This window comes from Cajanus cajan, chromosome 2, assembly GCF_000230855.2.
Source record: "Cajanus cajan strain Asha chromosome 2, NIPB_CcT2T_4, whole genome shotgun sequence".
NCBI lineage: Eukaryota > Viridiplantae > Streptophyta > Magnoliopsida > Fabales > Fabaceae > Cajanus > Cajanus cajan.
Genome location: NC_138518.1, coordinates 51,402,571 through 51,474,659, shown reverse-complemented (window position 1 = coordinate 51,474,659; position 72,089 = coordinate 51,402,571). Strand labels below are relative to the sequence as shown.

The following is a 72,089-nucleotide window of genomic DNA, read 5'->3' as shown; positions in this document are numbered from 1 at the left end:
ATGCATGATTGCAATCGATCAAATTTGTACCAGAGAGAATCGGAGGAAAGAGCCAGCAATAGCATGCATGATTATCATTTATTAGTAAGAGATTTATCAATCTAGTACACTGTGAATGTGTACTATTGATCGAAGAAAAAGTCGAACATTATTAGGTTAATGCACTTTTTTTAATGTCACATAACATTTAAGAATTTCTTCTATTTATTTAATAAAAAATTAATTTGAATTCTTAATTCACTTTATAAAGAACTTTACTTGCTTTTTCTCCAATAACTCGATTCTTATATAAGAACCTGTTCATATAAAAAATCATGTCACAGTAGTCCAATAAAAAAAAAATTAATTATATAAGAACTCTAGAGTTATATAAGAATTTGTCTGAGAAAATAATTAAAAACTAGTAGCATAATGGAACTGAGAGAGAATGGAATAGGATGGTGGTGAGGGTCAGGGTCAGGGTCAGGGTGAGAGTCCGAGGCAGGGCCCTTGACGGCGACCATAGGGTATAGTATCAATGTCTAGGTGCCCGCACTGCCCGCGTTGCCCAACATATGTATTAGAGAGTGTTTGTTGTCGTCTTTACTCAAAGCTGGCGTCGTTTTCCGCTTTGCCCGGCCAATGCCAACTTTTGATTTTTGAGGGAATAAAGTTTGCACACCAAACACAGCACTAATGTGATGCAAATATCATAACATAACATAACATAACATAAATCGATCCTTGCTTCATTTCGTAGCTAGCTACTATGTTTATCTAATGTAAGGACTAAAAGGCATGTCGGTCTTGGATCTCTTCTGATTTTTCTGAGCTCTGAATTCTCATAAAATCTGAACCACTCAGACCCTGTCTCGCTCTCCGGACGGCACGCGCGCTCAGGCTGTTCAATTAATTTCATTTTATGATGCCTTCATTCTGCGTACACATATCACATCACATTTCAGTATTTCGATCCCAATAATTGACATTCCCAGTTTTGTTTTCGTGCTGCCTCACCTTTCCCTTTCCCATTATTCAATTTATTATTCTTTTCTTAGACCCTCCCAACGTGACATTATGTATGTATTGGCCCTACTCTTATGGTCTCCAGTCAAGTCCATCTCAACGTACACCTGCACACACCCTCTTAATTTCACATTCTTGTAATTTCACTACCTCATCATCTATTAACTATGTATCTTCTAGGGATTTTCATGCATGCTTCGAACAAACATCATCCATGCCAATTTTGCTAGTCAGATTCACATACTTTGGATTGTTACAACAACTTGTTTTGTTTTTTATATTTGGAGAATGTTTTGATTTGGTCACACAGTGCGAATGAGACCGGCTATATATATTGGGTTGTTCAACATTTTCATATGTGATGTGAACATATAAATTTTTCAGTCTTAGTCCTCATCTTTATACTGGCTAGCTAGCTTTTCCAAAAGTTGGAATCAAAGGTGAAAGAACAACACTATAATTCCCTTCAGTTAATCAAATAGTCTAAGTTAATTAAACTATAAAGCCTTGGATTCTTTCAGTCTCAATGAGTCAAGGCCCACGCCAGACGATTAATTTTACATGGATAGCTAGCTATTCAAGTAATTAATTATATATTTCTTTTGGATAATTGAATATATATCAAAGAAATATCACTAATACGACTAAATAGATAATGAGAGATCACCAAATACTGATTGGTTACTTGCTATCTTATAACTTAAGTGACTAAGATTAATTTGTCATTCATCATCGACAGTGTCTCTCAATCAATCAAAATTTTGATTGACAAATGGTTCAGCGAATCGGAAACATATAGACCCGCTCCTTTTCGTAGAATCTCCTCGTTCCGTCTCTTGTGATCGCATATTTTTGTTTCTCTAACTAATTATCCTTGACTTTTAATAACGTGTTTTGAGAATTTTTTAGGTAAGCAAATGAATTGGTTAATTAAAATTAAAGTTGTTTGAAACTAGACCGTTTACACGAGTCAGCTTGTTCACATAATCATGTACCTAATTGTGATTATACTGATTACTGTAACATTTGGCATAATTCGCTCAATAATATATGCTTACAAGTGATGTCCCGATGATGTTTAATTTGTCTTCATGCAATTAGATAAAACAATATAAAGTATTATGAACACTTGATTTCGTGAGTGCTCCTTTTAGTCATTGTGATTAGAGTATTTTTGTTACCTAGTGAAGAATTTCCGCTAATCGCATACCTTTCGATCAATTCAAGTAATCATATCAGACCGTGACCCAGAATTCCAAGGAAATATTCTTCAATACAACCTCTATTAGAGAATTACGGTGCACATATAGGCGCACCGAATTTCTTTAATAGGCTTCGATCATGATAAGTTTTAATCAATAGTATTTGCATTTAAAATTTCAAATTACAGTATTCTTGATTGATTAAGTGTCTCATTAATTAAAGACTTGAAACAAAATAAGTGTCTCCATCTAATTGTGTTTGATTGTGGTAGAAGCAACATAATTCTAGTAAAAATTCACGTCCCTATTTTTGGCTAAGATCAAATTTTACGTACCTATAACATTATAGGATGGAATCCCGACTTTACCTAAGAGAAAAAGAAAACATATTATTATGACAAACCAAATGAAAGTAATGGAAAAAATATTGGAATTATTATTAAAGATGTTGGTTCAAGAAGTATATGTTTAATTGTCCTAAAGTAATGTCTCATATTTCAATAGATAGGCTGCTTTGCTGTAAATATTTTATATTCACATGATTGTTTTATTAACATGTTATTAATTTGAGTTTCTTAACATGTTATTAATTTGAGTAAAACTGAATTCGAATATCTTAAATAAAGTCTTAAATTCAAATCTTAACATTTAAAAGATGTAATTGAAAAGAAAGACTTTAAAAAGTTGTTACTCGTTTTCCTATAATTAAAAAAGATGTTTCTATTGTTTTTGCATTCAAATTTCATGTCCAATATTTAGTTTTAACTATTTTCTCGTTTATCACTTATCATACAATTCATTTTTTTTTTCTAGATTAAAGAGTATATATCCTTCAAGAGAGACAACTTTATATGAGTCCCAAACAAAGCAACATGCATGGTAGAATTAGTTCTCATAATTTGCAGCAAGAATTTCACCAAAGTTTTCATGTTATATAATACTAGATGTGCTATTAAAGTAATTGAGAAAAAATGTTATGTAACAGTGCGTGCATCACTATTAAACCTAAATTAATATTTATTTTAAAATATTAGAAATAATAGTTTTCAATATATAAAAACGTAATACCTACAAACAGTTCACATTAGCTGAATGAAACACTGTTGTTGGTCTCGTTAGGCAGAGTGGACATGAGAAGTAGAATGGTATTAACAAACTTAAACAGAATCATTTGCCAAAGAACATAAATATTCTAATATTAACATTGCATGCAATATCTAGTAATTACATTTACTCTTCACATTCTCTTAGGAAAATAAAAAATGGTCAGTTCTCCTATTTCAGTCTATACCAATATGAAAACTGAAAACAGATAAGATTATTAAATAGTGAAGCTTTCTTAAGCTTCCCATGAGAGCAAGTTCTTCCAAAATAAGCCATAATAGAAAATGGTCATGTGAAAGAATTAATGAACCGATTCATTGGTCGTTACATTTCCTTGTTTGTCCGTTGTTCACCACCATATAACAGTGAACCATATACACCTGTATATAGGGTCAGTGTAGTTTCAATATTTCCCTGAGTGATTGTGTACCACAGCGAGGACAATGGGCATGTGTTTGTTTTGGCGAGGGGGAGCGAGTGTGGGGAAGAGCTAAATTGAAGCCATGAGTTTCGGGCGCGCAGTGTGGCTCTTTCTTTTAGTTAGTAGTTGTAGGGACAATCAGCTTTACACGTAGTTCCACGTGATTAGCCCTCACCTTGAACTTGTAATGATGGTTTTTGAACGGAGAAGAATCTTCAGCTAAAGAAAACAATGAATCCCTTCTTGCACAAGCGCCAACAACTACTCATCTTTAACAACATATCTTGATTACTACTGAATTTTCCTATCATTATATATATCAATCCTCTACTTCTCCCACTTCTGCTATTTTATTAATTATTATTGTTATACGAGCCTACTAGCTCATTAATTTAACAAAAATTATTTCATCATAAATTTACATATATCCTTCTTCACACATCATTTTATTTCCATAAAAACGGGGCAAATAAAAAAGAAACAAAAATGAGTTTGATTTGATTTCTCTTTCAATAAAATAGGAGCTAATGTTAAATATCAGTTTAGATCTATAAAGTTTCATGGTAGTTAAATTTATACTTGGAAGCAAAATGCAATAGCAATAAAACACCCAATGCATAAAAGAGAAGCACTCGACCACATAGATAAACGTTTATAGGAAAAACCAAGTTGAATTCAAATCCACTGTGTGCAGGTTTCTGTTGATATTCAAACAAAGAGAAAAGGGAATTCAAACTGTTTGGATGCATAGAAATTAACGAAGCGTCTTTACTGGCACTGTTTACTCATAAGTGGGACAAACAAAATGATTTCATCCCTTACATAATTCATAATTGGTTCAGCAAAGACCGCACGTATGATAGAAGATGTAATGATCAGTGTATTAATAAACCTCTTCTAACTGAAATTGGAGTCATATAAGATCGAAAGTAATAATGAGCTTAAGGGAAAAAAAATGATATCTATGTTGCACTCATTATACCCGGTCACTTGTAGTCAAAATTTTCCAACATCAAAGGGTTGTTAGGATGACCTAAATGGAAAGAAAGTGGAAACTCAACGTTATCTTACTGTTTCTCTTGCAGAAGTTTATTTTATGACGTCTTAGATATTTATAAGATGTGTTTTGAACTTCAACTAATTCACACCAATAAGTTAATTAATAAACTTTTTTAATTAAGAAAATAAAACCCCTTTAATCATGTGCCTATTTTTCTTCATGTATAAAACTAAAGCCTATAATTTTATTTAAGGAAACCTAAACTTGTTGTCAGTGTAAAGAGTTGGCATAGAGTATATTAATATATTAATATAAATATAAATTATTAGCAGCCCCCAATTCTATATATTCTTTGGCAACAACTAGTACCTGACTGCCAACGAAGCTGTCCTACAACCAGCATAAAACAACGAAGCTGGCCAATTGAATTCCCAAAGGCGAGTGTCATCATACACTTCTACTCCAATCTATATACTCTTTCTTTCTCTCTCACTCACTCATACACAGAGCCAACCCACTTTCTTTCGCTTTTCCTTCTCCACTAACTCAAAAAGCCTCTCCACCCTTTTGCTTTTCGCGTTTTTGGATTGTTGTAGATCCACAAAGATAAAGAAGATGATCCAAGAACTGTTGGGTGGTGCTGGCCTCATAGCAGGAGAAAGAAAACCCTCCATTAATGGAGGAGGAGGAGGAGTTCACCTCTCAACTACACCACCCCCCTCTTCCACAGCCAATAATGTTACCCTCACATCCACCACAACAACCACCACCACTACTACTACCACCTCATCGGAAAACCAAAACCTGAGGTGCCCGCGATGCGATTCATCCAACACCAAGTTCTGCTACTACAACAACTACAACCTCACTCAGCCGCGGCACTTCTGCAAGACGTGCCGCCGCTACTGGACCAAAGGCGGCGCTCTCCGAAACGTCCCCATCGGCGGCGGCTGCCGGAAAAACAAGAACATCGGAGTGTCGAACTCGGTGGCGAAGACAGCCTCAACCAAGATGAAAACCGTTGCATCTGAGCTTGGAAAATCACCAGGCTTCGGTGGATTCGAAGTGGAACATGAAATTCCACCACCAAGCCAAATCCTTTGGGGTTCCCCGCAAAACACTCACCTTCTGGCTTTGCTGAGAGCTACACACAATCCAAACCCTAACCCTAACCCTAGTCCCATGTCCGTTAAGGAAGAAGGGAACCTAATGGGGCACATGGTGAGCACTGAGCCCTTGGTTTCAAATGCGTTGCTGAATCACCGAACCTTAGGGTATGACGCGGTTGCGCAAGTTCCTTCGCTCGGTCTCTTTGGGAGAAACAATCAAGATCATGGGGGCTTCCTACATGGGGAACATCACAACAGTGGAATTCAAGAGCTTTACCAGAAGTTAAGGTCATCATCGGTTAATAATTATTGCAGTGACAATTCGTCGCAAGTGTTTATGGGGAACATGGCTTCTAACTATTCCTCTTCTTTGTCCAACAACATTTTGGAGACAACTTCGGTTGCTGGGGGTGAATTCGGATACTGGAATAATGGTCCAACCTTTTCTTGGTCTGATCTTCCAACCACGAATGGCGCTGGTGCATATCCGTAACAGAAATAACTGTTTTTCTCTCTATTTTCTTCCCGTCTAAATTTTCTTTTCCTTTTAGATAGTGGCATAGTGCTCCTAATTAATTACTTTGTATCTTAAGTGTTTGGTTATTTTGTGGTTGCTTTGTTTGGGTGGTTGGTATATGAATATGGATCTAGCACTTTTTCTTCTTCCCTCTCTAGCCTTCTATTTTCTTCTTCTCTTTTCTTGTAAGTTTGGTTGATGGTGTGCTTGGTTAAGTTATCAATGGTTATTTCGGGGACCTGAGTTCAAAACTGAATGGAGGACGCAGTGTATTATTTAATGCTTCATATTAGTTGCCATTGCCAGGTCTCTTCATTTTGTTAATGTAGTTCTTCTTCTTCCTATTCAACTTTTTTCCCGTCTCTATACTTTACCTTATAGGCCTAAAATAAACATAAATCGTTATAAACGAGAATATATATCTACTATTGTAAGCACGAGATTACAACAATGTAGTGTAGTTGTTATTGACATTAAATCGGGAACTCCACAGGTTCTCGACAAATATAATTTTACTTACCAGTGAATAAAATAAAATAAAAGAGTAAAGTTGGTGTGGTGAAGAATATATCATCTTGGTATACTAAAAAACTTTAGGGTTTTGTTTTTGTGTGTGTTAAGAGGAGGAGGTGGTGGAGGCGTGGTGGTCCTAGTGCGTAGCATATGCAAATGCAAGAACTTTGTTTTGTTACGAGAAATCGACGAATCTAATGCAAAACCAGCCTTTTGAAAGGGTTTCCTCAAATAGCATTAGAGATTCTTGAAATTGGGAATGAGAGGAATCCTTCTGTGTCCTTACACAGAGCAGTGAGCACCTATGCTATGCCTGACTCCTGTTTCTCCGGTATTGTCCAAAAATTATTTCCTTCCAGTACTGACAATATCTATCAAACGCACACGCACAATGTTGTGTCTGGATTCTGGAACTAGCTGTCGATTCATCTTGATTCTTGGTATTCTAGTCAGTAATTTAAACCTACCTAACGATTCTAACCTATTATGAGTGTCTCACACGTTAAGTCACTAGAACGAGCCACTGAGTCACATGCAAACAAGTTTTTGTAAATGATTACCCTTGCGCCGACTCGGAAACTTTGGTGTTTTTATCGGAAGCTACGTCGCACATTTTTCCGACTCTTGAACGTTCAGAATATATGAGATTATGGGCTTTGCCTAATTGAAGTTATTTTGTTAAATATTATCTTTATGCTAAGAAAAGCACGCATTAATTAAACTAAGATATAAAGAGAGGTAACGTATTAAATGACTAATGAGAAGGATTCATTTTACGAAAAAAAAGAATTATAAGTATAGATCACTAGATTATTTTTTTTATATATAAAAAAAGTGTACATATTGTTTTTTAAGTGCATCATGTGATTATTAAATAACTTTTAATTTTGATTATCCATGTATTGAACAATACTCGTATAAAATAAATAGTTGCATGAACACTTTCTATGACACATCACCAACCATATCCATCATGTGAAATTATCTTCGATGAAACTCAAATACTTTGGCATTAATTAGGTTGTGAACCTCACATTTCAAGCCCAATAATTCTCAACTGTGTACGTCATTGTCCTTGCATGATAGTCAACACCTTAGTTTTTATTTCAAATTTATATATATAAATAGTATTTATATTAAATTTGTTATTTTATGGTTCTTAATTGAATAATGATTATTTTAGAATTAGTAGGCTGAAAATAATTTAGAAAATATGATACTCATTTTTTATTTTAAAAAAAAAAAAAACAAGTGTTGAACTTGAGTCCAACTCATAATCACTAGGATTTAACACTTGGTCTTTCCTAGGCTTATATTTTTACTTTATCTCTTGGAAATCTCCATGGTGATAGAACCGCGAATGGAAGAGCGAGACGTTTGAAGAGTGAATCTTTGTCGCACGTTTGAAGAGTAAAGCATTTTATTTATCTGTCATGGTTTATTGAATTGTTTGCTCAATCGGTCGATTTGATTATTCTTTGAATTTGTGGTATTTAAGGTTCTTGAATAGTTATGTTTTGTGATTGAAATGCCGTTTTGATGAGAAAATTACAATTGTTGTATGACTTGATGTCTATGACTATTAAACTAAAAATGTGTTGAACCTAAATTACTTGTATGCATAATGAGTGAGCTTGAGGAGTTTTGTAAAAATCTTAATTTGTGCATAATTGCGAGTAGATGTTATGCACGGGGTGTAACATCCCTGCTTTTTGAAAAGAAGATAAAACAAAAATTAATTAATTAAAATACTTTTGAAAATGAGTTATTATATTAATTGAAATTACTAGTTTACCTAAATCCTCTTTTCTATTTTTTGTTCTTGAAACGCTTTATGTCGTAGAATCTCATGTGGTTAGAGCTACAAGAGAGCAGGAAGAACGTCTTGTTGCACCATTATCTTTGCAAAAACTTTTTTTAGATAAGGAAAAGTGAGTTGTTGTTGAGATTTCTGTTGACATTAACTTTTGTTCTTATTATAAATCGTTTTAACTTTGACAATGGACTCAAACACGACAAATATACCGGTCGTTCAAGTAGTAAATTTAAATCGTATCCACAGAAACTAGTAGGTAAAACAAACATTTAATGACTATTTGTGACTAAAGAATAATTCTAATTTTTCATAGGTTGTCGTGCAATTCAAATAAAAGTTATGACTATTGAAATTTTAAACCTATGATATAATTAATGTGTGTGTGGAAAGGATAGAAATAGTATTGTGATTTTGTAAGATTGTGGGGTCAGATATCAGCAAACTTCACACTAATGAATCTTTGTTCTCTTGTTACATTCATTGCCTAGTCAACCCATAAGTTTACTCAAACCTAATCCCTTAGAGCAAAAGCCTAGGTGCAAGTAATGAATATCAATTCCTTGAGTATCTAATACATACACCTACATTACGGGTTAAGGTTTAAGACTACTAATGGGCCAAGCTCCATTCCTAAATACATTTCTCACTAGGTATTTGTTTCAGAGCTAGTTCAAAAGGCTATTTTTCAATATCCAATGGACTCTATATCAAGCAAAGGAGAATCAATCCAAAGCAAGCATTAAGAATAGAAATATACACAACAATGAATGAAACAACACATATATATATATCATTAATAACATGAAGATTACATAAGATTTTCGTTGGTTACATCTAACCCCACAAAATAATGGGTAGAACCGCTTAAGACAATGAGGGTAAAACAAAAATAGAGATGGAAGAGAGATGGAAGAACCGAAGGAAATACCCACACACGAATGGTCCCAAGCACCGGGAATCCCTTCCACAGCTCCTAGAAGTCGCCCAATGTGTGAATGAGGAAAAAATCCTCGAAGACTTGATCAAATAGGAGCTGGGTGAGTCAAGTTAGGGTTACCACGCCTGGCGCATTATGCTTTGCGCTCGGCCCAGGGCCTTCTAGAGAGTTTAGTTACTCTCTGTCTCAAGACACGCCCAGCGCAATTACTCTCAAGCCGGGTGCGATGTCTTCCAAAGAGTTTAAGTTGCTCTTTGTCTCGAGCACGCCCGGCGTATCTTCTTCTTGCGCCTGGCGCAGGTACTCTTCTCCTGCTCCTTAGCTCCTTTAATTTCCAATCCAATGAGTCTTCAACTTTCAACTCTTCACTCAATACCTGCACAAAAATGAGGTGTATCAGGGTATTGTTAGATGAGTTTGGGTTAGCTATATATGCACAAAAATTGAATCAAAAAGAGAACAATTATATTGCAAGAGTGCATGAGACGAGTGGAATTGTTCAATAAGTCCTATCTAAAAAGAAGTATAATTGAGACTTAACAGTTGTCTCACTCATGGTGTGTGAAATAATTATGGATAGTGAGATTTTTTCTCAATCCTATACGTTCTATTGGGTATGATCTTGGAGGCATTTTGAATACCTCAAAGGAATGTTGTTTAATTGATTGTTATTGACTTGTAATGATGTAGTTATTTAATGAATGAATTGCTTAAATTGTTGTATTGCCTGTTTTGATAAAGTTAGGGTTCATGATATTATTGATTTTAATTGAAATGATTATGATGTGAGAGATGAAACAAATATAGGATTTTTACCTAAATTGAAATAATGAGATTTGTGTCCAACTTGGGAGTAAGAAAGAATTGAAAACAATGTTTGGTAGAACATGAATTTTTTTTTGAACAGCAAAGCAATATTTATATATTTATATAATGTAATGGTATAAGGGTTACCAACACCCAATGTACAAGATTGTGACTATTAAAGTTGGTCTTAATATAGTAGATTTACTACATTAATCACCAACTACAATTTTCACGCAAATATTTACCACTATCTATCTTGTCCCGCATCGTTTACCATGTCTTTCACTAGCCCCATGCACATTTTCCAGTTGTTTAACCACTTAAGTGCCACGCCATATGTATTGTAGCAATAAATTAAGGTCGACATGGTTGCCCTATGAGATGTGTCATCGTAGGCTTCGTAGGTGTAGATTATAATACATATCAACCAACAGCTTGCTGCGTGTTTATCAATATAGCTCGTGCACACTTAGACCTTTCCACATATTCAATAGGAACCGAGATGTTGCTTCACCTATATAGTCCATTAACTTCCATCGAACTCATAATTATCATCACCTCCTCATCGTTCACCATTAGTATCAACATATCATCATCCTTATAGAGGACGTGTCAACCGAGTGTTCACCCGTCCATGATACCTTAAGACCAAAATACTCCACCCAGCAATAACCCAGAAATCCCCCGACCCTTTAATCTGCCACCCCTTTTAATAACAACATCTGACACCTCTATAAACTGCCACATGACTATCCCTATTGTTAGAGGATCATCATCCAAGTATACAGAGGCCCAGATTTGATTGCCACTGAGTAAAGGAATAAGAGAATGAGTTATTAAAAGTTGCCAACCACGACCATGAGAATAACAATACCTGTTGTGTCAGCTTTTGTTCATCAAAGACCCCTTGTTCGAAAATGCAACCATTCCTCATTTTCCATATACACCAACTCGTAGCAGCCCAAAGTGTTGGGAAAGAAAGCAGAAACATGTTAATAAAACCAGCCATTTAGGCGGATCCAGCCATATAGGCGGCAACAAATAAATAAAACTAGCTAGATGATGATAGACAAAGAAAGAAAAGAAAGTAGACAACACAAGAATTTTACGTGGTTCACCCTTACACTAGGGCTACATCCACGGGACCAACTCCGAAAATATTTTATTACCACCTTCCACAAATTGTGGGAATACAGAACTCTTCACTCAACAAACACTCACTCTACAAGAGGAAACTTGTGTTTTTGAGTAATTTCTGAGTTGATTTACAAGTGAAATGGGGAGGCCTATTTATAGTTGAAGCTCCAAGGACAATCTCGTAAATATCCTAAAGCTTAGGGGCAAAATCGTAATTTTCCCTTTTGATTTTTTTCTTCTCCACCGAAAGATCTTTTGTCTTGTTTTGGTGGCTGGATTCTTCTACAAATCTCCCCCTCCAGCCATATTTTCCAAACATTCTAAACAGTCATTCCGACAAGCTCGATACATTGTCTGAGCTTTTCTCTGGTCACATTCTTTGTTAGCATATCAGCAGCATTTCTATCTGTATGAATCTTCTTTAACTGGAATAACTGTTTTTCAATGGCCAATCTAATCCAGTGATATCTTACATCAATATGTTTGGTCCGAGAATGATACATAGTGTTCTTGCTCAAGTCTAAAGCACTTTGACTATCGCAATAAACTATGTATTCCTCTTGCTTCAACCCTAATTCTTGAAGAAATTTCTTCATCCACAACATCTCCTTTCCAGCTTCAGTAGCCGCAACATATTCTGCTTCAGTTGTGGATAAGGAAATGCATTTTTGCAACTTAGATTGCCATGATATAGCTCCCCCTGAAAAAGTAAATATATATCCTGAAGTGGATTTTCTATCATCAAGGTCTCCAGCCATATCTGCATCTGTATAGCCTTCAAGAATTGGTTTGGCTCCTCCAAATCTTAAACACAGTTTGGATGTTCCTCTCAAGTATCTCAAGATCCATTTTACTGCTTCCCAATGTGTCTTCCCGGGATTTGATAAATACCTACTCACGACGCCAACAGCATGAGCGATATCTGGTCTTGTACACACCATAGCATACATTAAGCTTCCGACTGCTGAAGAGTATGGAATTGTTGACATTTTCTCCCTTATTATTGGACATGATCTCTTGCTGAGTTTGAAATGCCCAGCAAGTGGTGTAATAACAGGCTTAACATTTTTCATATTGAACCTCTCTAGAACCCGTTCAATATATCTTTCTTGTGATAACCACAATTTTCCTGCTTTCCTATCTCTGATGATGTCCATTCCTAAGATATGCTTTGCTGCGCCCATGTCCTTCATGTCAAATGCCTTTGACAATTCTACTTTCAGATTTTTGATCATTTGAACATCTTGGCCTACAATTAGCATATCATCCACATATAGGAGAAGGATAAGGAATTTACCATTTGGATATCTGTTGATATACACACAAGGATCTGCATCTGTTCTTTTGAAACCTTGACTCTTTATGAATGAGTCAAACTTCTTATACCATTGTCGTGGAGCTTGTTTTAATCCATACAAGCTCTTTTTCAACTTGCAAACCATATCCTCTTTTCCTTTGACCTCAAAGCCTTCAGGTTGCTCCATATAGATCTCTTCATCTAAATCACCATGCAAAAATGCTGTCTTTACATCAAGCTGCTCCAACTCCAGATCCATGCTTGCTACTAGTCCTAGTATGACTCTGATAGAACACATTTTAACAACTGGAGAAAAAATTTCTTCAAAGTCAATACCTTGCTTTTGGCTGAAACCCTTTACCACGAGTCTCGCTTTATGTCTGACTAGCTTATCACCATCTTTCTTTAGTTTGAATACCCATTTATTTTTGAGTACTCTTCTTCCTTTTGGCAGCTGTACTAATTCATATGTATTGTTCCTTTTTAAAGAATCCATCTCCTCTTGCATTGCCTTCACCCAGCAGCCTTTGTCTTTATGAGACTGCACTTCTTGGAAGCTTTCAGGCTCTCCCTCATCAGCAATGAGGATGTATTCAGAACTGGGGTACTTTGTAGATGGTTGGCGTTCTCTGGTAGATCTTCTTATTTGTGGTTCTACTTGCCCAGAGGTATAGGATGGCTCCCCCTGCTCATTAGCCTCTGTATCAGGTACAACAACTTCTTCATCTACGCTTTCTTCATCCCCAAAAACTGGCTCTTCTGTCTCATGTTCTGGTTCTTGGGTTTGTCTTCCATCAGTGGCATATTCTGATGGAACATGAGATGTTGGATTAACACCATCTTTCATAGGTTTTGCAGCTTCCCCACCTTTTAGATCTTCTATCGTCTCGTGCTCATGGAATATTACGTCTCTGCTTCTGACAATTCTCTTCCTTTCTGGATCCCATAGCTTGTAACCAAATTCCTCATTTCCGTATCCAACAAAAACACAAGGAATGGCTTTATCATCCAGCTTTGATCTTTGTTCCTTTGGCACGTGCATAAATGCTTTGCAGCCAAAGACTTTCAGATGAGAGTAACTTACTTCTTTTCCTGCCCAAACTCTCTCTGGAATATCAAAACCCAATGGTACTGATGGTAATCTGTTGATGAGATAGACAGCAGTCTGTACAGCTTCTCCCCAAAATGGCTTTGGTAGTTTAGCCATTCTGAGCATACATCGTACCTTCTCCACAATTGTACGATTCATCCGTTCTGCAATGCCATTGTGTTGAGGTGTGCCAGGAACAGTTTTCTCGTGACGAATACCATACTTGGAGCAATAATCTTTAAACTCCTTTGAGATGTATTCTCCACCATTATCTGTTCGGATACACTTCAACTGTTTTCCTGTTTCCCTTTCTACCATGGCATGAAACTGCTGAAAACATTGGAATACCTGACTTTTTGCTTGTAGCAGGTATACCCATGTCTTTCGTGAAGCATCATCAATAAATGTGACAAAGTATTTATTGCCACCAAGTGATTCTACCTCCATGGGACCACATACATCAGAATGTACTAGCTCCAACTTATTCTTTTTCCGATTGGAGCTCTTTTTGAATGATACTCTATGATGCTTACCGAATACGCAATAATCACAAGGGTTCAAAAAATCTCCTTTGGCTTGAGGAATAAGGGACTGCTTGGCCAAAAGTTGTAATCCTTTCTCACTTATGTGCGCCAGTCGTCTGTGCCATAAATTAGGTGAAGCATCATTTTCCACTGCATTTAGTTGTCCTTTACACACCTTTACATATGTCTTGTAAAGCGTGCAACATAACTTCCCTTTTGCTACCACCAAGCTTCCCTTGGTGAGTTTCCATCTGCCACCTTTCATGGAATGTTCATATCCTTCCTTGTCCAGCACATTCACAGAAATCAGGTTCAAACGTATATCTGGAATATGCCGCACATCTTTTAGTATTAATGTGCACCCAACACCAGTTTGTAAGTGGATGTCACCAATTCCCACTATTTGTGAAGTACTTTTGTTCCCCATGTTCACGTGGCCAAAATCTCCTTTTCTGTAGGTGGTAAAGTATTCCCTCTTGGGAACACAATGGTATGAGGCAGCCGAGTCGATAATCCATTCCTCATCTGGTTCTGCAATATGACAACACTCTCCTTGATTACATAAGAGTGTTATTTCATCATCACTGGCTGATGTTGTTGCTGCAGTATTTCTGTCATTTGCCTGATTCTTGTCCTGGATCTCCTTCTTCAAGAATCTACAATTTTTCTTGAGATGGCCTGGCTTGCCACAGTTGTAGCAACTGCGTCTTTCCCTGGACTTGGAATGATCTCTATGGCCTCTTGGTGTTCTGCTTTTACTTCGACTCCTGCGTTCTGTGACAAGAGCATGAGTCTCATTTTTGGCAACATCTCTTCTTCGGATCTCCTCATTGAGTATGCTATTTCTTACCATATTCAATGATACTTTGCCTTCTGGTGCAGAATTACTTAAGGATACCACTAAAGTATCCCAACTGTCTGGTAATGACCCCAAGAGTAGCAATGCTTGCATCTCATCTTCAAGCGTTAAGCCTGCTGAAATTAGTTGCATGACTAGGCCTTCGAAGTCATTCAGGTGCTCCGCTACGGCTCGTCCTTCTTGTAGTTTCAAATTCATGAGCTTTCGCATCATGAATATTTTTGATTGAGCATTCTTTGTCTCGTACATACTCTCTAGCTTCTTCCAAAGAACTTGGGGATCTGTTTCTTTGGACACTTGATTATAGAGAGTAATATCTACCCATTGACGAATGGTACTTAAAGTCTTCTTCTTTAATTTCTTCCAATCACCATCAGACATCTTTTCGGGTTTCGATCCATCGCCTTCAATTGGATCGTAAAGATCCAATAAATTAAGACGATCCTCCATCATTGACTTCCACAATGAATAATTTGTTGCCGTCAATTTCACCATGGTGCCTATATTGCTCTCCATGACTTATCTGCTTCTTGTTCTGCCTTCTCGGATCGCTTCTGCACACTTCCGCCAAATTGATGACGCAGACCAATTTGTACTATTCACTATTCACGTAAATAGTATTATTTTTTTTTTTCACACAAAATACTATTTACATGAACAGTACTCTCGCCAGCTGTTTAGCAGAAACAACCGGCTCTGATACCAGTTGTTGGGAAAGAAAGCAGAAACATGTTAATAAAACCAGCCATTTAGGCGGATCCAGCCATATAGGCGGCAACAAATAAATAAAACTAGCTAGATGATGATAGACAAAGAAAGAAAAGAAAGTAGACAACACAAGAATTTTACGTGGTTCACCCTTACACTAGGGCTACATCCACGGGACCAACTCCGAAAATATTTTATTACCACCTTCCACAAATTGTGGGAATACAGAACTCTTCACTCAACAAACACTCACTCTACAAGAGGAAACTTGTGTTTTTGAGTAATTTCTGAGTTGATTTACAAGTGAAATGGGGAGGCCTATTTATAGTTGAAGCTCCAAGGACAATCTCGTAAATATCCTAAAGCTTAGGGGCAAAATCGTAATTTTCCCTTTTGATTTTTTTCTTCTCCACCGAAAGATCTTTTGTCTTGTTTTGGTGGCTGGATTCTTCTACACAAAGTACCCTCCATCTTTGTGTTTTCTCTTTGGAGGATATGATGGAGGGTGTAGCCAAGAAGTTAGAGAATGCACAGTTGCATAAATGTGTCGGGCTCGACAGCAACTCCAAACCACTTTTTCCACACACTGTCCACACGCCTACATGAGAATAAGACATGTTGAATTGTTTCTGGTGCCTCCATACAAAATGGGCAGCTCCATTGATCTATCTCTAGTGCCACATTTCTATTCAGTAAATTCTCCTTTGTGGGTAAAGCATCCAAGAATACCCTCCATATAAAGATTTTAATCTTTGGTGGGATTTTGATCTTCCATACCACCACTGTAAACCTTATTTGTGGGTTTCCTGGTGCTTGTGCTAGTAGAGCCCAATATACAGACCTTGTAGAGAACACACCACTCCCCTCAAGCACCCATTCCCATAGGTCTGTCCTATCCTCCCTTAAGGAAGCAGATTCTAAGATTCCCATTAATTCCTCCATATATTCCAGTTCCCAAGCGAACCAAGGTCTCCGCCATTCTAAACTTCGTTGCCATCTTCCATTACTCCATTGACCCATGTTAGCCACCAGATTTTGTTGCTGTGTCGAAACAGAAAAAAGTCTCCTAAACCTCACTGCAAGTGGATCCTCTAATGCCCACAGTCAAGCCAGAATCTAGTTCTTTGTCTGTCCCCCATTTTCCAATCTACTGTATCCATAAACCAGTTGCTATTATGCTCCCCACCTGATGCCAACATTATATCTCGCCACCACAAAGACATCATTTGTTTCTGTGATCCTCCTTGTACAGCAGCTGTAGGTCACTACAAAAAAAAGTTAATTTAGCCACCGAAAATAGCGCCGATTTTTTTCCTTCGCTAATAGCTAGTGACCTGTTTAGCGTCCGAATCTGATTTGGTTGCAGATTTTATTTAGCGATCGAATTTTTTAGTGACAAAAAATCGATCGCTAAATCGATCGCTATTCGATTTTTAAATTGCATATATTTTAGCGACCGAATTAAATGCATATTTGCGACCGAATTTGTTTTCGGTGGCTAAAATAGCGACGCAATAATTTTGATCGCTAAAACAATAAAAATATTATTATTTATAATAATTTTAGCGACCAATTTAAAATCAGTCGTTAAATGTAAATCTTTTAAAAATTTTAAAAATATATTTCTTTTAAAAGAAAACAAATATAAAAATATATAATATTACTATTATAATGATAAAAATATTAATGATAAGAAATAAAAATCATGACCCTCCCAATAAAATTAATTATTTTTAAAATAATACAAATTATATAATTTAAAATAGATAATTAATATATCATGATGTATTAAAAAATGAGAAACATAATGCTATAAAAGAAAATTAAATAATAATATTTTTAATTGAATCTTTATTTAAAAAATTAGACGAATTGAAATAATAATTTATCTAAAAAAAATTATTTATTTTTCTATTGAGAAATTTATTTCTCTTTTATCATGCTTAATATTTTATTATATTATTAGATAATATGAAAATACATAATTTATTGTGCTTTCCAATTTTGTTAAGGTAAATAATTTTTTTTATAAATCTTATTTTATTTTAATTATTATTTTCAAAATTGACTTAAACATCTAGTTCAATTGATATAAACACGTTAGTTTCAACAAGTTAAAAATAATTAGCTTTTATAAGGATTAATAAAAATTTATGAAACAAATCTACAATTGATAAAATATAATTAATGTTTCATTAGTTTAATAAATAAAAATTATAAAATAAATTATATATATAAATAGATACACCAATAACACATGAGATGAATTACTTAGAATACATTATACTATCTATCTTCGATTATGCTCGCACTACATTTAGATAGATATCACTTCTTTAAGGAGACATGATTCTATTATTATATATGAATATGATCTCACCATAAGAAACTGATTTAACAACAGCCATATTTTGAAATATTTTTATTTTGTTTAATTATAAATTAATTTTTAATATAAAAATACTTATTTAAAATATATCTAATATACATAAATTTTAAAATTATATTAATTAAATATGTATATAATAGTTTATCTTAAAAATTAATTATTTTAGACATTATAAAATATTTTATTTTAAACATCAATTAAATAATACCTTACTACTTATAATTTATTTAAATATTTATAAATGAATATTACATTAACTCCATTGATTATTTTAATCCTTGTCTTTAATTTTATTATATATAAAAAGTATTTACCTAATATATTTTGAAATTATTTTCATGAATTTTATTTTATTTCAATTATTAATTTAAAAGTTAGACTTAACCATTCAATTCAATTGATATAATCGTGTTAGTTTTATTGTTTAAAAGCAATTGATTTATACAAAAATTAGTAAGAATTTGTGAAACAATTATAAAATAAAATATTTTTTTAGTAATTTTAAAAAAATTATTATCTTTTGATTTTAATTTACTTAAAGATGTTTGTAGAATTTAACTTATGATATATACACCTTCTTTTTATTACAATTACACCTCATTCGTTTAAAAAAGGTTAAAATTGCTGACAGAAGAGCTCGAATCCACACACATACTTACGTGGAGAAAATCTTAAGTCTTTCCCCTTAACTAATTGGGCAAACCACCCACTTGTTCTTTTTGATAAATTTTTAATACATCACAATGCGTTTCTTTGCTTTTTTTTTTTTTTTTTCTATCAAACATAATACATGACCATTTTAACGAAGTTTTTTTTATTCGCACATTTATGTTAAAGTTTCGTGTTGAAATAAAATCCCAATACAAATTAACATATTATATTATCTTATCAGTTTAAATTATTCTAAAATGATTAGAATATTTAAGTTAACATCATTAAAAAAACACCATTATAAGATTTTAAAATTTATTTTTAATATAATTATTTATAAATATACTTTTAACCATATAATATTCATGAAAAATATATTTTGAATTAAAATATATTTTAAAAATTTAGTATCAAAATATGCATTATGATTTTATTATAATCTTTTGATTTAATATTGGATTTCTTTTTATTATAAAACTTAGTAAATAAAATCTAAAATCTGTATCAGCTTCTTTGATAAAAATATTTAATTAATTTTAATATATAATAAATTTAATATCAAAAAATTTATTATGATTTTAGTTATAATTTTTATTATCTTTTGATTTAATATTGAATTTCTTTTGATTATAAAACATAGTAAATAAAATCTAAAATCTATATCAGTATCTTTGATAAAAATATTTAATTAATTTTAATATATAATAAATTTAATATTAAAATATTTATTATAATTTTAGTTATGATTTTTATAATTTTTTGATTTAATACTGGGTTTCTTTTAATTATAATATTTTAATGTATTTTATTTGAAATATCATTTAACATATTTTATTATCTTTTTATTTTAATTTATTGTAAAATAATTAAAATATTTAATTTAGCATCATTAAAAAAAATAACCATTATAAAATTTTATTTATTTAATTTCATTATTTAATATAATCCTTTTAGTCACCGTATTGACCAAAATAATAATTTTAATTAAAATATATTTTAAAATTTTAGTTAATTCATTATCATTCACTCACTTTATTAAAAAATGATAAAATATAATTAATTTTCAATTAATTTAATAAAATAAAAACTTTAAAATATATATCTGAAATCTGTAACAATTTCTTAAATACAAATATTTAATTATTTTAATATATAATAAATTTAATATCAGAACATTTATTATGATTTTAGTTATGATTTTTATAATCTTTTAATTTAATAGTGGATTTTTTTTATTATAAAACATAATAAATAAAATTTAAAATTTGTATCAACTTCTTTTGAAAAATATATTTAATTAATTTTAATATATAATAAATTTCATATCTAAATACTTATTATGATTTTAGTAATAATTTTTTTGATTTAATATTAAATTTTTTTTATTATAAAACATAATAAATAAGATCTAAAATCTATATCAGTTTCTTTTGATAGAAATATTTAATTTTAATATATAATAAAATAAATATTAGAATATTTATTATGATTTTAGTTATAATTTTTATAATCTTTTGATTTAATGCTAAATTTCTTTTTGATTATAATATTTTAAAGTATTTTATTTGAAATATTGGTTAATATATTTTATTATCTTTTTATTTTAATTTATTTTAAAATAATTAAAATATTTAATTTAGTATGATTAAAAAAATAATCTTTCAAACATTTTTATTTTTAATTTCATTATTTATTATAATAGTTTTAGTCACTGTATTAATCAAAAAATTATTTTTAATTAAAAGATATTTTAAAATTTTAGTTAATTTATTATGATTCAGCATTCCCACCATCGCACACTTTCTCCCTTTCCTTCACTACTCTGAACCACTGGTGGGAGTTAGGGTTCAGCTTCTCTCTGTCGTTCTGAATCACTGGTGGGAGTTAGGGTTCAGCTTCTCTTTGTCGTTCTGCCGTGATGCAGCAGTTCTGCCGTGCCTGGCTCGCTATTGCTCACTGTGACATGACCCATTGGCTTGGCTTGGTGATTATTGATTTTGCATTTTTATTTTGTGAGTCCACTGTATATTCGTGTGTGCCTTTAACATCGACCCTATTCAATGTCTCTCATTTCTTTCATCATTAAGCATTCATTCATTCATCCTTGCGAGATAGATACACGTATTATAACCAAAAACCAATCTGCATATTTTTGCTTAGTTTATGTCTCTCTGCTGCCAATAATTTATTAATTTCTTTTCATTCATTCATCCTTGCGAGATAGATACGGCATATTTTGAAACATAATTCTCTGTTGTTCCCTTTGTCGGTCTTTTATTGATTCCTGCATCCGTATTTGATTCTGATGTAAAAACAGAGTCAGTTTCTTGTGCAAAAGCTAGTATTTTTTTTAATTTTTATTCAATAATATATTTATTTTATAAGAAACATTACATAAATAATTTTCTAAAAGATAATCATGTCATGTAATTGGGCACTAACATATGGTCCCCCATATAGAATTAGTGGATATTTTGAGTTAACTGTTTGCAATTCTTGATCCCTTCTAACATCAAACTTCTCCTGTGGGAATCTATTTTGATAAACACTACGAATGTAATACTCAGATTCTCTAAATCATTATTGATGTGGGTGTAATCTTAGTGCTAAAATCTTCTATAATACTATATAGACTAATCATTCACTGTCGTACAATTTACAACTAACACAAAAAGATCTATTTTCTCCAATTAGCATTTGAAAACAAGGAGAAGGAAGAGGAATTTGGTGGGGACACCCTACTCCAAGTCTTTGATTTGCCTGCAAGAGTACAAGTTGTTGAAGGCAGCTGTTTATGGTATTATATTTTGTTTGGCTACTGTCATTAGGCTTTCTTAGCATTAATTGTTATTACTTAAACTCTTACAAATTGCAAGTCAAGTCTACTGACCATCCATGAGTATATGAAAACTGTCATAGAGTTTCACAATCTTGCTTGCAATATCCCTTTGTGTGATAGAAAGTGAATCAGAGAATTGTAGAAAGCTAAGTTTCTATTAATAGAAAATTACAAAATAATTCCCAGGATTATTGAGAGGCTTAGACTCACCCATACCAACATAAATTTCCTCTCAAATCACAAGATAAAATCTCCCTTTCAACCCTTTTTCTTATTTATAGGCAACATGCCTTATTTCCTTAATTATCCCAGCCCCCGATCACTAACTCTCTAACCAACCAATTATTCTACTAACTAATGGGTATCTATCATTGTTTTCAAAGCATGGCAAATAGGTAAAATATTATGAATTTATGAGTCAAGTCTATGCACTCTCCATGAGTTCATGTACATTCTTAAGTTAGACAACCTTGCATGCAAGACTCCTTTGTGCTCACAGCATGGATAATGCTCAAATATACTTTACCTTATTCCAAAGTTCAATTAAATTATGAAAAATGGGAACACCAAAGATCCTATTCTTGACCACTTGGTCACAACTTTAATATTATGTTAAGAATCAAGTATCCTAAAAGCTTAAGCAATTAGATAGAGGGGCTCAGGAATTTTTTTTATATCTCTAAACAGATTCATCACCAATATTTGGTATTCATTAACATTCATGGTTTACAACAAACAATGAATCCATGTGCCATTAGGTCAGTCAGCCACATAGATAAATTGATGGCAGTAGCCTCCATCAAAAACCATTTTTTCAATTAAATTAATCAATCAACAAGACATTTTCAAAAGTTCCTAGGCAAATACTGCTATAAAAAAATGTGAAATAAATACAAGCTAACTTGAGCAATGGCAGCGACTTGCTCAACCAATATTCCATATGGATCATTATTTAAAGCATTTTGAAATGTATAATATGAGTTCACAATGAATTTTAGAATGAGAGCTATGTCTGAAATGTAAAGTTATTATATAATTTGTATTGTGATCTATGTTGTGAAGATTGTTGTGGGGCAATATATTTCCTTTCTAGCCTTCATTTGAATGGTATGAAATTTTATTAATTTAGTTTCAGATTTTTTTTGTTCCATGCAATGACATTTGGATTCCTGTATGATTCATGGTGAATTTCTCTTTAAAAATGGTTGGTATGCAGCGGTGGGAAAATAATTATATTCTCTGAAATTTCTACTTTAAATACTTGGTTGGTATGAGCATACTTTGTTCCCACAATTAGGGATAGCCTCAAAGCATGTAGAATCATTTTTAGCGTTTTAGTATTTCTAATACTTTTTGAATAAGGCAGGAACATGTTCAAGGTTTTTAGCACAGTGCTTGCAAATTGCGGTACCGTTAATGCATTAATTAGTCTATATGAATCACATAAATATGTTTTTATGGCCATGGAAATTAAAATAAAATAAAATAGATACTGTTTCAGGTATAAAATTAGCGACCAATTTTCCGTCTCTAAAAATAAAGAGAGCTTAGCGACCGAATTTAGCGACCAATATTCTTGTCTCTAAAAATAAAGCAAATAAATTTAGTGACCACTTTAGCGACCGAAATAGAAATCGATTTTTATTTTATTTAAAAATAAAAAACATTTAGCGATTGAAATGAAAATCGTTTTTAATTTTTACAAATAAAAATATGTTTAGCGACCGATTTTAGCGATCGAAATGAAAAATATTTAAAAAAAATAAAAATACACTTAGCGACCTATTTAGCAATCAAAATGAAAATTATTTTTTAAAAAAATTAAAAATTACATTTAGCGACCGATTTAGAGACTGAAATGAATAACAATTTTTTATTAAAAAATAACAAAAACACATTTAGTGACCGATTTAGCAATCGAAATGAAAATCATTTTTAAAAAAAAATACATTTAGCGACTGATTTAGCGACCGAAATAAAAAAATAATTTTTTTATTCAAAAATATAAAAATACACTTAGCGACCGATTTAGCGACTGAAATTAAAATCATTTTTATTTATTGAAAAATAAAAAATTTATTTAGCAACCGACTTAGCGACCATAATAAAAAAATGATTTTTTTTAATTTAAAAGTATAAAAAAAAAATGTAGCGACTGATTTAGCAACGGAAATGAAAATCATTTAAAAAAAATACATTTAGCGACCGATTTAGCGATATTTGTTTTGGTCACTAAATCAGTCCCCATATGATATAGCGACCATAATGATAGTGACCACTTAGCGATCAAAAAATTCAGTCGCTAAACAGCGACCAACCGTATTTTCGTCACTATATAATTTTGCAACCAGGGTTTTTGCAACCATTTCAAATCGGTCGCTAATGTAAATAACGATCGATTTGACCAATTTTGCGATCGATTTTTCTGGTCGCTAAAAACCTTTGTTTTCTTTGTAGTGGGTCCATATTTAGATATCAGGATTCTGCCCCACACTACAAGGAAAATGATAAATTGCGACGGACAAATTGCGACAGTTATCTAGAAACTGTCTTCGCTTTGATATTGCGACCTTTCATACGAAAATTTTTCAAAATCGTCGCAAAATTGTTCAACATTGCGTCGCAAAATTTGTTTAACATTGCGACCGTTAATCATAAACCGTCACAAATTTTTTTTAACATTGCGACAGTTAGTCATAAATCGTCGCAAACTTTTCAGCATTGCGACGATATTGCGATCTTTCATACGACAGTTTTTCAAAATCGTCGCAAAATTGTTCAACATTGCAACGGTTTATCGTAAACCGTTGCAAAATTTGTTTAACATTGCGACAGTTAATCATAAACCGTCGCAAATATTTTTTAACATTGCGATAGTTAGTCATAAACCGTCGCAAACTTTTCAGCATTGCGACAATTTACTGTAAACCATCGCAATCTACAAGACAATTTTTTTTATTAGAATTTAAAAGTTTTTTTTTTTGAAGTATTATGTATATTATCTTAATGAACTTATATTTTATTAACAATTTTATATATACTTCCTTTAACATGAGGTACACGATTTTTTTTTCTTTATATAATTTCAAAATCGTGACTAGAATATAAGTTTATCTTTCAACAAACTTATGAATTTATCCTGTATGTAAGATGTGTTAGAGTATATAAATAAATATAATTATCATTTTATAACTTAATTTTTGAGTTATCAAGTCACATATTATTGAATAATTTACAATGTTAAATTTTATAAATTTTATTTTAAATGTCAATCTTTTTAACACTATTAAAAATATAAAAATGAATATGTTAAATTTTATAAAAATCCAGATTAATTTATTTATGATATAAATATGTTTTTAATATCTAATATATATTTTTAGATGATAATTTATTTTAAAATATATCTTATAATAACAATTCTAAATGGAACATAAATCTTCTAATTTTTCTTATTTTGATTTTTTTAATCAATATATACAATTTTACTATTTTGATTTTTTCGATCAACGCATACAATAAATAAAAAACACAAAAGATAAACATGCATGGTACAAGTTTTATTTTATCAAAAAATTATTTATTTTAATATATTACATTATATATGTGAATATTAAGATATATATATATATATATATATATACATATATATGTATATATATTATAATTAAACTTTTTTTAAAAATTAATTCATTTTTAAGAAATTTTTTTTATCACATGAGAATTAATTTCTTTCAAAAATTTGACAGATATCAAATAAATAAACACTTTTTTTGAATCTATATTTTTATTTTATTAGAATATAATTTTTATTTTTTAAAATATATTATTTTTTTAGATAAAAAATTATGTATATGTCAAATAGTAGTGGGGGCAAGTGCCCCACTATTCCAAACGTGCATCCATCCCTATATATATATATATATATATATAATATAGGGGATTATAATTATACCGGTATAACTTTTACTAAGTATTATGCCGCTCAATAACTTTATATTAAATGTGAATTTTTTAAATCTAATCGTTAAATTGAAAGTTCATATCACTTTATAAGTGTATATCAAATTTTGTTAAAATTGAACAACAACTGGAAGGTAATCAAAGTGTTTATATTTTAGTGTATTTTGAAATGAATATATTACACCAATTTTGTTTTATAAAAATGAAGTATCAAATCATCTTGGATTAATATAAAGTTTTGTATATATAATCTATGAGAGATATGAACTTTCAATCTAACAGTTGGATTTACCAAATTCACATTTAATATAAAGTTATTGAGCGGTGTAATATATATATATATATATATATATATTAAATGTGACTTTTACTAAGTGTTACACCGCTCAATAACTTTATATTAAATGTGAATTTTGTAAATTCAACCGTTAAATTGAAAATCTTTTACTCTTAAATCATATATACAAAATGTTATATTAATCGAAGATGATTTCTTATAAAACAAAATTAAATCTGTCAAAAAATTTATATTTTTGATGAGAAAATTTTTGTAGGAAAAGCTATATTATTGATGAAATATTTCAGAAAAATTTATATTTGTCGAAAATGTAAGAACTAGTTTTAAATTTGATATGAAAATATTATGATATAATTTGATAAGAGTTTAAGTTAGTGATGGAAGCACTTAGAGAAGAAAGTTGATTCTTCAAGTTTTCCATGCAAAGGACCGAAGAACTCTTGAGGTAGAACTCCTTGAGGTGGCGGAATCACCTTGGAGGGTTCTCCAATGGTGGAGAAGCAATGGAATAGGTTCGGTTACTTCCTAGCTTATGAAGGAAGCTTGAGGAACCAAGGCAAAGTTTGAAGAAATTTTGATAGAAACCTTAGAGAGAGAGTTCTCTTCGATTTTAGGAGGGACTTTTGGAGAGAAATCTAAAGTTTTATTTCTCAAATTCTCAAAAGTGATTACAAGAGAAGGATTTACAAATTTATAGGGAGAGGTAGCTTCTAGGAGAAGCTAACCTTAACCATGGTTCACTAGGAACCATGGTAAGGTGTAGCTAACCATCCATGGTTTCTAAAACTTGTAGGAGAAGCTAACCTTGACCATGGTTCACTTAAGAACCATGGTAAGGTCAGCCTAACCTACCAAGGTTTAGAAACTTGGAGGAGAAGCTTCAAAAACCAAGAAGAGTAGCATAGAAATTTCGGCCAAAGAGAAACAAGTGAGCTAGGCGGCCAAGGCTCCATTTCCTCCTTTGAATTATTTCAAAAATTGTTGATTTGGTTTAGTTAGGTTCATCAAATGATGATGAGACCTAGATAAATCAAATCTATGAAAAATTAGGAGTAAAATGAGTCTAATATGCAAAATTTTGCCTAGGCCCAACTCAGGCCCTATTTCTAAACACATTCCCTAGCTTTGCTAAATGTTACCCCCTTTCCCTACTGAAAAAATAGAAAATGAATGTATCAACTAAGGAGGTTAAATGGAGTTAAACTGTCCAAGTAACCCACCTTAAAATCAATATACAATCACGAATTAAAAGCAAGTAAAGTGTCTCACAAATACAAAGGCAAAATTAGACCTATTCAAAGGAACTATGTACAAAATATATGAAAAAGGTCTTTAAGATCATCTCATTCCTCTTGGTTCTTTTAAGATATCACCTCTTGGATTCCTTGGCCTTGGCCATAGTCTATCATCCCCTCCCTCTTGAAAAGGATTTGACCTCAAATCTCGAGGGTCTTCATGATTGTTGGCCACACCTACAAATATATAATAAAATTCATGAGAGGTGATATTCTCAACAAATAAATGTGAAAGGTATATCCTAGAAGGAATCATTTCATGGAACCTAAAGAAATCAATGATACTAGACCTTCTAATATGATGATTAGAATCCTCTCCTAAACATATACTAGATATATTACTAAATCCTAAAAATGTGCTAAAATTAAAACTATACCACACTAAAGAGTTAATCCTAAAAATTAGAACATCTTGCCTAAAGTACCCTATGTGGTATCCTAGGCATTTCCTAGAAAATAAGGAAAATACTACTAAGAAATTTCCTAAACAATTTTGGATTATATTATTTTTTGGATAGTTATGAAAAGAATTTGTCACAAGGAACCTTGAAGGTTCATATTCTATATCCAACAAATAATATATTCCATAAATTGGGTGCATTATTGAAACAACTAAGGTAGGAAAAGTCCTACACAAAGGAAGGCTATCTACCTTGGGCACCACCAAGAAAGTAGCATGAGAAGTGGAACTAAGTGAAGTCCACTTCTCCTTCACCAAATCTTGAAGTTGAGACTCTTTTTCTTTAAAAATAATGGATTTATGAATCTCCTCCTCAAGACTAGTGGCAGAATGAGGGCAAGAGTTAAGATCTTTATGAATAAAGAGAATTTTTTTCATAGGATTTTTAGTACTAAAACAATTCTCTTTAATCACAAATCCTTTAGAGGATATTTCTTCCTCTTTACTCTTCCCTGCATAAAGTTCTTTCTTTTTTTCTATTTCTTCTTTTCTTTTGATTTTCATTTGTCTTCTTCTTTTGTATTTTCTCATGTCTTCTTTCAATTTTTCTTCTTCTTGTTTAAGAATTCTCAACTTCTCATCTAGGATAGCAAGTTTGGCCTCTCTTTCAATTTTCTCCTTCTCTTTTTGAAAGGCCTCTTGCTTCTTCCATAGTTTAAGTGATTTTAGCTCTTTTGTTAAGTAAGAAATGCTTTTAGGAGAGCTATCACTTCCACTATAGTTGGATTGTTGAGACATTTTAAACAACAAGATTTTTCTCTTCACACAAAAATAGATTTTAAGAAAATAATATTTTTGAAGTGCTTAGACTTGGCACTTAGAGGTCTAAGAGTACAAATTGAACTATGGAGGGAGGTGAGCTATTAAAGAGCCACTTAATAACCAAGCCTCTTCAAGTAAAAATCTCTAAACCCCCTTTTACGTTTGCCTTGCACAAAACAATTTTCACAAAGATATTTTTCAAAGAAAAATAACAAGTAAGTGCCTAAAGTGTACAATTAATCAATACTTGAAAACATAAATGGCAAGAAAACATAGATTGCTTGAAAACTTAAATTTCTGAAAACATAACTTGCTTAAAACATAAATTGCATGAAATCTTAAAGACAAGAAAACATAAACTAGGCGTTGAAAGCAATTAAACCTATGTGAGAGCTTAAAAGGCACCAAAGACCTTCAAGGACCCTCTCACAAGTACTACACGGTTTTACTATTAGAACACTTAAGGAGAGATGGAGATACACCAAAGGCACTCCAAGACACTCCTTAATAAAGGCCTTGTACAAAAAAAAGGAGAATTGAAAATTTACAAGAAAAATGAAATGCAAATTTACACCAAATGAAATGCAAATTCACACTTAAGTGAAATGTAAATTCACACCAAATGAAATGTAAATTCACAATCAAATGAAATTTAGTAGCTGCACTTAATTTCAAAGAAAAAAAATTAGCCACTAATTAGAAACAAATTTTAGAGACGGATTTTGTAAGGAAAATAGATTTAGTAACAAAAATTTCCATCACTAAAATTGGTCTCTAAAGTTCACAAAATTTTCAAAATTTTGGTGCTCCTTCTCTTCTAATTTCAGCCACCAAGCATGCAGCCCTCACAAGTGTATCACTCTTCTTTTAGAAGCAACCTTGACTTTGGTTACTTCTAGGTGTTTGCAAGAGACCTTCCACCAAGAGAGAGCAAGCTCCCTAAGCAACCACCAAAGCCTTCAAGTTGACTTCCTTTGACTTGGCCTCCTACACCTTTTAAGAAGCACTCAACCACCTTCAATTGCTGGAATATTAGTGCTAAAACTGAAAAAGGCACAATTTATAATGGCTACACCAATTGGTAGAATGAAATGATACAAACTAGAAGGAGTTCCACAAAAAGATAGGCAAAAATTAAGGCAAATTTAGAAAGCTAGCACACAAAGGATAACCTATCAAAGACACTAGAATGGATTACAAAAACAAAGCTAAGATTAGAAACAAAATTAAGACACAAAATATGTGGCTGGACTGAAAATTAATAGGCAAAGATTTCACCAAAACCGAGAGCTAATTCACACAAATTTTTCACTCCTTTTGGCTTTTTCTTTTGCTATTTTCTTTCTTTTCTTTTTGAAAAATATTTTTCACTTCTTTTTATTTGATTAATCAGGAGTTTAAATGTCTTTTGAACAGTTATAGGTCTCGGCCTTAGGCTAGAAAAACTGCAGCAAAAATATTTTCACAAAACAAGAGGTGTTCACAAGCATGTTTTCACTAGTGCATCACAATTTTATAGTATTTTTAGGTCAAATTTTTACGCACTATTTTCTTTTGTTTTTCTCATGCATTTGGAACACATACACCTCTGTTTTGCCTCTGTTTCTAATGTATAAAATTTGTTAAAAGTTTCAGCCACACAATAAGACTCAAGAAAACCTAATAGGAATTAGTGTTTAGTAATTTTTTTGACAAAAATTTTAACAACACATAATAGAAACCTAACTCTAGGAAATTTGCTAGAACTAATAGCAAATTATGAACACAAATATGTAAAACAAAATTAGATATAGGTAAGGTTCAGATTCAAAAAGAAAAATACACAAAAAATTTCGGACACAAACAACACACAAAAAATTAGGTCAACAAGCTAATCTAGGAATTTTCAACATGAAAAGGACTACACATGACTTCTATGACAAAACAAGTGATTCAAAAATAAAACTAATGCAATATGAATGTTGTCCAATCACGGACACATGTTAAGGAATTGAGAGACTCAAACAAACATAAAAAAAAAACGAACAAGAACAAGAGTCCTAAAAGCACAAATTGAATTGATTCACAAGAATTGGAAACAAGCAAAATATGAATCAATTACTTCTCATGAGACATATAGGATCCATCAAAATATGAAATAAAACTAGATCCATACAACAACACAAATTTCGACAAAGATAAGGAAGGAACAACAAGGATTCAATGAAGAAAAAATTAGAAACACATAACCTCAAGAGCACTAGGCTCTGATACCAAAACTTATGGAAGCACTTGGAGAAGAAAGTTGATTCTTCAAGTTTTCCATGCAAAGGACCGAAGAACTCTTGAGGTAGAACTCCTTGAGGTGGCGGAATCACCTTGGAGGATTCTCCAATGGTGGAGAAGCAATGAAATAGGTTCGGTTACTTCCTAGCTTGTGAAGGAAGCTTGAGGAACCAAGGCAAAGTTTGAAGAAACTTTGATAGAAACCTTAGAGAGAGAGTTCTCTTCAGTTTTAGGAGGGACTTTTGGAGAGAAATCTGAAGTTTTATTTCTCAAATGCTCAAAAATTGATTACAAGAGAAGGATTTACAAATTTATAGGGAGAGGTAGCTTCTAGGAGAGGTAGCTTCTAGGAGAAGCTAACCTTAACCATGGTTCACTAGGAACCATGGTAAGGTGTAGCTAACCATTCATGGTTTCTAAAACTTGTAGGAGAAGCTTCAAAAACCAAGAAGAGTAGCATAGAAATTTCGGCCAAAGAGAAACAAGTGAGCTAGGCGGCCAAGGCTCCATTTCCTCCTTTGAATTATTTCAAAAATTGTTGATTTGGTTTAGTTAGGTTCATCAAATGATGATGAGACCTAGCTAAATCAAATCTATAAAAAATTAGGAGTAAAATGAGTCTAATATGCAAAATTTTGCCTAGGCCCAACTCAGGCCCAATTTCTAAACACACTCCCTAGCTTTGCTAAATGTTACCCCCTTTCCCTACTGAAAAAATAGAAAATGAATATATCAACTAAGGAGGTTAAATGGAGTTAAACTCTCCAAGTAACCCACCCTAAAATTAATATACAATCACTAATTAAAAGCAAGTAAAGTGCCTCACAAATACAAAGGCAAAATTAGACCTATTCAAAGGAACTATGTACAAAATATATGAAAAAGGTCTTTAAGATCATCTCATTCCTCTTGGTTCTTTTAAGATATCACCTCTTGGATTCCTTGGCCTTGGCCATAGTCTATCAGTTAGTATTTTATTAATGGTTGATAATTAAAAAATAAAACAAGGATAATTACATTTTTTGAATTTTATATGTTTGATAACTTACAAAATAACTCTTGGTAAAGTTATTCTGCTCAATAACTCATGGTGTGTGTTGAATTTCATCGATCCAATTAATTGTTAATTTAAAAGTTATTAAATTTTACTAATAATTAATATAAAAAAATTAATTAGTTTTGGAACAAATTATTTGCTAATTAACAATATATAATTGAAACATTAATTATTTTAAATTATTTAACTAAAATCTTATTGACAATTTACTATATGATCTTAATATTTTTGTATAACTAATATCTGATTTTAAATTTGATATGAGAATATTATATATAATTAGATAAGATTTTAAGTTAGTATTTTATTAATAGTTGATAATTAGAAAATAAAACAAGGATAAATACATTTTTTGAATTTTCTATGTTTGATTTAAGGTAAATAAATATATTAAATTAATTAATAATTTATTTAAAATATTAAAATTTAATTTATAAGTATGTAATAAATAAATATGTATAATTTTATAAATTATATTATCATTATAAATTATAAAAGTAAATAATTTAAATTATAATTTTAAATACAAATAAGTAGATGTTAATTATGAAAGTAAGTACATATAAATAAAGAATAACTAAATATATTATTATTATTATTATTATTATTATTCGTAATATAAAATTATTATATATTATTATTATAATACAAATATGTGATTGTATATTTGAGGATGACTTAAATGAATTAATTTGTACAAGTTATACTGACAACATACATATAAATTTCGGTAGCTTACTCATCAGAACTTCACAGTTAAGCGTGCTTGACCTGGAGTAGTACAGGAATGGGTGACCTTCTGGGAAGTTTCCCAGAAATTGCACAACTAAGGATAAAACACGCTAAACAATGAAATATCGTAAAATAGAACCCTTGAAAGGCCAAATATGAGGATTGTTACATTAATAAATTTATTAAAATTAAAAAAAAATTATAATTTTCGACGGGTAAAAAAATGGTCATAATATTAATTTAGAGGCAGTTGGTGCGACAGTTGATGAAAGGGTCGCAATGTTAATATAGAGGCAGTTAGTGCGTCAGGTGCTTCAGGGTTTGCAATTCCAATTTTGCGACAGTTTGTGCAACGGTTCTGATAACCGTCGCAAAATTGCCTTGTGACGGACAATTCTGCGACGGTTTGGGAACCGTCGCAATGTTGTCTTTGCGGCAGTTCTAACCGTCGCAATGTAGACCATATAACCGTTGCAAAATCTTCATTTTCTTGTAGTGCCACAAGGAATTTGGTTCATGATATAATGTCCATCTCCACTTTCAAGTAGAGCATCATTAAATAAGTCCAGTTTTTTAATGCCAAGTCTGCCATCCTCTTTAGGTATGATAATTTTCTTCCAAGAAACCCACACCATTTTTGATTCCTCATTCTTAGCCCCCCCAGAAGAAGTTCCTTTGCAACTTGGTAAGTTGTTTTACCACCATTCTCGGCATCCGGTAGAATGACATTAAGTACAGTGGTAGGGATGTTAAGACAACATTAATCAAACATACTCTTCCAGCAATGGATAGTGTTCTTGCTCTCCAGGCCAATAACTTTTTTGAGAACTTCTTAATAATAAGCTGCCATGTGTCGTACCTTCTAGGACCCACACCTATTGGAATACCCAAGTACTGGAGTGGTATAGATGAAAACTTACAATATAACATTTCAGCATATGATATCAATACCTCCCTATTCACACCAATCCCCCCGAGACTGCTCTTTGCAAAGTTAACTTTCAGTCCGCTAGCTAATTCGAAGCACCTAAGGATGACTTTCAAGGTTTTAACATTGTCATGGTTATCTTCACCAATGAATATGGTGTCATCAGCATATTGTAAAATGTCAACTGGTTCACTACGTGAACCCACTAATATGCTAGAGGATATTTTTTTTTTGTGTTGCCTCTCTAACTAGCCCAGTCAAACCCTCTGCTACCAAGACAAATAGTAACGGTGCTAGGGGATCTCCTTGTCTTATCCCTTTTTGCATGTGAAACTCCTTGGTTGGGCTTCCGTTAACTAATACCGACATGGATGACGAACTCAAACATTCCTCAATCCATCGAACCCATCGTTTGTCAAACCCAAATCTGTGGAGCATGTATAGTAGGAAAGACCATGACACCGAGTCGTATGCCTTTTCGAAGTCAACCTTAAAGAATATACATGACTTCCTCTTCCGTCTCATCTCATCGAGCGACTCATTCAATATGACAACACTCTGTAACAATCCCCTCCCTTCCATAAAAGCCATCTGTCTCTCATCCACTAGCGTAGGTACCACTACCTTCAGTCTCCTAGCAAGGGTCTTGGCCAATACTTTGTACATACAACCAACTAGAGAAATTGGTCGATATTCGTTCAACTGAAGTGGGTTGTCAAATTTTGGGATTAGTGATATGAATGAGGAGTTTGTGCCTTTAGGTAACTTAACATTATCGTAGAACTGTTGTATGAAGGACACAAAATCATTTTTCAATACACCCCAAAATTCTTTAATAAACTTGAAATTAATCCCATTCGGCCCTGGGAATTTGTCACTATCACAGTCCCACACCGCAGCCCTTATTTCATCCTCATCAAACATCCTTGACAAATTTTGCCTCTACTACTGATCCAGTTGCTTAAAGCATACCCCATCAAGCACTGGTCTCTGAAAGGGTTGTTCAGAAAACCTTTCTTGAAAGAATGACCTAATATGTTCTTTAACAATGATTGGTTCTTCTACCCACAGGTTATTTATAACCAAGCCAGTTAATGAGTTCTTCTTGAGATTCGAGTTAACAACATAATGAAAGAATTTTGAGTTTAAATCCCCCAATTGAAGCCACCGAACACGTGACTTTTGGGCCAGTTGTGACTCCTTCTTAACAGCAATCTCCTAATATGATTGTTGAAGTTGCACTTTTTGATTCCTCTCAGCCTCCAGTAACTCCCTACTTTCCTCAGCACTATCTAACATATTCAACTCTTCTAGCACTCCTTATGTAGTGTTTGGCAACCCAATACATGACTCTTTCACCCAAGTCTTCATTTGACACTTTAGGTGTTTCAAATGAAGGATGGAAATCGGGAAATGACTCCCTACCAACATGGTGAAAGGTGAAGGGAAGGTGGTTCCAGGTGTGAGATGGATTGTTCCTAGAGCTCTTAAGCTTTGTATCAAAATCTTGATTTAGGCCATGGACAACAATCCAAGAGGTAAATCTTGTAATTCACACTTATTTGCACTAAACTTTTTTGCTCAACTTGCTTCAAATCTCATATCATTAAAATAAAGTTGCACATTAATTACGAAAATTAGTGACAGAAATATTTTCTCACAAATTAGCGATCCATTAGTGAGAGAATAGATTTGCTGCTGAATCTTCACAAATTAGCAATCAATTAGCTAGCAAGCATATATGACCCTCACTATTTTGTATCAAAAATTTGAAAATAATTTAGCCATAAAGTAATTTCATCACTAATTTGTCTCAAGTTGTTGATTAAGTAATAAGTATTAATTAGTAAGGGAAAACTAGAGCCGTCAAAGTGGGCTGGAACCCGTGGGCCAACCCGGCCCACCTTGAAAACGGGCCGGGCCGGGCCAAAAAAAATTAAAATTTTGTAGTAGGTGGGTAAATCTCAACCCGGCCCACCCGGGCTAAACCCGTGGTGGGCCGGGTAGCCCACCAACCCACCATTTTTTTTGTAATAAAAATTTAAGTATAATTTGTAGTTAATTTTGTATGATAGGATATTGAAAATTTTTATTTTAGACTTTTATCATGATTTGTATTTAATTTTGTATGATAAATTATGATTTATGACTATTAATTATGCTAATTTTATGACTATTATGTTAATTTATAATTAATTTAAAATTTTGAATTTTGTTGATAATTTTTTTTAATTTTTAATTTGGTGGGCTGACCCGTATAACCCACCAACCCGTGGTGGGCCGGGCCGGGCCAAATTTTTTTTGAGAAAATTAAAAGTAGGCTGGATTGGGTTGACTCATTTTTAAAGTGGGTCAAGGTGGACCGATCCACATGGACCCGGTTGGCCCGTTTTGACAGCTCTAAGAAAAACCCCTCGTTAATTTGTTTTAATTTGCGAGGGAGTGTATTGGTCACGAACTTATAACAAATAGTTATATAATTATTGTTTATTAGTTAACGAGGGAGCTCTTCCCTTTCTACTTTATTGCTAATTTGAGAGGGATTACTTTCATTGCAAACTGGTCACAAGAGTTGTATAACTAATATTTATTATTTAGTGAGGAAAGTCTTCCTCCTCTATTCCATTTTATCGTTCTGAGAAGAAGCTTCGGTCACTAATTCCTCTCTAATGGGTTTCAATGACAATTTTTTTTGTTTATCAAAGGAATTGGTAACTAAGAGATTAAAATAAGATTTTTTTAAAGTTATAAAAATTAAAAAGTCAATTTTAAATTTGAGGGATAAAAAAATATCAATTTCTACGTATTGAACATGAACGAATATATTGCGTGAGAGCATTTTTAGGAACTATTCTTTAATGAAAGAATTTTTAGAGATTTTTTAACTTCATAATCAATTCAATTTTTTTATTTATCATATTTTCTTTATGAATTAAAATTTTAATAATTTTAAAATAAATTATCAATAATTTAAAATAATCATGTGCTATAATATAAATTAATTATCTTAAAAATAGTTATATGTTTAAAAATATCTATTTATATAAATTTTGAATATAATTAATATATTCAAATATAATATTTGTTTGTTTGTAATTTATTCTAAAATTTAATTATATAATAAATATTTAGCCTATGAAATATACAAAACTAAAATATTATTATTAATAAGTTTAAATATTTTAATCATATATCAAAAATATATTTATTTCAAACTACATTTTTTTATCTTTTAAGTTTGATTTTTATTTTTATCGTATATCTTTTTTAATATACCATATCTTTATTTTTATCATTAAATTTTAATATTTTTGTAAAAAAATTATTAATAATTAGAAGTAATCTAATAATAAATTTAAAAATAATTTTATATTTAAAAATATTTATTTATTATAAATTTTAATAATATAGTATAAGTTGTGTATTAAAAGTGTTATTCATTATTTAAATTTTAATTATATAAAATAATAAATTATATTATATATGTTTTTAGTCCTTACACTTTTTGTAGATATTTTGCTTTTAGTCCTTGAATAATTTTTTTCCTAATTTTAATCCATGAATTTTCACTTTTAATATTTTATTTTATTAAATCAACTTGACGTACAATATGTTTTTATAAATGTTTGTTCATTTGGTTAATTTATTAAAATAAAATATTAAATAATTTTCAATCATTTTAAAGATTTGTAGACTTGAATTTTTTACTAAAAAATTTAAATTAAATAGTTGGACTATTGAAGTTCAATACAGACCATGGGTTATTAAATAGAGTAACTTTACTAAGACTTACACTTTGTATAAGTGAATCTCTATACATGCATGTATGCACGCACAATTTTTCAAATCCAAATTGTAAATTGAGTAGAAATAATATTGAAAATATAATTTTTAAAATGTAAAAAATTACTTAATAAAATTTTATTTACAATGTAATCTCAATTAAAATTAAAATTATAAATGATAAAATATGTAAGTCATTATATATATTTTTTATAATTTCAAAATTAATAAAATTGAAAAATGTAAGCTAAAAAATTGATAAGTCACTTATTCTTTATTATTATTATTATATAAAGAATGTTTGGAATGACATTTGTGCAAGATTTGAATTTTTTTAATGATTTTTGTAACACCTCAAGTTTTCTAAAATTATTAAAAGGATATTTTAATATAATCAAATGCATATTGTAAAATATGCGTTTATATTAATTAATTTATATATATTTTATATTATTTGTAATTGGTTTGGGAGAAATATGTTTATTTTATATATTAATTATGTTTTATTTTAATATTTGAGGAAAGAGAAGTATAACCACGATTTATTTGATTAATTAATGGGTTAATCATGAGCTAGGGAGTTTTATTTCAATTAACCACGATTTATTTGTTTTTATGTTTCTCATTCATTCATCATGTTTTTGTACTCTAAAGAATTGGGAACATTAGAGATTGCTAAGATCACCTTGAAGATCTACTCCCTATTCCATAAGAGGGAGTGAGTAATCCTGTTCTAAGCATGAGATAACTGTTGGATAGTAAAATTGATCTCCAATCTCTTCGATATGTTGTATGAAAGGAAAATCCCAATTTATGACTTGTGATTCATCTTTTCCTTTCATATGATTCTTCAACTCTTTAATTGATTTTGTTAACGTATATGGTTCATTTTGCACATTCAACTAATCTCATGAATCTTGGATTGTCCATGTGTTCTTGTGAGAACCATGAGGGAATACATTTTTTATGATTGTATGAGGAGATGATATGAGTGTGCAAATATGTGTAACTCATGCTTATTAGAAGTATATTCTTGACATTTTGAAGTGTTTTATCGATTGGATTCATGAATTGGTATCTTGTACATGTATTATGAAATTCACATTTTTGAAAATTGTTGGTTTCTGATATGATGTCAAGTACCATTTTGGGCTTGTCGGGTGCCATTGTGGCCGAGAGCAAAGGTTGCTCAATGTGTCACTCACGTTGGACATGGGTTACCCCTCGTCGAGTGTGGGAGCTCCCTATAGTGATCACGTCGGGCGTGGGATGAATCACGTTAGGCATGAGTCATCTAGAGAGCTCATGTGCTCTCTAGATGTGCCGTGTCAGGCATCGGGCGTTGTTTTGAAGTTGATACTTATTCATTGTCTAAGCTAATGGTTATTAACTTGAGTGATTCTTGTACTAGTGATTGGATATAAATTGTTATGATAATTAGAGTATGAAATTATGATGTTGTGATGGATGAGTGTGGCAAATGGATTGATGTTGCAAATCATTTTGAACATGTATAGTGACAAAATGATATTGCATTGAGTCTTGTGAGATATGCATCATATTCACATAAATCAACAAATAAAAAATTGATACATACATTATATATATATATATATATATATATATATATATATATATATATATATATATATTTGACTGACATCACATGCATATACGAATCGTAGTTTGTGCTCATTGCATCTTGTGTGTGCATGTGTATTGTGTGATGTGTGATATGAAAAGTGAAATGGTGAATCGTATTTGTTTAACTATATCTTATTGTTATGATTTAATGGTATGTGTATATGATGATGATATGTTGTTGTTGTGTGTTTGCTATCTAACCCTATTCTACGACCTGAGCCAGAGTGAGATATTTCTCACTCTCCATTTTCTATGTTGCTCTTATATGTATGCTGTTACAAGTGAGACTCGTTACGATGTTGATGATGTTAGAGATAAAACCTAGTCTTTGTATGAAAATGTTCTAATAAGATATGTGACATTGAGATGTAGATAAGATTTATTATTTTTGTGATGTAGATAAGATTTATTATTTTTGTTGTTTAGTTGATCCTTAGGACATGATATTAGACTATTTTGTTATGTTTTTCTATTTGATATTATTACTGGAGTATTGACAGTGGAGTTAGTTATGTGGTATCCTCTTCTAGACTTGGTATTATTCAATTAGTTATTTATGCATGAACTCATTTTTTTATTAGTGTTTTTTATTATGCTTATTGTCACACGTGGAGTAAAAGGTGTCCTAATTTGCTATATATTTGAATTCATTTCCTGAGATATAGTCAACAAACTAAGCTAATTAAGCATTTTGACATTTTAAAAAATAGGATCCTAAGTTCTCATTATGAGAGTATAACCAATTTTGATGTACTAAAAACTTTATATAATTAATATATATGATTAGAAATTTAATTGAATAATTAAGGTCCATGTCGCCACCCATCAAAATTTGTCTGACATATTAATCTTTCTATCATAGTGCATAGCGAAGTCTTCCCTCAACATTTTGCATGGTGGTGGATTTTGCATTGGCTAAATCACATGGCTAGGCTACCACAATTTTCTTGCTGATTTCTCTATCACATCTCAATCCAAGGATATGTATTTTAAGAATATAGATAATTAAAATATGTCTACAAAGTGTATGCAATGCAGTGAGATAGAGATCATAGACAAATTAAGGTAGCGGTAGCGTGTGCCCAGGGATAAATTGAGGTTATGACCCCCTAACTTTTTTTTTTTTTTTTTTTAAATTCATAACTTTTACTTGAAATGTGATTGATGCTTAAACTAATTATAATTATAAATTCATAAACATATTCTTAGTGATAAGTAAAACTTTTGACTTGAAAATTATAATCTTATATCTTTTAAAAAAGATTAATTTATTATTTATAAATGTATATTTTTAATTATGTTGTCATATTGGTTTTAAACACAAAAAATATTAATGATAGATTAGAGACTAAATAAAAAAATATATATTAGTAGATAGTTATGGATTTACGACGATAACGAATTAGCTACAACATAGCCAAGGAAATTTTACAATATGTGGTCAGGAATTGGCGATAGATTTGCGTCTCATTAAAAAATTAGCAATGGATTGGTGACTTAAGTTGCGATTGAACACTTACTACAAGCCAATGATTTTGTGATAGAAATGTTGCAACAGATTAGCCACAATGTTGGGTTAATGTTATTTTATGTTGTAACAAAAATTTTGCGATGGATTAAAATATTTAGTATTTATTTATATTTTTTAATTACAAAAATAAAGAAAATAAAAAAAAGAGCATGAATGAATGACCTTTTTTCTAATTTCACTTTCGATCCCTAATCTTAAAAGTCTCATTGCTCACTTCTCTCACCCAAGAATGGTTTCTTGCTCTAAATCTTTAAATTATTTGATAAAAGGATTTTTGATTGTTGTTCTATGTGGAGGAAACAAAGCATGTTTTCCCTTTTCAATCTCTATTTGTTGTGCAATTTCTATTGCATTTATTCTTTCTTTAAAAAAAAAAAGTTTGGAATGACATTTGTACAGGATTAGTAATTTGTAATGATTTCTTATATTCTTATATTTGAATTCTTCCTTTAGTTGAGACAGAGTTGACAAACTAAGTTACGCATTTTGACATTTTTTTAAAAAAAATCTAAGTTCTCAAGATGGGCGTATAACCAGTTTTAATGTATTAAAAAAATTAAGATAATTAATGGATATGTTTAACTTCTTCTCAATTATAAATTATAGCGATGGAATAGCAACGAACAAGTTGCAAAGAATTAGTGACATCATTATTACAATGGATTTTTGATGAATTTTGTGATAAAAAATTATCGCTAATTGACGAGTGAATGTTTAAATTGGTAAACATTTGACAAGTAAATTTTGTGCAGGATTTGCTAGGGAAAGCAACAAAATTTGCGAGAGAGCATCGAGTAAATATTTCTGTTACTAATTACCCACCTGATATTAATGAGAGAACTTTCTGTTGTAAATCCATTAAAAAGCTTTCACAAAGTCTCTTAGTGAGAGATGCTAAGGACCTAATTTTTTATGGTACTCATTAATTTCACAAAGGAGAAATAAGCATTTTCATTGGCTACAACTCAAATTCAATGGATTATAAATTTTACAATCTAGAGACAATGAAAGTGATTATATATGGGTGAAATGTGATGCTTGATGAGAAAGGCATGTGGGATTGGTCTCCAAAGCCTATAAAAGGAGAAGATTGTGATTTTTGATGACTATGAAGATAACAAGACACAACTAGATCTAGTTGCTAATGAGTTAGAATCAATAATAGGCCATGGTGGTATCACCAATTACTACTAGCTAGATTGGATGATTAAGTTATGAGTAACGATAATGACTCATCTGATAAAAATATTATCAACTTTGTTTTATTTGCACATTATGAACTATTGAATTTTGGAGAAACTTGAAATGATGATAATCGGAGAAAAACCATGGATGATGAGATTCATGTCATTAAGAAGAATGAAATGGAAATTAATAAATTTGTCAACAAATAAAAGACCTATTGAAGAGAAATAGGTGTACAAGACAAAGTACAATCCCAATAAAGAATTTGACCACTTTAAAGCAAGGTTGGTTGCAAAAGGGTATAAATCAAAACTAGATATTGATTATTTTGGAATATTTGCTCATGTTACTATATTAGAAATACTTTGTATGATTATTTCTCTTTCGACTCAAAATAATGGAAAGATATATCCATATGGATATTCACATGCATTTCTGAATGATATTCTAGAAAGACTATTTAATGAGAAGCCTACAAAATATGTAGTTAAAGGAAAAGAAGATGAAACCTACATATTGAAATTTTTTTTGTATGGATTAAAACAGGAAACAAGAGCATGAAAAGATAAATTTGATTCTTATTTTTTGCAACAAGGCTTTAGATATGTCTTTTTGAGTACACTTTATATATTAAATTTGTTAATCTTAGAAATAGTCTCATAGTATGGCTTTATATTGATTATTTAATCTTCACTAGCAATAATTCAAAGATGATTGTAGAATTCAAGGAGACAATTATAAGCTATTTTGGGATGGCAAATTTATGCTATTCTATTTTATTAGCATTGAGTTTGTTCAACATGATGAAATAATTTTTTCTCTAAAAAATAGGGATGTGAATAGATTAGGTCAGATTTTGAATATATATATTGAGTCTGTTCTACAAAATTAAAGCTTAAGTCTGATCTATTATCTATCATAGTTTTTTTTATAGGTTTGACCAGGTCTTTTTAAAGCTTGACTTGGTCTATTAGCCTATTTAAATTATTAATGTTAATTAGGCCAATAAACTTAATTTTTAAAAATCAACAAAATTATTTTTAAAATATAATTTATTCAATACTATTAAAATTTAAATTTAAAAAAAATATAGGAAAAAAATTAATGTTTAATCATGTATGTTGATGTACACTCATGTACAGGTCGTATGCTTATAAATCTATATAATGAAAAAAAATATTTACATAAAAAATATTTTAAATATTGATAATTTATTTTTATTTTATAAATTTATTTGTTTATTTATATTTTTAATAATATATATATATATATATACAAATTTTTTATTATATTATATAAATAAATAAGCTGATCTATTAGACCTAACATGCTTTTCTATAAGTCTAGGTCTTTCTTTTTATTATATAAATAGGCTTTTTAAAAGCCTAAACTTGACTTTTTTTATTAAATAGGTTAGGTCAGACCAGACTTTAAAGTGGGTCAAACCTTTAGGCCACAGACCTCCTATTTAAGGGTTGACCTATTCTTATCCCTACTCAAAAATATGCAAGTGATATTCTAAAAAAGTTTAAGATGGAGAATTTGAAAGCAATTTCCACATTGGTTGAAGATAAGTTGAAGTTGACAAGAGAAAATGAAGGCAAAAGGATGCAACTCAATACAAAAGTTTGGTTGGAAGTATGAGATATTTGACTAAGACAAGGCCAAATATTGTATAGAGTTGAGTTTTTAAAAGGTTTATAGAGAAAGCATGTGCTTGTCATTTGTAAGGAGCAAATATTGATGGTATTTTAATTGGTGGAATTTTTTTTATCCTAATAATATTATTGATGTGAAACTTGTTAGATATATAGATAGTGATTGGGTAAAAGATGTAAAAACAAGATGAAGAAAAAAAAAACACATCAAGATACGTATTTCATCTAGGTACACGTTTAGTATCATGGTCTTTAGAGAAACAATTGATTGTTGCATTTTCTATCACTAATTGAATACCTTGCAACAACAAATTGTGATACGCAAGCAATATGAAGGAAGAGAATTTTAGAAGTGATACACCATATTCATAATACTTAGAAATATTTTGTAACAAGTCTATTATTGCATTGAGTAAGAATCAAATTTTTAATGGACAATCCAAACATATCGATATTCAGTTTTACAGGATATGGGAGTTGATAGCAGATAAAGAATTGGAGAGATTTTATCATCTAATTAAAGAATAAATAGTAGATTTTTGACAAAGCCATTAAAAATTGAATTATCTTACAAGTTGAAGAAATTGCTTAAAAAGATAAAAGCTTGATTTAAAGGAGAAAATGTTGATTATTAAATCAAGCCACATTTAATGCACTAGATGGGTTGAAAATTTGACTCAAGTAAAACATTGAATTCAATCGTAAAAGTCTCTTACAAATTAAGGGGGGTGTATTGGATTAGGATTTTAAAGGACTTTTTTAGTTAAAAAAAATCCTGCGGATTTTAAAAGACTTTGCAGGATTTTCATGACTTTTAAGATTTTGTAGGATTCTACAAGACTTAAAATCAGGATTTTAATGGATTCTGCAAGACTTTTAAATCAGGATTTTAATGGATTTTGTGGGATTTTGTAGAATTTTCGTGGATTTTTGACATTTGATAAGATTTCAAAAATAATTTCATACATTCAAATTTAAAAAGAGTCAAAGACAAAAATAATAAAAAAAATAATGTCTAGATAAATAATAATAATAATAATTCTTCATAATATCTTATCCTCTTAAATAGCATTCACCCACATATCCATAGTTATACTAGTCCTCCAAACATTAGCATCTTTTCGATCTTGCTCCTGGGTTTGAATAATAGGTTTAAAAGTATGATCTTCATTAACTGGCAACGTTGAAGATGAAGGTTCATCCACCACTTCAATTGGAAATTCATCAGAACGACATTCTTTACATAAAAAGTTATGTAGTGTTGCACATACTAACACAAGTTCTACTTGTGTCTTAAATAAAAATGGAGGTGCTGACTTAAAAATTGTGAACCTTGATTTAAAAATACCAAATATTTTATCGATCACATTCCTTAAAGACACATGACAAAGATTGAACAATTCTTTCTCATTTTCAGGATCATTACCCTGACCTGCAAAATTTTGTAGATGATATCTTACACCTCGAAATGGAACTAAAAATTGGCGTCGATTAGGAAATCTACAATCCACCAAAAAAATATTTACCTAATTACATATGCAATATATATAATATTAGTATAATAATAATTATTATTATATATAATTATTATTATTATTTAAAGAATAAGCATTTAGATATATAGAATATATATATATATATATATATATATATATTATTTTAGTTATATATTATATGATAATTTTTAACGATATTTATAAATGTAAATTATTCTAACAAATATTTTAACAATATTTCCTCTTTTAAAAAATAAGTTAATGAAGACGTAGATCCTAAACCCTAAAAAATTAGATATTGCAATGTCATATGTTAATTTTCTTTTTTTAAAATATAAAAAAGTCCTAATTTCACAATATAAAAAGAAAAAGAAAAATTCATAGTAAAAAAAATAAAATAATTGTTGAGTCGTAAAAGGAGGGGGATAAGAGTAACAAACTTAAGGAAGGAGAGAAATCGCAGTTTTTATGCTGAGAGAGTTCTTCCCCCAACTAAAATCCATCCATTTTCATCTCATTCTACTCACAGAAACCCTAACAAATTCATCTTTTATATATATATATATATATATATATATATATTGTAGAGATTATGATATCAATTTCATCTTTCACCTTTTTCTTTTCTTGACGTGTGTTATAAAAAAAATTATCACTTAAAAGTTGAAATTTTAAGCATTTTTTTTGTGTTATATAAAGGAACAAATTCAACTATATAGAATAAAATAAAGCAAGTCAATTAAAGAGAACGAACAGAAAAATAGAGCTAATCAATGACACTATCATTTACATATCGGAGTTTCACAAAATAGGGAAATGGGATGAGAACAGTACTACAATATTATATATGAGCAATGAACAATAGTACAGTATTATTAGCAGAGAAAAAATGGAGAAGACAGAAGCATAGAAAAAAAAAAGATGAAAAATTCACTTGAAAATTCTTGAAAAGTCACTTCAAACAATCCTTTAAAATCCGATGGGTTTAGATGAAATTGTTTTATGAATTTGGTATTTATAAATAATACTAGAAAGTCCTTCAAAATCCCTCTCACACAACAATCCTTTAAAATCCTTATATTTTTGAATACCAATGGATTGTTTTTAAGTTGTAAAAAATCTCAAATGAATACCAATGAATTTTAATGGACTCTTTAAAAAATCTTGAAAATCCATATTGAATACCACTGGATTGTTTTTAAGTGACATAAAATCCTGATTGAATACCAATGAATTTTTTTACTCAAAAAAAGTATTTTAAAATCCTACAAAATCCTAAATCAATACACCCCCTAAGATTATTGTGGTATCAACATGTTTAACTTTTAAAGTTACACTACTTGAGATTCTAAAATTGGATTATCGCCACTTCATGAATTTTAAAACCCCAAAAATGTTAAATTTTTATATTTAAGAAAAGAATTATTTAGCAGTTACATAACTCACCGCTAACTCACTATTTCAATTTCTCACCTTCTCGATTTAGCTTCCCAATTCCCAAATTTCAAGCTCATGAGAAATTAAAAATTAAATTTTCACTGAATTATTTAATAGCGTGCACTATTTTCTAGCTTTATGCCAATAAAAAGTTTTATTTTATGATAAGGGATCTTTTATCCATTTTTGATAATTAGAATTAATGTTTATGTTTGAAAATATTTAAAAATTATGTGTCTATTTCTTTTATTAGATTAAATATTTATGTTTTAAAATATTTATATATAAAGAAAAATTTATCTATTATTTTTCATGAGACCATAAAATATCAGGAATAACCTGTCTAAATTATAACTAAGAAAAAGGAAATGATAAATCTCCATGTATGTTGAAAACTTGAAACAAATATTATTTGTTATTTCAAAGTAAAAGTGCAATGGTCCTTTTACTACAACCCTACATGTGGTATTGATACAAAGATGAAAGAAAATAGTCATTGAATTTAGGAGGTTTTTCGCTTATATAGTGACACATACTCTATAGTGATACAATATGTGTCATTAAAAATTATTTTTACTCATACAATAAATATAATATATGTTGGTATATTGTTAAAAAATGTATATATAAATTACAATGACACACAAAATATATTGTTAAATTTCATTCAAAATCAACATTAAAATTGTATGTAGTTATATGTCAAATAGGTATATATCTATATATATTATACCTATAATAATATTTTTTGTATGTTATTATATTTAATATTTTTTATAATGTTTTAATGAGCCTATAGGGCCTTGCATTGTGGGTAATTGCCCCTTGCACGCCTTACGATTATCCCACCTATCATATTTTAAAAAATCTTAAATTACCTTCCTTTTCATTCACCCTTCACTTATAGTCTTCGAAACATCTATTCCATATGTGTTTTAATCTCTTCGAAATAAGTATTCCAAATTGTTAGATATGCACCAAATCTAGATAATTGGTTTTTTTTTGAACAACCAATCTAGATCATTATTTGTTTAGAACAATCAATTCATGATGTTGATTTGGAATGGGTGTTTTGAAAAAAATATTATTTAATATTGAGTATTCTAGATAAATATTTTTTATAATGATACGTTCTAAATTATTTATTTTAGAAAGACAAAAATCTAAAATAGCTATTTTGAAATTACATGTTTTCAAATCAAATGTTCTAAAATGTAACCTCCAAAATGGATGTTTCTAGAAAGACTTGTTAAAGTAAGGATAATTTGGAAATTTTCTACATAATAAAAAAAGATGAATGCATAACTTAAAAAAAAAAAAAAAAAAAAAAAACAGCAATTGCATAGTTTGATGTAAATGGGCCTAAGTTGGCTAGGTCGAAAGGTGGGCTTGGAAAAAGGTTTTTATCACAATATGTAATGCCTATAAAAGGTAGTCAGTGTAATGTGTGTGACATCACATGAGTAAAAACCAAATCAATGAAGTGACTTAAAAATTCCTCCTCCCACCTCTATCATCCCCTTGTGTGGAGCTATTTTATTTTATTCTCTCTCTTTACTTATGTAGTGAGTTGTGGGTTTTTATTTGTACGTCCACACTTATAATAAATAATATAACTAATAGCAATACATTATTCAATGGTACGTACATAAAAAAATCTCTCGCTTTATTTCAATCAAAAAGTTCTCCCTAAATTAGTAATTATTTTTGTAGTGTAATTTAATTAAAGGAGGCCATAGTAATTAATTACAATAAAAGAGTTATTTATAATTTTTTGAACTTCAAGGAAGTTATACATAGTTTTGTTCCCTTTAAATTTTACATACTCAATATACATTATTGTTAATATTATATTGAAGATTAATTAACAATTTCTTCGATAGTTGATTATTGAATTTGTAAGGATGTAGAATGTAGGAAGCAACGAAAACAAAGTGAGAATACTAAATGTTTATTATGATTACAAGAAATAATAATCTAATACAAGTAAATCAACTAGTTAAACAACTCTCCTCAACGAGCCTCAATATTCACTCAAGGCTTTTTTTTTTTTTTTTTTTCATTTTACTTGACACTTGACAGTCACACCCTCGTAACTGATTCATCTAAACCAAATAATGATAAGAATGAAGAAAATAGAAAGTCCAAAGTTACAATTACAACTTATGAAAATAATCACATCATCAAGTACTCTATGACTTGGGGAGATGTTTAGCCTTGCCACAATAGAGTGCATTGGGAGGGACAACTGTTTCAGTGTATACGCTTTTCTCATTGTTCCACACCCTTAGATACAATTCTTGTCCTAAATACCGTCTATGCCAGATCGCAGACCTCAAGTTCCACATACCCTTATTGTCCAAAGACACTAATATGGCAGTCCAAGACTTTGGATACACCTGTTCATTGCATTAATGCAATAGATTAAATATACAAAACAAAAAAAAAAATCTATTTTATAATGCTTAAAGTTGTGGTGGTTAAAATTTACGTGAATTTTATTAGTTTGAAAATGAGACCCCATATTAGTTAATAAAAAATAATACATTTCATTATCTTACAATTCACTTCCACCCTATTTTTCTATCTCTCCATTTTTTTTAACAAATCATATATTATATTTATCATGTTATCTTTTCTTTCTTCTCTCTATTTCTCCTCCTTCTACCTAAATCCATCCTAAAATGGGAATAGACGTTATTTTCCATAGAAAAAAGTATGTAAAAAATATTAACATTTTTCTCAAGTGCAACTATTGACTCACCTGAACAGTGTATCTAGTAATACCATCAGCCAAGTTGTAAGTGTTCCTCGCACCAGGGCTCCACATGCCATCGCCATATCTAAATAAGATTTGGTTAATCAATTTTGTAAACAATAAATTGAATCAAACCCAATTAACAAGAAGAAAAAGTTGTTGTCATACCCAACAACATAGAAGCTAGATCCATCCATGTGCCAAGATTGAACGTAGTTTTCTCCATTTTGGAAGATAATTTCTGCAAAGTCATGGAGGGTCAATCCTATGACTGATGTGCCTAGTTTGGCACGGGTGCCTGGAGGAGGAGGAACATCTTTGATTGTGTTGAGATCGAAGACACCGGGAATGTTATACCAATCAGCAAGCTTCAAAGGAGTGTTTGGGTTGATGTAGGAAATTCCGTTCACTTCATATCGTAGCTTTCCATTTATAGTGGCTTCAGAATTTCTCAATACAATGGTCCTTTGAATAGGGATGGTTCCATAGTGGAATGATCCCTGTGGATTTGGCCGAGCTGCATTTGCTGTCAAATTCAGTCTTTGAAAAACACAAACAAAGCACAATTAGAGGCAATGATCAAAAGATTCTCATTTGAGAAAACAATCAACACCAAAAATAATGAATTTAATTACTAGTCTAAAATGAGAAAATGAAGCTAATTACAACGGTATACTCTATTCTTAGTTCATTTGTGATATCATTATCCCATATGCAAGAATTTTTTGTAGAGACTTTTATCAACATTCTCTTTACCACTCTTTATTGTTAAATCTAATTTATTGGAAATCACATGTTTTATAGATTCCACATTTTCTTTAATGAGTTTGTCTCTTTGTTTAGTAGTGTGACCCACCAAAAATTTATGATTTTCTACCCATAATCAAAGAAATGTTATGAAGAGAGTGTCGTTAACATTTTTTCATTTTTAATATTCTTTGTCTCATACTTTCATCCTTCAATGTTAATATACATAAATTAATAAATATATTTAAATTAAAAAAATCCTTGAATCACTAAAATTGGCCTAATAGTAAGATTAGACAAATATGCAGAGTTTTATTTATGTTTAAACTCTGATATCATCATTGTAATTTTGATAGATAAAATACACTAAAAATCTTTATTTAATATTCCATTATTTCATTTATATCATCTCATTTGTGTAAAAAAAAATAAAAATTAAAACGGTACAATTAAGAGAAATACTTAATTAGACTTTGAAATTCTGAAAGTCCAGTTCATAGTTGTTTCTTAGAGAAAAAAATTGAAAAAAAATATATACTACCTGATGCTTCTGGCTTGCTGTAGGGACCATTGTACATCGTTAGTTGCTGGGCCTTGGGGTAATGGAATTGGGGCCTTACTGTTGGAGCCAGCATAGCGAAGAGTTGCTGTAGCAGTGAGCACAATTGGATCGGTAAAACGGCTTGATGCAACAATGGTATAGTCACTGATTGACCCATTAAGTGTCACCAAAACAGTCACTGATTGGCCCACATGAACATCAAGGGACTTGTACGAGTCCTGCATAGTGTGAGCACCTTCAACTTCAATCAGCTTCAACTCATGGCCCTGAATCCTGAAGTTAAATGAGGTTGCTAACCCAACATTGGACACCCTGAACTTGTATGTCTTCCCTGAAAAATTAGTTTTTTTTATTACCATAATTAATAACCATTGCTTGTAATTTAAATGAAAATTGAAAAGTGGGAGTATATATATGCACTATTTCAAAGTTGTAGGGAAATAAAATATGAGTTAATCACTTATATAAGGCCAGTATAAAGCTTTTTTATACTGACAACTAATTATATCTTTTTATTGTGTTATGTTACTGTAAATACATTTACTTTTAACAGTGACATGACACAATAAAAAGATATAATTGATTATTAGTGTAAAATTTGTTTACACTAACAGTATACTGTATAGGTGATTAACTCATAAAATATAATAGAATGTTGAATGTTGATGGAAATTGTTACCTGCTTCCCCGGTAAATACAAAAGTATCCTTTTGGCCATTTATGAGAAGAGCGTCGGGATTAGGAAGACTCCTGCCAGCATCCAATAGTCTCCTTAATACCTGCAAATCAAGATTGTATTAATATCTCTTCGGTTAATATCTTAAATTGTTTACAATGCTAACCAGTATCTTTATGATATTTGCTAAGGAAACAATAAATAGATTTTTTTAATTAAAAAATTGTAATAATGTTACATAAAAAGACATATATATATATATATATATATATATATATATATATATATATTTCGATAAAAACTCTTATTTTTATTTCCTTAATTATTTACTACTTTCATACTTATATATAAGTTCTAATTTAAAATAATTATTTTTATTTTATATAAGACTCAATTTATAGTGTTTGATATATTAATTATTTTTAAATAAAATATTTCTAATTAAAATATGTTCTCTTAATTTATTAGAATACATTAATTATATATTCTTAAAAGACATGCATTCTAATTAGTTAAGAATTAAGCAATATTAATTATGAGAGAGAAGTAATATATAACATACACTCTAATTAACGAAGAAAGAAATGAATATTAATTATAAAAGAAAAATAATAATAGAATAATTTTCGAAGAAAAATATAAAAATAAGACATTCATTATTATCAACTAAATTAAAAACTTTCAATATGCAAAAAAAAAAAAAATCTAGATTAACTGCCCAAAAAAATGTGCATATACACTTTCAATAAAAACTTTGGATATTACGTTAGATCATTTACAGACCCAACATATGTTCAAAGTTATAAAATATGGTCAGTAAATGATCTAAAGGTCAATTCTTTCAGGATTGTTGACTTATGTCACATTGCATGCACGCTGGGTCAATTCTTTCCAACAGATCATAATATAACTAGTAGATCCTAATTTACTACTTGTTACCATGTAGCCTGAAAGGAACTTTTTAGTCATAAACTTAATATAACAAGTTTCTAAGGATCGAAACAAATAAGAATCATCAGTTTCAGAGTGATTTGCTAACCAAAGTTTTTGTGGGAAATTTGAACTATAATATAGCAATTAAGCATGTAAAAGGCAAATTGAGGGGAGTGATTTCTTTACTAACTTTGTGGTTGGGCTTGTACCAATCTCCTATAAGCAGGGTGAATTCTCCATCAGGGGCCGGATATGGGATAGATATCACAGATCTTTGTGCAACATTCAATCCTCCAAAACCACCTGCAGCTTTATGGATTTTGGTTGATGGGAAATATGTGTAGGTACCAATTTGATCTTTTACTTGAAACTTGTATGTCCAGTTTGTGTTAGGAGGGATTGGACAGTTAGTTCCTAAAACTCCATCTTGCCATGATGTCCTTCTTTGCTTTATACCACTCCTGTTTAGCATTACACCAAAGGAATAAAGGGTTAATAGTTAATAGACTCCACCATTAGCACCAAAGGAATAAAGGGTTAGTAGTTTATAAATAGTGGAAAAGAATCACTAACCATGTAATGAGGAATTTCTCGTCCAGTTTGTTAATGACATTAATAAGGATATTGTCATTAGTGATGGCTTCAATTGTAGGGCCAGGAAATTGACCATTGATGAGAATGCCCTAGTAAGGAAGCAAGTAAAATATCATATTCATAATACCCTTTTCAACTGAGAAAAAATTACATTTTAAAAGGCTGAGAAAAATGACCAACCGGTTGAGGAACACCTAGAGGATAAATTGTTCCATTGGTGATTTCCCATGTGAAATACAAATATCTGTCTTCTGCAACAACTGAGAGAGCACCCCAGCAAGCCAAAATTCCAAGAAAAACTGAAGAAAGAATGCTCTGCTTCATCTTGCCCTGACACACTGTAAATTTTCGAATGTCATTTTACATTCTCAATGAATTCCAATTTAAACTTCATCTATGAAGAAAATCAAGTGAAGCGAAAGATATCTACAACCACGAATTCTTTGATTTGGTGGTGGAAATTGAAAGTATAAAAGTTTTAAAATTTGAGGTATAAACTTAAAGTGCCATAAAATGTACCACTATCAACCAAAACGTTAAATGGACAAAACTTATACGTAGTGCCATAAACCAAAGTTGAAAATTCAATGTAGTACCAATTGTTTTCATCTTGACAATTAAAATCAGGCAAAACTAAATGAAATATCGATGTTGTATCTAAGTTAGGAAAATAATAAATACTATACAGTTTTATGCTTGCGATTCAACAAGAAAGTTGATAGCGTACCAGAAATCAAAGCTCCTCTTAGAGAAGAGGAAACTGAGATACGATGAAGTGAAATGAGGATGAAGAATAGAGTGATTGACGCTGCCCTATATATATATCTACGTACGTATGACAGAGAGAATAGATGATGCTACAGAAGATGCCAGAGTGTGCACCACACAAGTTGTGTACGCAAAATACTATGTTGTACATGCATTACATTACAATTATAGTTTGTTTAATATTTGTCAAAAGCCCATGTTACGAAGTTGACTAGGATTTCTTGAAATAAGCAAGAGCACCGCGTTAAAGAAGAATAAAATATTATAAGGGAGTTCCATAGTTTCATTAAATCCGCATTTGCTTTAGCTTATTCAAATGGTTTTCCTTGTGAAAATGTGAAGCATGATGAGTTGGCTTTTGTGCTAAGGTTGAGTCGGTGGTGGCCGGAAGAGAAGATCTGATCGAACCGGGTGCGTCGCAGCCGATAACGGATCCTCATTAATTGGTGGAGTGAATTCTACGACCTTATATTCAATTATATATTTGTTATTATTGTTCTTAGTGTTCACTTCAAATTTAATTCATCAACACCTACAACGTGGACAGAGAGAGAACGCAAACATAATGATGACCATGTGATTTCGGTTTCTTTTTTTCCATATTACATTAATAGCACTAAATAGAAGAAAGGGTATTTTCTCTTTTAATTGATGTTAATTATAAATTCAAGTGGTTTGAATAGTGTGTTACCTTTAATATATCAATATGGTTGATTGCTGTACAAGTCTTATTCTTGGTTTCAATCAGAGACATCCAACCCAAGAGTGTTACAACGTGGTTGTGAAAACGTATTTGAAGACAAGGTGATCGAATAGTATGGATCTCTGTTGGATTCTTCATTTCATTCTGTCTATGAACTTAATTAACACTTTTTTCCTATTTCATATTCCGGAAAGCCACTTTTTGCTAGCTCGTAAAATGCGATGTCGAGTGAATAAAAGAATGTTGGAGAAAGAATTCAATTGATGAATGAATCTCAAGTTTAGCTGAAGATGATGAATTTTGTGAATAGTACTTGGTTGAGAAATCCTGTACATAAAGGATTTCAAATATTCACTGATTCGTTGATGTAATACTCTTCTGTTCCAAAATGATCACAATTTTAATATTTTTTTTAAATTTTAAAATAAATAATATTCTCAATGTATATATAACATCAAAACTAGAGAAAGGTGATTTGCATGAAATCACAAAGTGCGATACCCGAAGCACTATATTAATTTACCCATTTGAATAATTTTTTAAAGCTTGGAAAAAGGAATGGGATAGCAATTGCAGCATAACTTGATCAATGATCCACTATGTATAATTAATTCCTCTATTTGTTCACATTGCCAACCTGTCTATTTTGAGCATACATCAACCTTTTGTTTTAGTCATCATGATGTGAAATATTGTGCTGTTTGTCTTTATGTATGGATTAAGGTCTTAATTGTATTTTTCAAAAGGTGAACCCACGTGAATCCTCGAACATTAACAAAAACTCAATAAAATCTGCATCAAATATTAAGTGTCTAAAAGTAAAACACTAAACAAGTTATAATTGTCAGAGTTTTATGTAAGGGGATGATATTTCACATTCTTGTAATTAATCATAGGTGTTTATAAATAAAAGTCAACTAGCTGTGTAAATGATTGAGTCAACTCTATAAGTGTCACTCATGTCCAAGTCAAACAAGCCAACCATCATTTAATAATATGGAATAGATCCCAAGAACTAAAATCGTAGGAAAAGAGAAATATGAAAGGAATTACCCCCGTGATTATTTTCATGTTTAATTTCAAGAAAAGAGCGTCGCATGAATATGGTAATTAACGTGTTTAGTATATTTTACAATTATTTTTTTACAAATATTTTTATTAAGAAGAATAAACACATTCTCTATTCCTAATTCTTTTATTTCCTTCTTAATTTTTCTTTTAGGAGAATTTTATTGTTTTAATTAATTATTAATCACCTGACATCGTATGATTTGGGAAAGAAAAAGAGAAAAATTAGAAAGTAAGAAATTGAAGTAATGGGTAATAAATATATTTTTAAACTATATTTGGTATGAGACATGTATGAAATAGAGAGAAAAATAAAATTAAAATTCTCTCTACTTATTTAATTGGATAGAAGGCAAAAACATTTCAAATAGACAATAATGCACATAACAATAAGCTATATATTAAATAAAATAAACGATACATATTAAAAAATCAATTAATTTAATTTGAAATAGTGTGACAAATAAAATATTAATGTAATAATATATTCTAATATTATTTTTTTTAAGAAAATCCAGAAAATAAATAATCCAATTATATTTTACTCACAACTAATATTTTATTCTATGAAATATATGGAATAAATTTTTATTTTTATATAATTAAATTTTATAATAAGTATTATTTTGAATATATAAATTATATTATAATTATATTTTTTTATATATTAAATTAGTATTTATAAACATATAAATTATAATTTATATTTGATAATTTAGATTTGAGATAAATATTTTATAGTTTGATAAAAGGATTTTTTTAATTGTTGACTATTTCTCTTGAAATATATCAAAATTTAATTTAATAAAAAAATAAAATTCTAGATTGAACAAGATAGTGGCCCAAAGTGTGTCATTGAACCAACTAAGTCATACTTAAGAAGTTAAATTTGCAAGAAATTAAAAACCGCACCGGGACAAAATTTAACAACTCAAAGTTCTGCTGTTGGCTGTAAGTTGTGACACCACACCAGAAATTAGAGTTTTCAAAATCCACCCAACTCAAACAAAAAATTACAAACAATTTAGTGATTGAGTTTGGTTTTCAAAATTTTAAAATTGCACGATTTGGTTTAAGTTTTTAAATATAATTTAAAATTATTTCAAATCAAATCAAATCGTACTTATTTGTAAATATATTTATTTTCTTCAAATGTATAGTATATGTATACAAAATTTATACATTATATATAAAAGGTGTTTTATAAAATTGTAACTTATTAAAAGGTGTTTTTCTCTCCAAATATACATTATAATTTTTAAAAGGTATTTTAGAAAATTATAAGCTACTAAACTGAATTTTAGAATAAAAAATTATGAATTATTTATAACATTGAAAATATTTTTTTTAATTGACAAACTAGATATATGAGAATATGATGACTAAAATTGTATTAAAGAAATATTTTTACTAAAATAATAAGATAAGAATTGATATTAAATATATTAAATAATCAAAATATTTTAATATTTTTATACTTTTACTTTTATTATTTTATACATGATTTTAAACAAATGACATATTATTATATATTTTTAGTTAATTTATAAATAATAAATTTTTAAAGTCAATCTAAGTCAAACTGCAAAATAAAATATTAGTTTGGTTTGATTAATTTGAATATCATAATTTATTCGAATCGAACCAAACTGAAGTACACTTAATTATTAATTATTATTGGATTTTTGTTTTAATTTTATTACTAATTATTAATAGTAACAAATGATCACTAATAATTACTAATTATTTTTATATATATTTAAAAATCTTCTATCATAATTCATTAACAATCAAACTTCTATAGCAGACAAACTTCTATCCAACCAATATTATTTTCTTTTAGAATGGAAATAAAACAAACTTTTTATAGGAGACATTGTTCTTGAAAAAATTGACCGAAGATTAAATATATTTGTTATTCATATATGTAATGTATTTGAGTTTAATGATAAGAATGCGTTTTTCAATAATAAATTCTTAATATTTATACTTTTAATTAATATTTTTCCATTTTAATAAAAGATTTTATAATATTATTTACTCTTATATATTATTATTGGTTGGTTCAACTAGTATTGTATAAAAAGTAATTGCATCGCCTAGGGTTTCGATACGTACGTTGTGTATGCATCATGGCTAACCACATGGACATGGTCGTGCCATGGGCATTCCTTACAGACGATGTAAGTCCTTCCTTGGTAACAGATCCAACAAGCAAGAAATCATTTGCACTAGTGCTTAACAAGGCTTGTGACATTTCGATCAGCCAGCTCTCTGTTCCTTGTATGAAGGGGGATGCCTTGGCAGTGTCCATACCTAAAGAGGAATATCTTGTAGGGTTGGATGGATGCAAGAACAACCTTCATGGTAGGTTGATGCTTCCAAAAGGATTCTCCCCAAGTTGTTTTCAAGATCTACGTTCTCAATTGAGTAACATGTGGAAGCCACTCCCTTATTGGATGGTCTTTATAGGAAAAGGAATCTATGAATTTTCTTTTTCATCTATTGAAGATCTTTGGAAGGTTATGCTGGTGGTTCTTGGACCCTCAAGCCCGGAGTGTTAAGGTTATTCTCTTGGACATCAGATTTCAACCCTAACAATGTTTGTCAGTCAAACACACAATGTTGGATGCATATTTTTGGCTTGCCACAAGAGTACTGGCATCTGCGAGTCTTGTTTTCCATTACTCATGTCATTAGAACACCTTTATCTCTGGATGATACTACAATGCGTCATAGCTTTTGCGACTTTGCTTGTGTTTTGGTTAACGTTAACCTAAAACAAAAGTTGCGTGATCAGATCCTTGTAGAAAGGATATTGGCTATGTTTTCTTGTGGATCTTGTTTATGAAAAACTCCCCCATTTTGCTCTTCTTGCCAAACCATCGGTCATTCTTTGGTGGATTGCAAAAGGACAGATAGAAAAAGTAATCCAAAGGTGCAACAAGATGTGGTATGGAAACCCGTTCCCTAGGAAAAGGCAGTGGTAGACGGAGATGATGCTAGGGGTGAACAAGACATCTTTGGTGTAATATGATGTTCATGGATCTTTGGTTATTGTAGGGGTTGATGTGGCTACAATTATGCAAGATGAAGAACATGATGATGAGGCTCAAGTTGTTGACAAGGAGGCTAATATCATTGAGAACCATGCATCTCTAACTCAGGTTGCTAGAAAAGAGGCTAATACCGATGAGAACCATGCATCTTTGACTCATGTTTCTGACTTGATATAGGTGCAGAAGATGACATAAACTTGGCTTCTGATAGAGCGGATAACCAAGTTATTCATAATGATCTTAAGGTTGTCTCTCCATTTTGGGGGATCAAATGGACGAGGCGATAAGTCAATCTCCCCCTCTCTTTGAAGAGGTTATGACCAAGTCAAGAAGGAAACGCCTTAGGCAAAAGAATAGATAAGTCAAGATTCAACCCCTACCACTTACAGGTGGCCCCCAGAACCGGGTAACAAAGGCATTCTTTTGGAATGCAAAAGGCCTGGCAAATGAGGAGATTATGCTTGCTTTGAAACATCTTTGTTTGCAACATAGACCTATTTTTGTCTTTTTAGCAAAACCTCGGATAATAGTGGATCGTGTACCAGATTTCTTTTGGCAATAACTTGGATTGAAGCACTTCGCTGATAATAATCATGGCCATCTTACTCCAAACATCTAGGGGTTTTGTTCATTGGATATAATGCCTTCGATTATGATGACCTCCTTTCAGGTTATTGCTCTAACTTTCACTTTGTATAATCAGTCCCACTATTTCACTGCTACATATAATTCTACTTCTTATGTGATAAAATGTCAATTATGGGTTGATTTGAGTTTGTTACAATAAAACTTTGTTGGTTCTTGGCTTTTCATGGGGACTTTAATGCAGTTCTCAGCGCCTATTAGAAGAAGGGGGCAACCTACCTTATTCCTTATCTTGCTCAAAGTTTAGAGACTAGACCAATGATTTTCAACTTGACCATATTCATAAAGAAGGTGCAGAGTTTACAAGGACAAATGGTCGTATTGGGTCTAGTTGTATTTACATGAGGTTAGATAGGGTTGTATGCAATGAGGCATGTATTGATGCATGGGACACTATTTCATGCAGAACATTGGTATGTAGTAATTGGATCATTGCCCAATATTGGCCTTTCTAGAGAAGCAAGATATTATTCCAAAATCCCATTTTAAATTCCTGGATATGCGGGCATTGCACTTGGGTTGTAGGGAACTGGTGGAGAGGGACTGGGCACTTCTAGTGGTTGGTTGCCCTATGTTTGTGTTAAAACAAGAACTCAAATTAGTGAAGCAAGAGCTTAAGAGATGGAACCGTGAAGAACTTTGCCCTCGTGCATGTCAAAGTTCAACAAGCTACGAAGGCATTGGACTCCATCCAAAGATGTGTTGAGGTGAATCTGGAGGCTAAAGTCAAGAAACTGATAAAGTTGCAGCAAGCCATTCTTTGTGAGGAGTCATTTTGGAAAGAGAAAGCTCATTTGAGATGGTTCACCTAGAGGGATCGGAACACAACTTTATTCCATTGAGTGGTTAAAAATAGATGAACCATGAAGCATATGAGTTACTTGCGAGATGAGGAGTTGATCTTGACATCTCCAACGAGCATAGAACATCACATACTTGACTTTTATAATAGACTTTTTCTTCGGAGAATCCATGTATGCCAAATAATCTTGTTAATACAGTGATCCCTAGCTTGGTCAACCATGAGGACAATCTAAGGTTAACTAACGTTCCCACCAGAGAGGAAGTCAAACAGGCAGTGTTTACTTTGTTCAGATCGAGTGCTTTGAGTTCAAATGGGTTTGGTGGGAATTTTTTTCAGGAATACTAGAACATCATTCATAATGAGGTGTTTGATTTTTTAGCACAATTGGTTATTGTCAGGCTTAAATTCTAACTTGATGATACTAATTTCGAAGTTCCCAAGGGTGGATGCCTTATATATTTGACTTTTGACCAATCGTTTTGGCAAATTTCCAATTCAAAGTAATAACCAAAGTTCTTGCAGATAGGTTGGCCGAGGTGGTTCCAAAAATTATATCCTGTGAGCAATGGTGCTTTATCAAAGGGAGGCATATTATGGATAATATTTGTATTACTTTAGAAGTGATGAATATGTTGGATTCCAAGATCTTTGGTGGTAATTTGGTGATGAAACTGGATATTGCTAAAGCTTTTGACACACTTGATTGGAACTTTTTGCTTTCTACTTTAAAGGTTTTTGGGTTTAATGATGCTTTTTGTAGATGGATATAAGTTAATTTGCGTTCAACAAGATTATCATTTGGCTTGAATGGCTCATCAGTGGGATATTTGTCATGTAAATGTGGTGTGCATCAGAGTGACCCACTTTCCCCATTTTATTTTTCTTGGCTGAAGATGTTTTAAGTCGTGGAATCTCAAATTTGGTCTCTCGGGGTTTGTTGCTTCCTATGTCTAGTCCTCGTGGCTTTTCTACACCGTCTCATGCGTTGTATGCTAATGATATACTAGTATATTGTCAGGGCAATGCATTTGGTCTTAAAGCTTTCATGAACTTGATTAGGGAATATAGAGAAGCATCTGGTCAAGTGATAAATCTTGCAAAGTGTAATTTTTTTTATGGTTCATTGCCTGCGTGAAGAGCGGCTCAGATTTGAGATTTGTTGGGCTTCTCGATTGCAAGTATTCCCCTTTCATATCTAGGTATTCCTTTGTTTAAAGGTAAGCTACGATTACGTCATCTTCATGGTGTGTTAGATAAAATCAAGGCTAAACTTGCCTCTTGGAAATGACACTTGTTTTCTCTAATGGCACGTGTTCAATTGGTAAAAGTTGATACCTTAGGGATGTTAATCTATAGTTTCATATTTATTCATGGCCAAAAGAAGTAGTGAACACAGGTGGAGCAACTCATTCATAACTTTATTTGGTTTGGTGATTCTACTTCTTCTAAATTGGTCATGGTGGCTTGGCACAAATTAAACTTTGTCGACCCTTCAACGAAAGTGAACTTGGTCTCTTCTTTATTTTGGAAACAAATGGTGCGGCTACATTAAAGCTTGCATGGAATTTTCAGCGTTCCTTCAAGCAATGGGCAACGTTAATGAGAGGAAGGTTTCTTAAAAATAAGGTTCCTTTGGTTGCCTATAAGGCTTCTTTGATTTGGTCGTTTATTACTTGTCAGCTACATGAGGTTTCAGCTAACACAAGATAGTTGCTCAGGGGTGGTCGCAACATCAATTTCTGGAACGGTGTCTGGTGCTTAAATATATCTATAACTAACTCTCTTGGTCTTGCATTGAAGGTAAAATGATAGCTAAAGGCTAACATTGGTTGTTTTGTTAAGCAAGCTGCATGGCACATTCCTGAGGTCTTGCTTAGGCATATTCCTCATTTACAGGCAGTGATCTCATAGATAGTCTTCCAGATGATTTGGTTTGTGATAAGCTAGTTTGGTCTCCTACGAAAAATGCTGAGCTCACGTTCAAAGAGGCTAGACACTTCTTGAGAAGTTTAGCAATATCATGTACACTTGGGCAAAGAAAATACGGGCAAACTCATTGCCTCTAGCTAGATCTTGCGTCCTTTGGAGGGTAATGCACTGAAAGATGCCAACGAATGAAAATTTTTAGAGGTGTGTCTATGGCATCCATGTGTAGTGTTTGTTGACTTGAGCAAGAATCTTCAATCACCTTTCTTACACTGCTCCTTTTTGCACATTCTTTAAGGATGTGGCTTCAAAATATTATTCAACAACCCATAGATCTGGGGTTGTCTCATGGGTTGTTGGGCTTATTGGACAAATCTTGGAGCTCTCAAGTCTTCCAACTTGTTTCTTCAACCTTGGTTCATGTTTTTTGGATGATTTGGATGAATAGAAATAGATTTTGTTTCAGAAATCAAGAATCCACAGTTAATCAAGTTATATCTCTGATTGTCTCAGTAGTGGCTTTATAATCAGGTATGCTTCAAAGGGCATATTTTTCTCACTCATGCAATGATGTTCATATTTTGAAGACTTTTAATATTGATATCCAACCTCCGAAACCCCTTATGGTAAAATAAGTGGATTGGAATCCTCCGACATGTGGGTTCATGAAGTGCAATACGGATGTGGGTAGTGATTGACTTTTTCGAAATCATGGTGGTGCATATCTTGGTGGGTTTGTTTCTTTTATTGGCATTAATAATACTTTTTTTTGCTAATTTATTTGCAGCTATCATGGATTTGAATTTGTTTATGATAAAGGATGACATAACTTGTGGTTAGATTAAAAGTTAAGTTTTGTGTGGTGAGATCATCTCTAAAAATGGATTAGGAAGGATTTTGGTTGTAATTGTAGTGGTCTACTTGCATTTCATTTTTGTTAACCATCTTTTCTCCCTTTTTTCCTTGTGGGTTTTGATCTAAACCCCTACTATGTAATTTTCTTCTATTTATCCTATGAGATATGTTGCAGTTAATAGTTAGTAAACTTAATTAGGAGTGAAAACGTTGTTGAAATGTTTAAGTCCTATAATAATGCTTTGCACCCTTTCTTTTTATTAAAAAAAACTAAATTTAATTTTATATTAATTTTTAATTGCTCAAGATATATTTTTCACAATGTTTATAATTCTTTTGAATTTGAATGTAAATTGAATTTGATTATTTTTTTTATATAGATAAATTTAATGAGGACAAATTTTAAATTTTGAATTGATTAACAAAAGATTCAAAATTATTTTTTAAAATTAAAAATAATTTCAAATTTTGAAAATAAAAATAAAAATTAACATTTTAAAAAATTAAAATAAATTTTAAAAAATTTAATAAATAACTAAAAGTATAAATAAATAAAAATGAGTGGATGGTCAGGCATGATGGACAACTTTTGCCCTTGCCCGTTGCCAACCTTTCTCCATTGCACTACAACACAAATGGTATTTAGTAACATTTGAAAAATGTTATTTAATTATGTATAAATGTTGCTAATTTGTTTTAGTAACATATTATCAAATGTTGTATATAGTCCATGTTGCTAAAGACTTTTAATAACATTTTTGCATAATTAGGTAACATTTTTTAAATGTTACCAAAGTAGTATTTTTGTAACATTTTAATAATTTTTTGTAACATTTTAATGATGTTGCCAAGATTTTGATAACTTTATAAAATAATAATTAATTATAATTTAAATATTACTATTAATTATTATATTTTTATGTCTCCTAAACTAAATTTCTAGGAGTTCCTCAAGTTTTTAGGGAAAAACATTTTTAATTAGTCACTACTAATTATATATAGAATATCAAATTTCATTTATCTTAAATATAACTATATGAGTATATATACTATTTATGGGTCATTAATCTATTCGATGTGAAACTTTAATTATGGGTTACAATTAGATATAAGAGAAATATTTTTTTTTGACTTAATGTGGGACTTTGATTTTAGAAGCAACTATAATAACATTTTTTAAAAAATGTTGCAAAATAACTTATATAAATTTTTTTTACTCGATATGGGACTTTGATTTTGAAAATTAGTAACATTTTAACAAATGTAAACAAGAAAATGTTGCTAATGCATTAAAATCTAGTAGTGTTGGTACGTAGCTCTCAAGCCATTCCTTTGCTAATGCTTTGTCTCAATCTTCGATTGATCCATGTTTAGCCTCCCTTCCTAAGCCTTGTTGGAAGGGAGATGTGCTCGTCGTCAAAATACCGAAAGACGCTTACCAAGAGGGCTTAGTGTGCTGCACCAATCACCTTCATGGATGTATTATTGTCCAAGGTCCAAAAACCTTTGAAGGTTGTTGAATTGAAAGAAAAACTGGATTGGCTATGGAACCACATTACTGGATGGAACATTTTCTTGCTTGGAAAAGGGTTCTTTGAATTTGAATTCCAACAAAGAATAGATCTTGGCACGGTTCTTGTAGCTGATCTTTGGAACTTAGAACCTAGCTTGCTAAGGCTATCTATTTGAAAACCAGATTTCAACCCAAGAAGCTACAAGAATTCTCTTGCCTAGGTCCAATTGCGCATCTATGAATTGCCTCAAGAATATTGGTGTTCTTGGATTATTCTTGCTATTGCTTCGGGTGTTGCAACTCCAATTGCATTGGATCAAACAACTGTGCAAAGAACTTATGGACACTTTGCACGTGTTTTGGTTGAGATAAATCTTGCATAAACATTACCGGATGATCTCTTGGTAGAAAGGGAAGGTTATACATTTTATGTTTCATTGGATTTTGAAATATTGCCTGATTATTGCTCATCATGTCACCATATTGGACATGTTAATTCTTCTTGTAAATTTCAGCAACCTGTAGGTGAGGCTGGCAGGAATTCTGTTGCTGGTAGAGCACCACAAAAAATTCTGGTTGCTGGTTCTATCTTCCCTGCTACTGATCCAGCTGGTGCTTCTCATATGGCTGGTGGTACTATCAACACAGCTGTGGATAATGCAGCTAAATTGCTTGTTACGCAAGATAAGCAATCAGCCTCATATGAAAAGGTGGTTCCATATATAATTGGTGTTGATTTTGCAATGCAAGTTGTACAAATTTATGATGTGGTGGCTGCACATGATAACGTTCAGGGAGTTGCATATTTAGATTCTGCACAACCTTTTAAAGTAGGTACTTGCACTCTTGGTCAGATTGACGATGCTGCTGAGAAAGTCAATCCTCTACCGCTTGTTATTTAGCTGGTCAATGCAGTGATAATTGAATCGGCTAAAAATTCTGCTAGCCAAGAGGACCATATAGCCTTATTGGGAATAGTTGACTCAGTTGCTGCTATCAATTATGAACTTGCTGAGCAAGTTGTTCCAGCATCCCTTGCGGTAGTCCAATCTCCAAGTAATCAAGAGAGAGCAAATATTGGTGCTGCAATGGTAGAACTTGAACTCATGTCTTCTTGGGGACTAGAAAATGACAATGACTCTTGTTTAGATGGCATGCCATCTTTGGAAGACCTATCAAATGACAATAATCAGATTGTTCAATCTAATCAGGATCCAGAATTTATTTCTAACAAAGACATGGTATAGATAACGTGCAGCCATTTTCCAATGTTGGTAGATTGTGATTTAAATGTTGCTGCTGATTCTGCGGTTCCAGCCAACCCAAAATCTCATAAAAAAAGGGGTGAGATTTTACAGCCATTGTTGATGATGCATCCACGTCTGAAGATGAACAAGAGGATTTGCTACATCATGTACCTAAGAACATAAAATCTATGCCAAGTGCGAGTAGCTTTGTGTCGGATTCATGTCTTGATGGAATTGCTGATTTCTATCATGTGCAACAGGATCTATCCAGCTTCCCACCCTTAGTCCAGCAAGATTTTAATGTCCTTGCTGAGGGTGGTTTTATGTGGAAGGAAGTGAACCAGCCATCTCAATAAGTTACATTCATATTGTTGGATGTCTTGGATATCAGCACGGACAGATTTAGGGGTAAGTGTATACCTCAACCCTCTCCTCAATATTTTATTTTAAAAATAATATAGGTAGACTATTTTATTTCATAAAAAATGTAATTTTATAATTTACCAAGCCCACAGTTTAATCAAAGTTATGGTTTTTTTCTTTCTTTGTGATAAAAAACGAAAACTGAATGATAGGAAGAGTGGAGAGCAAAACAGAGCAAGACAAGTTCTTAGTGGGCAATCAGTTTTTCATTCACGTTTTTTTTCATATCAGCAAGTTACAAATACAACCATTTATGATATTACAAGCATACTATTCAAAAAATGCATCCATTGTTGACTTAGTTGTACTACCCACTTTTACCTACTGTATATTTACCAAAAACATACTCCAAATCACCTACTTTTCACCTAAAACAGATTGCTGTCAGACAAGTACACCACAACAGATTTTGTACTCAAAAAATCAAGAAAATTCTCAAAGTCTAACACTCCTCCTTGAGATTTTTCTTGAGCACTTCAAGTCTTGATCTTAGTATTTCAAATTGACCCTTAGAGAGGGCTTTGGTCATGATATCTGCAATCTGTTCCTCAAAGCTGCAATGCTCCAACCTGATTTCTTTTGATTTCTCTGCTTCTCTAATGGCATGAAACTTCACATTAATGTGTTTTGTTCTTCCATGTTGGACATGATTTTTAGCAATAGAAATAGCAGATTTGTTATCCACCCAAATGACAATAGCTTCATCTTGAATCTACCCCACATCTAATAAAATCATTCTCAGCCAAATAGCCTGATTTGCAGCAGCTGCACTTGAAATATACTCAGCTTCAGCTGAAGATTGAGCCACAACATCCTGTTTCTTTGAATTCCGAGAAAAAATAGCACTCTCAAATGAAAACACATATCTAGAGGTGCTTTTAGAATCATCAATACTTCCTGCCCAATCACTATCTGCATATCCTTGAAGTTCTCCACTTTCATTTTTTAAGAAATACAAACCATAATCAGTTGTACCTCTTATATATCTCAAAACTCTTTTTGTTGCACCAAGGTGAACTTGACTTGGAGAATGCATGAATCTGGAAAGCAAACTTGAAACAAACATTAAATCTGGTCTGGTTGCTAAAAGATACAACAAACTTCCAATTATACTTCTATAAACAGAAGCATCTGCACTATTTTCACCATCATTCTTTGAAAAAATTTCATTTGCAACCAGTGGAGTAGTAACAGGCTTGCATTTCTCCATGTGAAACTTCTTCAATATCTCCATAGCATATTTTCTTTGTGAAATGAATATTCCATCATTTTGTTGAGAAATCTCCGTTCCAAGAAAGTATTTCATTTCACCCAAGTTAGTCATTTCAAATTCTTTCTCCGTGTCCTTCTTAAATTGGTTTAAGGAATTTGATTCATTTCCTATAACCAATAAATCATCAACATACAAAGACACAATGAGTTGCACGTCATTGTTTGACTTCTTCACATACAAGGTGGCTTCATTTTCACTTCTTTTGAATTCTTTTTGTAGAAGATAACCATCAATTCTTCTATACCAAGCTCTTGGTGCCTGTTTTAAGCCATAAAGAGCTTTATGTTTTAAGCAATCCATTTAGAAAAGCTGATTTTACATCAAAATGATAAATTTTCCATCCAAGCTTTGCTTCCAAAGAGATCAGTAATCTGATTGTATCATGTCTTGCAACATGTGCAAACGTATCAGAAAAATCAACTCCATACTGTTGGAAGTAACCTTTTACCACCAATCTAGCCTTAAGTTTGTTTACAGAACCATCAAGATTGAGTTTATTTCTGTAAACCCACTTAACACCAATCACTTTTTTATTATTTGGCCTATCAACAAGTTGCCAAGTTTTATTTTTCTCAATCATCTTTATCTCCTCCTTCATGGCAGCTCTCCAGCTTTCAAACATAGCAGCTTCTTCATACCTTGTAGGCTCTAATGCAGCAACATTACATCTTACATAAATATCTTCCAAGGTTCTTGTACCTCTCACTGGAAATTCAATGTCACTATCATAGTTCTCTTCATCATCTTCAGAATCTTGCTCTTGCAGAGTGTCTTCATCAAACAACACTTTACTTGAGCCTTCTACTTGATGTTTCTTCCAATTCCATTTTGAAAACTCATCAAATTTTATATCTCTGCTAACAATAATTTTTTTGTCTCCAAGTTGTATACTCGGTATCCTTTGGAATTAATACTATACCCCCAAAAAAATACCAACTTCACACTTATGATCAAGTTTATCTCTTTTCACATTTGGAACATGAGTGTAACACACACAACCAAATATTTTTAAATGCTCCACTGAAGGCTTCCTGCCACACCATGCTTCATAGGGCGTTTTACCCTTCAAAGCTTTGGTAAGCAATAAATTCAGCAAGTAAAATGAGGTATTTATCGCCTCAGCCCAAGAAGTATTTCGAAGACCTTTCTCAAAGAGCAAACACCGAGTCATCTCCATCACTGTTCTGTTCTTTCTTTCACTTACTCCATTTTGTTGAGGAGTGTAAGGAACGGTGAACTGATGTTGTATTCCAGCTTGATCACAAAATTTTTTAAATTCCACGGCTGTATACTCAGTTCCATTGTCAAATCTGAGTTTTTTAATTTGACAACCAGCTTCATTTTCAACCAAAATCTTAAACTTCTGAAATGTAGCAAACACATCAGATTTTTGTTTTCGAAAAAACACCCAACTCATTCTTGTAAAATCATCTATAAATAGTAAAAAAATATTTGCTGCCATTTAAAGATGTTGTGCTCATAGGACCACGTGTGACACTCTTACTACCCCAACACATATATTGTAATAATGTAAATAGACTAAGGAAATAAAATTTTCAACATAGGTAAAAGGGTTCACATAAAAACCTTCATAAATATTCCTCAATATCCAAGATAATTGGAAAGAAATAAATTAGAAAATGAAACATAAGAGTTTACAAATTGTTTTCGAAAGACAAGGTACAACTCCAAATCCATATAAAAATTCATGTCCTAGAAATCCTCTGCCCCGATGTCACAATATCAGAGCATACCCACAATTCAACTGTTAGCATTTTAGATGTCACTCATAGCTGGATCTTCTTCACCTAAAACATCCACAATTGCACGGTGAGAAAAGAAAATATTTATATGTAAAGCACATAAGGAAAACACAACATATCATCTCCTTAAAAAATATTCATAAACATTTCAATATATCATAACTATATCAATCATGCATCATCACCACGTGACAATTCGCAATCATACCAATTTTCAAAAATCTTACAATTAACCATATGCCAAGGTCACGCCTATAACATCTCTTGCCCAAGGTCGTGCCACCCCCGACATAAGTATTAATTAATTATCTCACACATCCACCCTATGCCAAGGTCACGCCTGTAGCATCTTTTGCCCAAGGTCGTGCCACCCCCGACATAAACATGAGAAATCACACATCCTACACTATGCCAAGGTCACGCCTGTAGCATCTCTTGCTCAAGGTCGTGCCACCCCCGACATAAGCATGAGGAATCACCCATTCCATACTATGTCAAGGTCACGCCTGTAGCATCTCTTGCCCAAGGTCATGCCACCCCTGGTCATAATGTGAGGAACCACAATCACATAACAATCACAATCATCATAAAATCTTACTATGTCAAGGTCACGCTACCCTTCAGCCTAGGGTCGTGCTCACCCCTGACATAATGCTATGCCAAGGTCACGCTACCCTTTTAGCAGCCTAGGGTCGTGCTCACCCCTAACATAACATTATGCCAAGGTCACGCTACCCTTTTACCATCCTAGGGTCGTGCTCACCCCTGGTCATCAGTATGAGGATCCACAATCACATCTCATTCACATTCCACACATCTCATTTCATAACTCAAATTCCATATTACATACAGATAAGTCCACACAATACAATGATTCACATACCCATCAAGCAATTCACCATGAATACACATCTATAACAATAATATTTATAAATTAATATAAAACCCAATTAATCATTGTTAAGTCTCAATTTTACTTCTTTTTGGATGAGACTTATTGAACAATTCCACTCATCCTCTGAACCATTGCAATATAATTGTTCTCTTTTTGGTTCATTTTGTGTGCAGATATAACTAACCCAAATTCATCTAACAATACCTTAATCCACCTCATTTTTGTGCAGGTATTGAGCTAGAGACTTGAGGATTGAAGACCCTTAGGATTGGAAATCTAAGAAGCTAAGGAGCAGAGAAGAGTGAATGCGTCGGGCGCCACATGACCCGCGCCGGGCGTGATCAAAACAGAGTCTCACCTCTGCAAAGCCACATCTGCGCCGGGCGTAATATTAATTGCGCCAGGCGTGTCCTAAGGTAGAGAGTATTTGGAAGACCCCGCGCCGGGCGTGAAGATTTATGCGTCGGGCGCGTAAACCCTAATCTGACTCCCCAAACTCGTATTTGAAGGCATTTTCGGGGAATTTTCTCCCCATTCACGCAAGGGCGCCTCCTTGGAGCTGTAGAAGGGATTCTCAGAGCTTGGGAACGTTCGTATGTGTATCTTTCCTTCGGTTTCTTCATTTCTCTCTTCCATCTCTATTTTGTATTTACCCTCATTGTTGAGTGGTTCTACCCATTTTTTGTGGGGTTAGATGTAACCAACGAATTCTAGTGTAATCCTTACGTTTTCAATGATATATATATGTTGTTCATTCATTGTTGTGTACGTTTCTATGCTTAATGCTTGCTTTGGATTGATCACCTTTTGCATGATTTAAGGTTCCATTGAGTATTGGGAAATACCATTGAAACTAGTTCTGAAACATATGCCTAGTGGAGATTGTATCTAGGGATAGAGCTTGACCCATTAGTAGTCTTAAACCCTAACCCGTAATGCGGGTGTAGATATTGGGTACTCAAGGGATTGATATTCAATGTCCGCACCTAGGCTCTTTCTCTAAGGGATTAGGTTTGAGTAAACTTATGGGTTGACTAAGCAATGTATGTAACAAGAGATTAAGGATTCATTAGTTTGACGTTTGGTGAAATCTAACCTCCACAACCTCACAAAACCATTATACCATCCCTAACCTTTTCCACTCACAATCAAATATTTTTATAGCTTTCATTCCAATAGTCATAACCTTGAATGCATATGATAAACTATGAAATTGGAATTATTCTTTAGTCACGAATAGTCAATAAATGCTTATTTTACCTTCTAATCCCTGTGGATACGATATTTTTACTACTTGAACGGCCGGTATACTTGCCGTGTTTGAGACCGTTGACAAAACAATAGTAATTTAAAGTGATAACAAAAGTGGTTTTAACGAAAATCTCAACAATCACCAATTTAAGAGATAGAATCTTAACTCAAATAATAAAACCCCCAATTTTTCCAAAACCTAACTCACAGGCACTTTTCTACAATTTCGTTTTCTCTCTCAGATCATCATTCTTACAAATTAAATATATATTTCTAATCCTCAACACATATTGAATCTAATGGGATCATCAATTCCTCAAACAGAAATAATCCAATTTTTCCAAAACCTAACTCACAGGCACTTTTCTACAATTTCGTTCTCTGTCCCAGACCATCATTTTTATAAATTAAATATATATTCATGATCCTAAATACATATAGAATCACATAAGACCAATAATTATCCAAACAGAAATAATTATAAAATTACTCATAATCCTACGAGTTTCCTCTTCTACCCAATTCCCTCATGTAACTTTGCATACAAATAATCCCTTTTTCCCCCGTACATGGATAAACAGTAGTTGAAACTAAAATAGAGATCTCCTTGGTCTCCTCCTCTGAGTGCTCCCTCGATCTTCAGAGAGTGTAGAAGGAAAAGAAGAGAGTAGAAGAAAGAAATCAGAATTGAAAGAAGTCATAACTGAAAAGTCTGCTTTTTGGGAGTGCTAGAGCGCTCTATTTATAGGCATCAAGTGCCGCCAGAACGGTCTGTTTCAAATCTAGAACGGCCCGTTCTGGACTTTGACGGCATGTGTAAAAATTCTCAACTAGAACGACCCGTTCTCAAACCAGAAAGACCCGTTCTGGGGTTACATTTAACCCATAACGACCATATCTGGAACGGCTTGTTCTCAATTAGGGTTATAGACATTTTTGGTGATTTGGAACGCCCTGTTCCAATTTGGGAACATCCCGTTCCCATCTAAAATTTGTAGACAATTTTTGTAAATTGGAACAGCCCGTTCCAGTTTGGGAACGGCCCGTTCTGGGCTACAAAATCACTCTCGTTTTAGTAATTTGGAACGGCCCGTTCTGGGCTACTAAATCACCCTAAAAATTACCAAATTACCCTCAATCAAAGTATGAGAATTGGGGTGTTACAATTCTTCCCTCCTTTTAGAAATTTCGTCCCCGAAATTCACC

General features: G+C 31.7%; 2 protein-coding genes and 2 long non-coding RNA genes across 4 annotated transcripts; 3 read left to right on the top strand and 1 right to left on the bottom strand.

Moving 5' to 3' along the window:
- Positions 1-5,101: 5,101 nt before the first annotated feature.
- On the top strand, positions 5,102-6,645 carry LOC109817693 (dof zinc finger protein DOF1.1). The gene has a single exon (XM_020383022.3). The coding sequence runs from the start codon at positions 5,348-5,350 to the stop codon at positions 6,332-6,334; it is 987 nt and encodes a 328-aa protein (XP_020238611.1). The 5' UTR covers positions 5,102-5,347; the 3' UTR covers positions 6,335-6,645.
- Positions 6,646-20,080: 13,435 nt separating this feature from the next.
- LOC145954347 (uncharacterized) lies at positions 20,081-22,116 on the top strand. Its single transcript, XR_014431551.1, has 2 exons — positions 20,081-21,098; positions 21,781-22,116. It is a non-coding gene; the product is annotated as an uncharacterized LOC145954347 (long non-coding RNA).
- Positions 22,117-48,351: 26,235 nt separating this feature from the next.
- Positions 48,352-53,560, bottom strand: LOC109817698 (L-ascorbate oxidase homolog). Its single transcript, XM_083068380.1, has 9 exons — positions 53,417-53,560; positions 52,870-53,027; positions 52,669-52,778; positions 52,286-52,556; positions 51,166-51,265; positions 50,466-50,817; positions 49,346-49,717; positions 49,184-49,262; positions 48,352-48,818 (listed from the first exon to the last, which is right to left on the bottom strand). Exons 2-9 carry the CDS (start codon positions 53,011-53,013, stop codon positions 48,612-48,614), a joined length of 1,635 nt encoding a protein of 544 aa, XP_082924506.1. The 5' UTR covers positions 53,014-53,027; positions 53,417-53,560; the 3' UTR covers positions 48,352-48,611.
- A 3,810-nt stretch (positions 53,561-57,370) lies between these two features.
- Positions 57,371-71,753, top strand: LOC145954346 (uncharacterized). Its single transcript, XR_014431550.1, has 3 exons — positions 57,371-62,392; positions 63,893-65,686; positions 69,862-71,753. It is a non-coding gene; the product is annotated as an uncharacterized LOC145954346 (long non-coding RNA).
- The last annotated feature ends 336 nt before the right edge of the window (positions 71,754-72,089 follow it).

Excerpts from the sequence above, each read along its gene's own strand:
- LOC109817698 (XM_083068380.1), bottom strand. The coding sequence starts at position 53,013 with ATGAAGCAGAGCATTCTTTCTTCAGTTTTTCTTGGAATTTTGGCTTGC. Across the intron at positions 52,557-52,668 it reads GAGAAATTCCTCATTACATG|GAGTGGTATAAAGCAAAGAA; the intron begins GTTAGTGATTCT and ends AATGCTAAACAG. Across the intron at positions 48,819-49,183 it reads TTACTAGATACACTGTTCAG|GTGTATCCAAAGTCTTGGAC; the intron begins GTGAGTCAATAG and ends TGCAATGAACAG.
- LOC109817693 (XM_020383022.3), top strand. The coding sequence starts at position 5,348 with ATGATCCAAGAACTGTTGGGTGGTGCTGGCCTCATAGCAGGAGAAAGA.